This window comes from Macrobrachium nipponense, chromosome 1 (genome assembly GCF_015104395.2).
Source record: "Macrobrachium nipponense isolate FS-2020 chromosome 1, ASM1510439v2, whole genome shotgun sequence".
Lineage (NCBI taxonomy): Eukaryota > Metazoa > Arthropoda > Malacostraca > Decapoda > Palaemonidae > Macrobrachium > Macrobrachium nipponense.
Genome location: NC_087200.1, coordinates 146,257,970 through 146,330,058, shown reverse-complemented (window position 1 = coordinate 146,330,058; position 72,089 = coordinate 146,257,970). Strand labels below are relative to the sequence as shown.

At 41.3% G+C, this 72,089-nt stretch overlaps 1 protein-coding gene across 1 annotated transcript; it reads left to right on the top strand.

Annotated features, from left to right (window-relative positions):
• Positions 1-30,010: 30,010 nt before the first annotated feature.
• Positions 30,011-62,551, top strand: LOC135218965 (probable ATP-dependent RNA helicase DDX28). The gene is given in 9 exon segments (XM_064255402.1): positions 30,011-30,234; positions 31,284-31,398; positions 32,074-32,193; positions 40,814-40,971; positions 59,050-59,233; positions 59,343-59,424; positions 59,427-59,447; positions 59,450-59,493; positions 62,364-62,551. Coding segments are annotated over 9 exon segments (1,047 nt in total). The 3' UTR covers positions 62,463-62,551.
• Positions 62,552-72,089: the final 9,538 nt, after the last annotated feature.

The window sequence follows — 72,089 nt, the reverse complement described above, 5'->3', positions numbered from 1 at the left end:
AGAGTTGAGACTCCGACCACTACGGATTCCCAACCCCAAAACAAACTAACCCAGTTAGTGCAAACTCAGACTGTGTCCGCTTCCTCAAGAATTCAGAAAACCCAACTAACTTATGGATTTTCTGAAATTTGCAGCCATGAGGAATGCAGAATTGATCCCCAGAATATCTCATTCTTGGAATCAGATAAAAGAGAATCTACTCTCGGCAATATGATTCATCTGTCAAAAAACTAGCAGAGTTCCTTAAGTTGTCAAATTCTCAAGTCATGACAACGAACCTAGCCATAACTTTCTTCAGATCATTGTTTGAGAAAGGCTTAGCAGCAAGCACTATCACTACGACCAAATCAGCTCTTAAAAAGATCTTCCAACTTTGGTTTTAGCATAGACCTTACGGATTCGTACTTTACGTCCATACCAAAAGCTTGTGCTAGATTAAGACCATCAAAACGAAACCTAAATCAGTCTCTTGGTTCTTAAATGATGTCCTCAACTGGCCTCGGACATTAACAATGACTCTGCAATTATATTATCCCTTTTCCTGAGGAAAACCCTATTCTTATTAAGTTTAGCCTCCGGAGCTAGAATATCAGAACTGTCAGCTTTATCAAGGGAACCAGGCCACATTGAGTTCCTCCCTCAGGGGAAGTCCTCTTATCCCCAGATCGCCATTTTCTAGCCAAAAAATGAAAACCCACAGGAACAGATGGTCCTCGTGGAAAATCCTACCACTACCTCAGACATTTCCCATTTGTCCTGTCAACTCATTAAGAGCCTACTAAGCAGAACAACTCTGAAATCTTCAGGCCCATTGTTCATTAGGAAGGAAGGTGGTACATTATCCCTAAAAGGGATCAGGCAACAAATTTTATACTTCATTAACAGGCCAATCCAAGAGGTCCTTTCCTCGGGCCCACGATGTTAGGGCGGTGGCCACATCTTTATTAATTATTTCCAACACATGAATTTTGACGATCTTAAGAAGTATACAGGCTGGAAATCTCCGACAGTTTTTCAAACGGCACTACCTTAAAACCCTTAGAAGCCCTCAAATTTCCAGCAGTGCAGCTGGAAACACAGTTTCTCCTGATTCTTAATTTTTACTATAACTTCTTGTAGCCCTTCCCTTCTACTGCCCCATTGCACCCTTACTTAGTTTAGTCGCCTCCATGTATTGGGTTACCTTGAGTTTGCTTTTGTTCATCATTCTAATTGGATTCAGTTCCATTCTTTTGTATATATCAACTTATATCCTGTCTTTGCCTAACCTGTATTGTTATTGTTTGTTGTTAGGCTAACTAATTTTAGTTATAACCCGTGTTTTAGGGCTTATACTTCCCTTAGGGTAAGACTGTAATTTTAGTTGATTATTATACTATTAACCTTACAAGTGTTTAACTTTACCTTCTTAATTTATCTGTACTGTTCCTCAAGCTTGGTGTTTAGCATTCTCTGGTACTATTTCACAGGCCGACACACGTCAAGCCCAGAAAAGGGATTTTGACGAAGGAAAAATCTATTTCTGGGCAACGACCTGTGTCGCCCTGTGAAACCCCACCCTGTAGTTAGATTATCCTCACCCAGCTTACCCCAAGCTTGGAGGCTATCTTCAGGAATGACGTCTCAGGCGTTGGAGGCGCTCACGGTAGTAGTAGTACCGGGAGCTGTAGCACGGCTCCTCCGTAGTTCGGGGAGGTTTTGTCGAAGGAAGAAGCTAAATGGCAAGGGACCTCTGCAGTGATTCCACTCGCTCCTTACTATACCGACACTTCTATAAGAAGTGAGCGAGCCATTTATCTTGGCATTATCTTGTTTCTTTTTCTCTAGGATGAAAGCAATATTTATTCTTCAGAAATAGTATCAAAGGAACCGTTTCACAGGGCGACACAGGTCGTTGCCAGAAATAGATTTTTCCTTCGTCAAAATCCCTTTTTTTGTGTATTAATAAACCAAAAACTATTTTATTTTATCATAATTTAATCATAAATGCATGATCCCTTTGCTTCATATATCGTAGCCTGGGACACTGCTTTGAGGAAACAGATGGGCACTCCTTCCTACGTAACCCCCTCTCTCCCCTTCACTAACTCGGCTTATTACAGCGAATTTTCTTCTGTATGTTAGTGAGATGTTTTCCTTGTATTTTCCTCTTTGGAATAATGACATTCTTGCCGAAACAAAGATAAACAAACGTAAATGCAAGAGGATGTCAGAGGTGAAACTCGAAGGTGTACTCTCTTTTTACAAAGACAATTCAATAAATCATGATTATTATGAATTTCATATTCCATTTTGGGTATTAAAAAACCAAAACTATGTTATTTATCATAAATGAAGATCTCTTTGCTCAAAGATCGTAGCCTTGGGCACAGTGTGACGTGTGCTGTCAGGCAAGAAGGGGGCGTTACTTGGCAACCCTCCCCTCTCTCTTCACTAACTACGTGTATATTATGATATTCTGTAATAATACTTGAGCGATATTTCTTCGTCTGTATGTTAGCAAGATGTTTTCCTTGTCTTTTCCTCATTCGCACGATGAACTTCTTGCAGAAACATACATAAACATACGTAAAAGCAAGCGAATGTCCCGAGGTGAAACTCGAACATGTAACCTACTTGAAGTCTATGGTCCAACTGATTCATGATTGAACCAGATACTCGCTCTCGCTTCTGCGAGCCACGGAATCTCTACAGATGCCATTTCTCACAATTTCTTTGCCAATAATTATCAAAATTTTCGATAACAGAAGAAATATTGCATTTTCTTGTACGGATGAATGTTTAGGCTTATTGAGTTAGTTTACTAATTACCCTGTTAACTACGAAAGTAAGAGGAATTTTGACGAATATTTCGTATATGTATTCTCAATTGCCATATGAAGCTCCATGAATTTTTTCATGACTTTGCATTTTTTGCCCTATACCACCATATATAGGGGTTCCGGACGGCCCCCTTAAGAAACCAGTGCTGTCTTCCTCTTCCTCTTCCCCCTCTATGCCACATCGGTGTATCAAGCGTTGGAGGGCTAAGGATTTTGCTCTTTCTTCGCCTACGAGGGAAGAACAACACAGACGTGTTCTCGATAGTGTTGGTGTATTGGAGAGTGTTTAGTGTATCTTATCTTGTTCAATCTGCAGTGGCTGCTTCGTCCTTTGCATTGGTTCGCAAGCGTGTTGCAACCTCCTCCATCCGCGGCATGTCTGCGAGCGTGTTGCAATCTCCCAATGTCTGTGCACATGATGAAATGCTCCTATTCTCCAGGGCCTATTCATTGTCATAAGGATCTCAAGGTGCCTGTCAAGAGGTCGAAGGTGGTGAGCGCACGCAAAGTTGGTGCAGCAGGAGTGTGCCCCTGCCCCACTCCTTGGTGCTTCAAAGAATGACTCTGGGTGATTCACCTTCGATCTCGAGCTTTGGGATTCCTCTCCAATTCACGTTCATACGTCTGCCATGCCCGTGACCATTCATGGACATGTTAATGAGTTGTCTGTTGGAGGAGTGCATAGTTGATGTTCCTAGTGTTGTAGTGGGTTCATCTCAAGAGCCGGCGCATGGACCCAGCCCAGACAGGTTAGTTGGTGTTTGGGTCTGTTTGGCTGCCTGATTCTTCCATTAATTTACATGAGGAAGGTGCCTTAGAGGAGCCTACACATTCTTGTCATCGGTCTCCATTGTCGGATCAAGAGGAGGGAGACGCAGAGTTTTTTGTCTTCCTTTTGGGAGTTGTCGAATCTCTTTCATGGATTCAACAATTTGGAAAGTAGGACTCAGGCTCGGTCGTCTTAACACTTCTTCTTGCTTGGAAGCTTTGGTGGGAGCTACGCAGGATCCCAAATCATCTCTTCAGCTTTCCTTGTCGGGGCACATCCAGTCGGTCTTGCTTAAGGTTAATGCCTCTATTTCGGGACCGGGATGGTTCGCTTCACTGTAGGCGCTCTGCCAAGCTACTACCCCGCCTCTGACGAGACATAGGAAAGTACTATGCCACGAACTCTGCAGTTTTTTATGTCGCCGCCATCTTAACCCAGACGTCATTCGTCTGAAGCCGGGATTGACTTGGAGCAGGTGAGGTCAGTGGCTCTTCCTTGTCTCCACAAAATGCCTTAGCGTTGGAATCTATGGCAGCCTCCATGTTGCAGACGGTTTCTGGCTGGGCGGGGCTTCTGGTCTGTGGTCATTGCCAAGATAGCTTCCTGACAGGTCCCCAGAAGGGTTGGTGAGTGCATCCTTGCTTGCCAGTCTGTTGCAATCCGGAGGCAAGGCATTTTTCGTATATGGCTCACCTCAGTGTTAATTTATGGGCTAATCTGCTTCTGATTAGAAGAGAAGCGGCTTTATCTAGGATGGCCAAAGCTCAGTTGACACAGAGTCCTTGCTGGCTTTGAGAAACGGGAGATCTGTTATTGTCCCAATTTTTATTTCCCTCCTGGACTGAGCTCAAAAATGAAGTAGACCGCACTGGGCTGACACCAAAGGCAGACTGGTGCACCAGGCTGTGTCTAAGACGGAGTCTCATCCTTGGAGGACATCCGGTCTCCTCCTCCTTCCCTGTCCAGCAGCAATCAAGAAGATCAGTCATCTGGTAGGCCGTCTAGGAGTTCAAGTTCGGTAGGGGCCTTCCCTTTGACTCAGCTTAGGTCAGAGGACCATCGTCCTTTCGCGTCTCGTTTCCTTTAGACCCAAGAAGGGCAAAGGTAAATGGGGCCGTCGGTAGGTTAGGCACCTCTCCCTCTCCTGTGCCAGGGTGGTGGGGTGCCTGGCGGCCCGTTGGGCCAAGTGGCAGAGTTTATGGGGGCAGAGAAGTGGGTGGTAGATGTCCTTCGGGTGGGTTAACCTACTGCCATCCGACTTCTCTTCCTCCTCTGTTTGGACAAGCCGCGGCTCAGGAAGGCATATCCTCCAGATTTGCTCTGAAGTTCTTGGCTCTTCAGGAGGAAATGTAGAAGATGCTGGACAAGGATGTGATAGAGAAAGCGGTTCTCGTCCATCTCTGGGGTTTTACAGTCACATCTTGGTGCCCAAGGCGTTGGGAGGATGGAGACCTGTGATCGACTTATCCACCTTTTAATCATTTCCATCTGGGAGACACTGTTCAAGACGGAAGCCCAGTATTCGGTATTGGCAGCCGTGAGGGAGGGCGACTTCATGCTGTCGATAGACTCAAGGAACGTATACTTCCAAATCCTTATTCATCCGATGTTCAGGAAGTTCCTGCGCTTCTCTCTCGGGGACAAGGTCTTTGAGTTCAAAGTTCTATGCTTTGGGCTGACAACAGCCCTTCAAGTGTTCACAACGGTCTTCTCTCTCGTGTCAAGTTGGGCGCATGCTCGGGATCTGTTTGCTGAGGTACCTCGACGATTGGTTGGTTGGTCTTGGCAGTTTCCAGGGAAAGCTGCTGCAGGACAGGGATCGTCTACTTCGGTTCTGTCTGGAACTGGGCATCGTAGTCAACCAGGAAAAGTCGAATTTCATAACCAGTCAAAGGATTCTCTACCTGGGCATGGTCATCAATACGACAGTGGCAAAAGTTTTCCCGTGGGATCAGAGATTGGAGAAGTTGTGAGTGGTGGCACGCGACTTCCTGTCAGAACCACATCAGTCAGCTCATCAGTGGCAGGTTCTTCTGGGAGTGTTGTCTTTCCTGGAGAAGCTGGTCCCTCATGGGTATCTTCATCTTCGGTCTCTGCAATAGAGACTGGGAGAATTCTGGTCTCCGGCGGGGGACTCACCCCTGTTAAAGGCTCCTCTGTCTCTGGAAGTGAGAGAAGACCTTCGTTGGTGGTTGGACGACCAGAAACTTTCGAAGGGTGTCCCTCTACATTCTTTTCCACCGGACTTCCCTCTGTTCTCAGACGCCTCCCTCGCAGGTGGGGGGCTCATTTAGGCGGACTCATTGCTTCAGGCATTTGGAGTTTGGAGGACAAACAGCAACATATCAACATCTGGGAGTTGAAGGCAGCCTTCCTGGGTCTGAAGGACTTTCGGGAGAAAGTAGAGGGTCATTCTGTCGTTCTCATGTTGGACAACACCACAGTGGTAGCCTATGTGAACAAGCATGGAGGCCTGGTTTCTCGTCAACTTCACGCCTTGACCGTCGAGGTTCACCAGTGGGCGGTCAGCAATTCAGTAGAGCTCTCAGCCAGGTATATCCCAGGCAAACAGAATGTGGTCGCAGACAAATTCAGTCGTTGGGATCATCAAGTGGTAGCAGACAAGCTCTTCCAGGTTTGGGGGAGACCCATGCTGGACCTTCTTGCGACTCGCTTTAACAGGAAGCTGGAGATATTGTGTTTAGTGGTCCCAGATCCTTTAGTGTTAGCAGAGGATGCATTCCAACATCCCTGGGACAACCTGGAGGTGTATGCCTTCCCTTCGTTTTGTTTGATCCGTCAAGTCTGAACAGGCTAATGTGTTCACAGGGCCTCAGGGTGACTTTGGTAGCCCCTCTGTGGCCTCGGCGGAATGGTTCCCAGATCTGCTGTCGTTGTTGTCAGAGGTTCCGAGGGAAATTCCCCCTTGGCGACATCTCCTGTGTCAGCAACATGCGGAAAGGTTCCACCAGTCAGTAGAATCCCTGTCTCTTCACAGTTGGAGGCTATCAAGTATCTCCTCCTAGTGAGAGGCTTTTCTCAGAGAACAGCAGGGCATATGTCCAGCAGTCTCAGAAAGACGACCTCCACAGTTTACCAAGGCAAATGGGCAATCTACTGTGATTGATGTCATAAACAGGGTTTTTCTCCACTCGCAACCCTTATTCAGCAAATAGCAGACTTTTTAACCTTCCTCAGAAACGAGAAACGTTTGTCCGTTTCTGCCATTAGAGGATACAGGGTGGCCCTGAGTTTGGTGTTCACACCTTCAAGGTATCAACATCTCTTCCTGGGAACTTTCCTTGTTAGTTAAGGGGTTTGAGCAGAGGAGTTTTCTATAGAGCTCAAGCCTCCGACTGGGATGTTTCCTTGGTTCTCAAGAGCTTCACTAAGGGTCCATACAAGCCCTTGCGTCGTCATCTGACAGGAACTTGACATTCAAAGACAGTTTTCCTTCTGGCCTTGGCATCTTCCAAGAGGGTAGGAGAGCTCCACAGCCTAAGCTATGATGTGAAGCACACCAGGGGTTGGGGGTCAGTGTCCTTCGAATTTGTCCTGGAATTCATGGCCAAGACCCAAAATCCTCTGTGCACAATGTCAGGTTCACTTCATTTTCCATTCCATCATTGAATGACTTTGTGGGGTGGTAATGCTCAAGAGCTTTGTTGTGCCCTGTCCGGGCCCTGCATTGCTATCTTAAAAGGACTCGGCACCTTAGACCAGGCTGCCGCAGACATTTTTGTTAGCACAGGCCATACAAAGAAAGAGTTGTTTAAGAATACTATCTCTTTTTGGGTATGGGAAGCCGTCAGACATGCTTACTTGACTCTTGATGATTCCACCACCACGTCTGTGCAGGCTAGAGCGCATGACGTTAGGGTTATTGTTCCCTCTCTGGCTTTCAAAAAGAACTTGGCTGTACATAGAGTGCTGAGCGCTGGTACTACTTGGTTATGCCAGTCCATGTTCACCTCTTTCTATCTTAAGGATGTTGTCCACAGATCTATGGACACGTTTTCCCTGGGTCCTGTGGTGGCTGCCCAACAGGATGTGTAACTCATAGTTGCCCTTAACAGGGCACTTTTGTATCTTACCTAAGATCATTGTGTAGATGAGAGAATGAATGAGTTGCCTAGTATCCTTCTTTCTCTTGTACCTTTCCTTCTTCCTTCGGGTGGGTTAAGGAATAGACACGTCATTCGCTGAACTGGTCTGATACAGGTGAGTAAGGTAGTCATACTGATAGTGTGGTCGCTTAATATACAAATATCAAACCCTCTATTCGGTAGCATATGCTCCACTCCTTGGTGAGGAGGAGTTGGGAGTAGCACAAACCCTAGTGTACTGGTTTGCTATTGGACAGTCAAAGTTTCTCTTTGGTTCCCTATAGTACAATGATTCTCCCATATATCATTGTATGTCACTCAGGGTCAGAGTGTTAGATATCAATTATCTAGCTTCTCAACGGCTTCAGTCCCTCTCCAGAAGTCATTTCTTCTGGAAGCTGGATTGGTGGGTAGGCCCGTAGCCAGTTTAGGATGTCTTGTACCTCCCTCCAAGCATGAGTCTATCCTATTGTTAAGACCAAAGGTATGTTCGCATATGAACAAATGATAAATTTTCTAAGACAATTTGTATTTTTCATGGCTACAAACCTGAAGTCTTAACATTATACTGCCTGCCTCTAGCCGCCCCTCTGTTTGTTAAGACATCCTGAGTTGGGAAAGACTGACGCGGTGGTGTAGGTGAATGGTCCTTGACCACTCTTCACCTGATCTACGCATGTGTTCCCAGATATCACAAGATTCCTTGCTTTCATCTGCTTTTCAACGGGATCCAGCTAGGCGCTAGAAATTATCCTATTGTTAAGACCTCAGGTTTGTAACTATGAAAAATACAAATTGTCTTAGAAAATTTGTCATTTTATGCTGTGATGCTCAAGGTGTTTAGTTAACTGAATCATTGTGTGAGTGCCTATAGCTGATTAATTACTCCAAGAGACTCCCATAAATATGATAGTTAACTGAATCATTGTGTGAGTGCTTATAGCTGATTAATTGCTTCAAGAGACTCCCATAAATTTGGAACCATTCAGTTCATGTGTTATTGCTTATTATCCTTTTTACTTTCATTCCTCTTCATTTTCCATTTTCCTAGCATAGATTTTAACATGTAATTATGCTAATAAAGTTTTCAGTGAAATTTTTGCCAAGTTTTGTGTAGCACCAGCTGTTTACTGATCATACTGTATGTGGTTTCAGAAGTTTCTTTAAGTATGTTCTTTACATTTTCCAGCTCTGAGGTTTTCATCTTCATTTATTTCTAATTGCTTTTCAACAATGTGTTTGTTTTTTATTTCCTTAATGTTGAAGTAAAAGTGGGTTTGTGCCTTAACTAACATGAGATTTTCGTTAGTTTTGTGATTTTATATCTTAAGTAACTATCAAATAATTACATACCTGTCAGTTTTACTTACACAGCAGCTGCTCAAAATTTGAAAATTGCAGTAGCTCTCTTTTTTGTTCTTGTTGTAGGTAACTAGCCCCGCTACTTTCGGGAAAAAATAAGTACAGTAGTACCTCAGGATATGAAATTAATCCATTCTGAAGCGGCCTTCATAACCTGATTTTTTTCGTATCTTGAACCACATTTTACATGTAAATTGCCTAATTCGTTCCAAGCCCTACAGAAACCACCCCAGTAAATTTTATAATCAAGCTAAATTGTCAATAAACAATGAAATACAACAATTTGGACCTTTCAATACCTAACCTAACTGTGATTACCTGTAAATAAAGTTTATAGTGTACAGGGTGTCAATACAAGAAATACTGTACGTACATATGTAGGAACCTTACCTTTCGAGTGAGGCGATCTCCTCAAGTGGCGACAGAGGAGGAGGACAAATGGCAGAAAACATGAACACTTAACTTTACAAAAACACATTAACAAATGGCAGAAAACATTAACACTTAAACTTTACAAAAAACTTAAAAAGGGATTTTGACGTAAGGAAAAATCTATTTCTGGGCGATTGGCTCGTGTCGCCAGCGAAATATCCTTTAATCTATTATTTCTAGGGTAAATGTACTAACACATACCAGAGAATAAATAAATAAAGAAAAAGGTCAGTACAACTGACTCGCTCACCCTTCAATAGGGTGTCGGTATGAACACTATGGCGAGTGAGACCACTACCACGAGCCGAATGCCAATAGAAATCTCCCACTACAAAATCCCCACAAGAGGAGAGCCGACCCACAGAGTGGGCAGCAAACTACTACTACTCCATCCCATGCTGCCGACTGCTGCGCCTCTGGGTGGCCATCCTGAAGTTAGCAGACAATCTGAGCGATGGGATGGGCAGGGCGGGATTTCGCTGGCGACACGAGCCAATCGCCAGAAATAGATTTTTCCTTACGTCAAAATCCCTTTCTGCACTCAGCTCGTGTCGCTGCGCGAAATCGTACCAGAGAAATAGCACAGATTGTAAATAAAATTCAACAAAACAAAAAAGAGGTCTCAAATAAAAGATAAAATAAAATAAAAGAATATAATTGTAATAAAGATACATATACACAATGATACAAAATAGAAATATTGCTTAAATTAATCTTAATTCTAATAATATTTTCTTAACTTAAGGTAATTTACATATATACAGGGCCAATATGGCATATATGTTCAGAAATGGTATCTGTGTAACGATATGTATCAAAAATTCTAGAGCAATTAAGACAATAAGTTGAACAAAACAAACTTCAATAATAATAATATATAAAGGAATGTATATAACTTAATATACAAAACCCGTAACCATTACAAATAAGATGTATCCCCTAGCATAAAAATAAGGGATCACATCCAAGAGATCAATATATACAATCGATTGTGAGTGTCCCTAGCAAAAAAATAAGGGACACCCACCATATCATCATATAGCAGCTAAGACACAAGGTAACCGTAGATGAACAAGGCAGGAATAGACGAACTGTTGGGTGAGCAGGTAGAAAGGAGGACTGGATCTTCTACTAAAGATTAGGCAGAGTCGGGGGAACTATGTTACCTGCCGCCACTGCTGAAAAATTTCAGAGCTTCCAAGGACTTTAAGTAATGACGTTTAAATACTGTCGGCGATTCCATCCAGTATATTTTTTCAACTCATCGAAGTTCATATGTTGGAAATAGTTAATTGAGGTGGCTACTGCCCTGACATCAGTGCTTTTGGAAAAGAGTCAGGATTGGCTTGTTTAATAAAGTACAGGATTTGCTGCCTGATGCCTTTAATAGATAAAGTACCACCTTTTTCTCTCTTAAAGAGAGGACCCAATGAGGATGAGGAGGTCCTAGACAGAAAGGCTCGTAAGGTCGATACTGGGCAAAGAGATATATCTTGTGGAAGGGGTAGTACCTTCCATGGTTCCCACCTCATCAAAGGATCTTCATTCTTAGCTATAAAACTACGTCCGGAGAAAGTAGTACTTCCCCTGTGGGAAGGAAACTGAATATGATCCGGATCTCTGGATAATGCCGACAGTTCTGAAATTCTAGTCCTGAGGCCAAGCTTAATAAAAAATAGAGTTTTTCTTAAGAGCATTATAAAAGAACATGTGTCATTCTCAGTTTCTGAAGCCAGCTTTAGAACATCATTTAAGAACCATGACACTGACGTAGGCCTTACAGAGGGTCTAAGTCTAGCACACGCTTTGGGAATAGACGAGAAGTAGGAGTCTGTCAAGTCTATGTTGAAACCAAATTGAAAAATCTTTTTCAAGGCTGACGTGTTTGTCATAATGGTGCTAGCTGCTAAGCCTTTTTCAAATAAAGACCTGAAAAAGGATATAGCTGAATTGATTGTCATGATTCTAAATATGTTTCTCAGGAAGGTTGCTAACTTTTTGACAGCAGCATCATACTGTCTCAAAGTTGAATCCCTTTTATCGGATTCCAAGAAGAGAATATTTTGAGGGTCAATATTCGCATCCCTTTTCGCTGCAAACTTCATGAAATCCATAAAGTTAGGGTTTTGAGAATTCCTGAGGAAGCGAACACAGTCTTCGTTTGTACTGACTGGGAGAGCTTGGGACTGGGAATCCGAAGAGGGCGAAGACCGAGTTCCAGAATTAGAGGGTACCAATGCTCTTCGGCCAGTCTGGGGCTACTAGAGCCACTTGAACCCTTGAATGTCCTGATGTTTGTTCAGCACCTTCATGAGAAGATTCACTGGAGGAAAGACATAAATCTTCTCCCAGTTGTTCCAGTCTAGGGCCAGGGCGTCCGTGGCATAGGCCAGAGGGTCCAGGTTGGGGGCCACATAACATGGGAGTTTGTGGTTCGCTTGGGATGCGAAGAGATCCACTTGTAGGCCTGGAACTCTCTGAAGAATCCATTGGAACGAACTGTTGTCCAGTGACCATTCCGACTCTAGAGGTACTGATCGGATAGAGCATCTGCTATGACGTTTCTCACTCCAGCTATATGGGTGGAGGAGAGGTGCCACTGAACTTGTCCGCCAGGGAGAAGATGGCTACCATGACATGATTTAGATGACGTGATTTGGAGCCTCCTCTGTTTATACAATGTACTACCACTGCGCTGTCCAAGACTAGCTTTATGTGGAGTACTTTGGCGGACGTAACCTTTTTAGAGTCAAGAAACACTGCCATTGCTTCCAGTACGTTTATATGGAACTGACGGAACTGAGGTGACCAAGTTCCCTGAACTTTCTTGAACTGGGAATATCCTAACCCCAACCGCTTAATGAAGCGTCTGTGATGGTAATCCCCCGGAGGAGGAAACTGAAGGGGCACTGATATCGATAAGTTCTGACTTTCGCCCACGGGCTGGCAGTCGATTCCGTAGAATCTGAGGGACTGATAATTTGTCCCTGGACCTGACATTTGCTGGTGAGCGCCATTATTCTGGTTAGGTCTTTCAGTTTGGCTTTCATCAAGATGTTTGTCACTGATGCAAACTGGATGGAACCCAGGATCCTTTCCTGAGTTCTTCTTGACGCAAGTTTTGTGACCCAGAAATGCTTGACTGACTTCGCTATTTCTTTCCTCTTGGCTGATGGAATCGACAGAGTATGGGAGGATAGATTCCATTGAATGCCTAGCCACTGAAAGTTTGACTCTGGAGTGAGTCTTGACTTGGTCCTGTTTATCTTGAAGCCTAGATATTCCAGGAACTGAATCACCTTCAGTGTTGCTCTGTGGCATTCCTCGACTGTTGTAGCCCAGATCAACCAATCGTCGAGATACGCTACTACCATAATCCCTTGCGATCTTAGTTGTTGAACTACTACTTCCGCCAGCTTCGTGAACACCCTGGGTGCTACGTTGAGCCCGAAAGGAACTACCTTGAAGGAGAATGTCTGGTCTCCTATCTTGAAGCCCAGATACGGACGGAAGTGTCTTGCAATAGGGATAGATAGTAAGCGTCTGTAAGATCGATAGAGGTGGTGACGGCCCTCGGCATCCCGGGGAAGTAAGGTCCGCCACCTGCGAGATCGTGAGCATCTTGAATTTGTCGCATGCGAATGGCCTAAGTTTTTAATCGTGGGCAAAGTTCTAAGATTTAACCCTTCTTTTTTGGGTGAGCCTTTCTTTGGTGGCACGCTGAATAAGCGACCTTGAAATTTTAACCTGTTGACTCTCGCTATAGCTCCTTTCTGAAGGAGGTCCTCGCATACTCCGTCAATTCTTTGGATGGAAGTTGGCGGAAAGGTCTGGATGGGGGTGGGTTCGCTATCCAGCTCCAACCCAGGCCTTTTGACACAATGCTCTGCGCCCACTTGCTGAAGTTACCACGGTGGCGGAAGTGAAACAGCCTCCCTCCTACCTGAAAATCCTCATTGGTTTTGGTAGCCTCCTCGCCCTCCCCTGAAATGCTTTCCTCTATAAAGGGCCCTCCCGATCCTCCCTCCCACGAAAGGATCGCTTACCTCTGCCTCCTTACCCGAGCGGTCATACTTACTGGGCTGGAAGCCTGACCCTCGAAGACCTGATTGTAGGCTGGAGAGAGAGCGTAAGAGGTGGAGGGTTGAGGCTGAGGGGAGATAACATAGATTGGCTGCGACTGAGCCTTGGAGGTAGAAGGTGGGCTGCTTGCACCAACGGGACAGCTGGAACCTGCTGAGTAAAGCGTGGCTGTTTCTTCTGGTAGGGCTGGAAACGTCTGGGTTTCCTTTGAGCCTTACCCTTAACCCCTTGATCCTGGCGTCTCTTGGCCGTAAGACCCCAACGATCTTTAAGGCTTTGGTTCAATCTCGTAGCCTCTGCCTGGACCTCCTTCACCATCGCCTCTGGGAAGAGGTCTGCTCCCCAGATGCTTGATGTAAGCAACTTATTCGGCTCGTGCCGAATTGTTGCTTCTTGGAGGACATGTTTTCCTACAGTTCGTCCTAGCCGTGGCAAAACTCAAACATATCCGACTGCACCGTTTGAGTCAGAGGACTTTGTAAGAAGCTTAAAGAGTGGCTCAGAACCATAGGCAATGGTAGCCACCTCGGTCATGGCCATGGTATTAATAGACCTGGCTAACCTCGATTTGGCATCGAATTCCGCCTGAATAAGGCTATCTGGAAGCCTAGGTAGCTTCTCACCAAACTGCTCCATAGCACAGTCTGGTTTGAGTTGTTTGCCTGCTGAAAAGGTGTTGGGCAAATCTTCCCACAACTCACCGGCTGAGGGAAGTAAAAGGAGACGTAGGGTCTGCTTCCTTCAGCTGAGTCATCGAATCCCCCTTCTGGGTGGGCTGCTGGAATGGTGGTTGTCGCGATCTTTGTCAGGAAAGGGAGCGGGGTACTCTCTTCCATTGTAAAGATCGTAAAAGGACTCTTAAATGGTTGAATCTTCGTATTGGAAACAAATCCATGTCCTCTAGACACCTGAGCCATTCTCTCTGAGCCTGGTCTCGTGAATAGAGGACTGTCTCTTTTCGGTACCTTATCGTCCCGAGTCATGGCCGAGGCGGTGAGCCTGGCGTAGCCGATGAACGGAGGCTGAAGGTCTTCCGGGTAGAACTCGAAGTCCTCAATCCTCCGAGTTCCACATTCCGGGATAGAGAAATAAGCCCGTCTTGGAAGGGGGCGTATGACGCTACTCTCCAAGGATGTTCATTGAGAACGGAGGTAGAGAGTCATACGGGGGTAATTGGGCTCCCCCTGTGCTGAAAGGTGGGGGAGAGGCTAGTGGAGCTTGGCTCAGTCCGGCTATAATGTTGTCCTGAGAGGTGATCCTATCAGACAACCGGGAGATCATTTGTTCCATGCTGGATTCAGAGAATCAGAACCAACCAGATCGCCTACTTGTTGCAACAGACCAGCGTTGGAATCCAAGCCGGAGCTGCTGCGGAGGTGGAAGGGTGGCTCTGAACCGGAACCAAAGGTAGTGGAACTGTCAACTACCGCTGGAGTGCGTGATCTCTCCCTCGGAGGATCTATCTAGAGGACTTAGAGCCGGACCCAGAACTTTAGATCTCTCTGCTCCGGGATTTCTAGCCGGAGACTTACGAGAAGAAGATGACGCCGACGCCGTCTTTTTAGACGACGACGACGTCTTCGTCAAGGTTTTTACTGCTTGACCTTTGACCTTGGGTCTAACAGAAGCGTCAGGAGAAGTATATAATTTCTGTACCTGTAAAGCCTTGGAAGGATGGAGAGGTTGCAGGGGTAGAAGAATCCAGTGGCACCCAAAGGGCATCCCTTGGGCGTGCCAACAAACCGTACCTACCTCGACCAACAGGTCGTCTACACCTACCGTAGTTGCAATATTAATGTCCAACGTCGCGACTTCCGAGGAGATGTCCTGGCCTTGATCCGTCAACGAGGCAGCCAGCTGTTGCTGGATGAAAGCGATAGTCGGGGCCGCCTCTGCTGGGTCGACGTAGCCTGTAGCCTTGCCTCCGGGGAAGATCAGTACCGCCAACTTCTTTTCAAGAATGTAGGGCATACCCTTGGCGGCGTTCTCACAGCCGGACCCAGGCCCGCAGGGTTGCCAGTGCGGTATCCCTCACAGCCGGAGCCTGGAAGAGAGGGTATGATTAGATTTTAAGATTAAACTTAAAACTAAAACTAAATTAAAAGCTTAGCTTAAAATTATAGGGGCTGCAAAACCCCATGAATTTTATCTTAAGTTTGGAAGATTTAATGTAAAAAACTTAAGAACTAAACAAAATGAGGACCAGTTAACGGAGTTGGAATACTTACCCGTCTAAGAGCTGGTCACCAGATCATAACAGATGGTACATGTCTCGTGATACCAGACCTGGATGTCCCTGGCGGAGTCGCGCATGGAGCATGGGACCGGCAAACTTCATGTCCACATGGGTCTTGAAGTGTGGCGCGCATCCCGGATGCTCACAGTTGGTGGTCTGTAAGTGAAAAGACACATGAGTATCTAAAGGCTATCACTTACAGGCTAAAGGACAGAAGAACTCCGTTGCATGCCGGAGCTCGGAAAAAAATTTGGGCATAACCCCTCCCTTAACGCCTGAATAGGCTATAACCCCGGAGAGATCCGGTGAGGACAGGTAAGGGAGGGGGGATGGGGGGTGGTTTAAGGTAGCTTAAGATAAACTTACTAGTTTAACATAACAGAACACCTTAAACCTATAAAATTCGAACGTACCGGACTAAGTCCAGTGCGTGGCGGAGTGTCGTGACTCAGCGAGACGGAGTGGTTAGGAGAGACCAACTGTATGTCCCGTCCATCCTGCTGGGTGGACTAGCACCTTTCCGCTGGATGCCAGGGCTACCGGTAGTAAAGGAGCCCCAGTAAAGTGGGAAAGGGCGAGAGGACTACAGACTCGGGCTAGCAACGGTAGCGACGGAAAAGTAGCGACGGAGGGGGGAAAAGCCAGTCCCCCCACCATTACCATCCGGCCGGACGAGAAGCTGGAGAGGTCGGAGTCCAGTCTGGGTCCGTCCCGTCCCTCTACTCCCTCCGCCTGGGGGGGAGAGGGAGGCAGGCTCGGGTATGTGGAGCGAGCATGGTAGACCAGACCCACCCCCCGACTCTATGGAAGAGCGGGAGGGTGGAAGATGACTGGACAGGCGTTCTGGCTGCTCCGTTGATCACGTAGTGACCACGGGGCGGTAAGTACAAAACAATGAAACAATAAGGCCTAGAAAACACAAACCGGCTGATCAGAGAGATGCTATCGGGAAGCAACCGAACTGAAGAGCGGTAGCATATAGACCCTACGGGGCATAACCTAGGCTAAATGAGCCAGAACGCCTACACTAACCTAAACATAATATAATATAATGTAATATAATACGTTAAAATGAATAATCATGAAAGAAAAGAAAACAAAAATAGTAGGAGAAAAAATCCAGGAGTGTACGAACCTCAACCCGAAGGAAAGTCTACCACTCAAAGCTAGCCGGGGCCGATACTAAGAGCCGTGGCTAGGGTCTGGATGGAAGGAGCCTACATAAGGTAAAAGACATGCATGCATGACAAAACAAAAGTGTAGACTGTACCTAAAAACAAATCGGACGATTAAAATTAGAGCGTACTAAAGTAAGGGGATGTTCTGGGTATGGGAGACCAAGAACGAACCCACCACGAGGCAGAACCATGCTGCCATGCTTCCGACCTAGAGTACGTATTTATACCTAAAAAACGGCAAATACGGGCTCAGGGCCGGAAAAAACCAAACCAAATAGCAATAAACACTGTGTACTTAACTTAGCTGCTGCGCTGGCTGCACGCTCCATGATAAATAAATCCAAAGAAAAGGGCACAAAAAAAAACACAGAGTAAAAAAGGGCACGTGTTTGGTACCGTGTGTGCTAACTGAAAAGGATGGCCACCAGAGGCGCAGCAGTCGGCAGCATGGGATGGAGTAGTAGTAGTTGCTGCCCACTCTGTGGGTCGGCTCTCCTCTTGCGGGGATTTTGTAGTGGGAGATTTCTATTGGCATTCGGCTCGTGGTAGTGGTCTCACTCGCCATAGTGTTCATACCGACACCCTATTGAAGGGTGAGCGAGTCAGTTGTACTGACCTTTTTCTTTATTTATTTATTCTCTGGTATGTGTTAGTACATTTACCATAGAATAATAGATTAAAGGATATTTCGCGCAGCGACCACGAGCTGAGCCAGAAATTATTTTTTTTTTTTTTTTTTTTTTACATTTATTTCTATTTTTTGTACTTTAAGTTTTTTTTTACAAAATTTAAGTTTCTTACAACTTTCAACTTTCTGTTTTTTCGTATCACTTTGATCTTCCTGTTTGCTTACTCCTACTAAAGGCCTCTTTAGAAAATAACTATCCAAGAAGATTGCTTCTGCCTACTTTTCACAATGTTCCTGAAACAACTCAGGCAAACGTCATCGAACTCCACAAGCATACGACCTGTGTAAGCCTTTTCGAGGTGTCTCTTTTCTACAAATGATTGCACTTTCTGAAAAGCAGCTAGAGCATCCTTAATTTCTGCCATTGTCATAGGGTCGTCCTCCTCCTCGCCGCTGCTAGAGAACTCTTCTTGAACGACGTTATGGTGCTCCTCGAGAAGGTCATTGATGTCGTCCTTGTCGACGACCAGCCCCATGGACTTGCTGAGTGCAACGATCTCGTCAAGATCGGTTGCGAAAAAGTTTCAGGTTGGTCAACTGTCTCAGGTGGATACGGCATCAGGCCAGAGTTTCCTCCATGAAGAATTCAAGGTTCACCTCAAAACCTCCTGCCAAGCTTGATCGATGAGTTGGATGCATATGACAACATTAAAATGCTCCTTCCAAAATTCACGCAAGGTGAGGTTTGTGGTATCGGTGATGTTGAAACATCTCTTGAAAAGATGTTTCGTATACAGCTTCTTGAAGTTCAAAATCACTTGCTGGTCCATGGGCTGGAGGAAAGGGGTGGTGTTAGGCGGAAGATAAAGAACCTTGATAAAGGAATACTCCGCTACGATATCTTCCTCGAGGTCAAGATGGTGAGCAGGGGCATTTTCCAACAACAGTAGACATTTCAGAGGGAGGCACTTCTCTTCCAAGAATTTCCTCACTGTTGGACCGAAACACAGATTTACCCACTCGGTGAACAAAAGTCTCGTTACCCAGGCTTTTACATTAGTCCTCCACATCACTGGAAGCTTCTCCTTTAGCACTGGTGTTGGAACAAAGTGCGAGCTTAAGCCTGTCTTTCATAGGCTTATGCCCGTGTAGCTTCTTCTCTTCCTGCGTGATGTACATCCGACGAGGCATTTTTTTCCAAAAAAGGCCAGTCTCATTACAGTTGAAGACTTGCTGAGAGCTGTAGCCTTCCTTGATCGTCATCTCGTCGAACGTCTTAATAAAGGCTTTGGCGCCGCTTTTGTGTCCGAGCTGGCAGCCTCCCCATGCCGCACCACCGAATGGATGCCAGTCCATTTCCGGAATTTTCAAAGCACCCACGAGAAGCCTTGAAGTCTGGGGTTGGCGTCGATGTCCCTTCTCCTCCGTTATCTTCGGCCTGGGCAGCAAATCGGCCGAAATCGTCCGCAAATATCGCTGGCCTTGTGGCAGATTGCCGTCTTGGTTATCGTATCGCCAGCGATTTATTTGTCTTTTATCCACACAAGAAGCAGTCTCTCCATCTCATCATGCACGTGGCTCCTCTTGTTTGACAAAATAGTCACGCCCTTGGAAGGTGTAGCTGCTTTGATGGCTTCCTTCTGCTCAAGGATGGTGCCTATCGTCGACGGATTTCTGCATGCCAGCTTCATACTTTTTAATGATCTTCATCTTTGTCTCCATTGAAAGCATCCTCTTCTTTCCGGGAACTTCAGCAACTTTCTTGGGACCCATGACTATACATAATTAAGTTTATGTACTAATTAAGTTCTCACACAACAGAAATAAAGTACAAAACGAGAATCACTAACACGAATGTACGTTAAACAAATGAAATCTATAAGTGAACGAACGAATTCCATGTGCGTACGATAACGATGCTGCTCCAGAGTGGCTGAATGATGCCTTTACGTAGAGCATGATGGGGTAGATGCTGACCAATAGGAGAGCAGGATTTTACGGCAGTGACTAGCATCAGGAACCAATGGGAGAGCGGGAAGATGGTGGCAAGTCTACTCAGTTAGCGGCGCACAAGTTTTAAAATTGTTCTTGGTGGTCTGGGCGAATCTCAGGACTTTACAGTAACACCCTTTCGTAACCTGAATTATTTTTGTATGCAGAGGCAAAAAAATCTTCGTATTTGCTTTCGTAACTTGAATTTTTCGTAAGTTGGGACTTTCATATGTCGAGGTTCCACTGTATGTACAGCACAGCTAAAGAGCTCAATTCATTTCTGCTAGTTAACGACTATATGTACTAGTACATGGTTGTTGAGCAGCTCTTTGGATTCCTTTTTTACAGGATGGTTATGATTTTCACTTCATTTGGTGAAGTATATACAGTTGACCCCCACTATTCATGGACTCACAATTCGCAGACTCGCCTATTCGCTGATTTTTCTTCAGACTGTATATACACATTATTTGTGGAAAATTCGTCTATTTGCCGCATTTTTCCATCAAGAAATATTCACAAATTACTGTAATTTCATATAATTTTTGTGACGAAATGTATTTTTTGTGATAAAACTTTTAAAATACTCAGTTATATGCATTTTTTGATGGGTTTTAAGTATTAGCAGATTTCAACTATTCGTGGGGATCTGGTACCCATTTTTTCTGATTGTGACTTTAGATTTTGAGTTAATATATCTGAATCTAGCAGCCATTCTAGTACAGGCAGTCCCCAGTTATCGGCGATCCAGTTTTATGGTGCTTGTCTAGTGCCAAAAATTATCAGCCCCGATACATACTTAACAGTGGCGCCATTAAACCAGTTTATACAAAACAATTTTTGCTTATCATCAAGCGGTCGGAACAGAAAACTCCCGCCGATAACTGGGGACTGCCTGTATCAGGTATTGCAGTAAAGGATGTAAGACCAGACATAATTATGTCCGTACGTATGACAATTATACAATTTGTTGTTCTTGTAGAGAACAAGTTTGCTCACCAGACCTTAATTGTGTAGAATTTAAAGACTGGTATAAGGGTAAATGGAAAGTTTAAAATGCTCATTTAGAAAAACTTCAATGTGACAGACAGAGAAAGGTGGCTGCTTGAGCAGAAACTAGGGCTCTTTCTTTTTCTTCTTTGCCTTCAGCGTTTCCCATTTCTATATGGGGTCACTGAAGCTAGGGCTCATTCTAGTTAGGTAAATTCTCCTAAGGATGTTGTTAATTATACCTGTACCATCAATGCCTTTAACTGCTTTCTCCCCTATCTCCAGTCCTCAGACTTTTCTAGCTACTCCGATCCCAGGCTCCCATTATTCCAAACCCAATGCCACTGACAGTCTTGAAGCTCGTGTATATCAGAAATTTTATCTTCTTGTGAATACTGAATACCGTTTCCCAAATTAGGAATTCGGTAAGAATCCTGATGGACAATTTTTATAGTGTTGGTGTAAGTGCAGCGTTTGTAGAGGGGATGGTTACTTATCTTACCAATGCTCCTAGACGAAGGTACCTGATAAACTCCCTTGCTCACTTAGGAGGAAGCAAACTGGCAGTCCAAGGGAGGTCGTTGGGGCTTGCCCACAGGTAGTTGCTTCCTTAACTAAGCCTGTTGCTAGAAAATTCTAGGACTTGGTGGGCCGCCATAGGAAAAGTGTCTGATTTGATGTGCATACCTTGTTGTCTAGAGACTCGGACTCTCATGGGGCCACAGAGCACAGTCAGTGCTTTTCAAGCATATCCAGGCCTTTGAAATGACTTGGTTCATCAGTGGAAGATGACTCACCCCCTGTCAGTAGGCAACCCATGGAGAGAGCTCATAGTCTGCTTCCCTTCTGCAGTTTTTGGCTCTTCCTAGTGCAAAGCACCTTGTATTCAAGTGCCCATTGTTAGATTGCCCAGAGAGCCAGAATGCCCGGTGTTGGCAAAAAGCTTGGTGTCTGAGCACCACATTTCCTGTCGGAAGGTTCACCTGTTTCGGTATGCCCACCAATAGTCAAAAGTTCAGCGCCCCAGGTAGGGCATCTGGTCTCCAACCCAACAACTGCAGTCTCACCTGTCAATGAGGACTCGATTCAACATCATTGAGAGAATATTTTAAACCTTCTTCGGAAACCTGCTTTAGTGCCGCAGGATCTTCCAGACCTGGCTACATCTTCAATTTCTTCAGATGAGGAACCCCTTAGATCAGGAACAACCGACTTTGCATTATTTGTCACTTCTGAGATTTTTCTTAGTCTGCTTCCCAACCTTCTTTTCTCCATTGGCCCAAGATGGTGCTTTCCTCCTCCTCCAAAAAAGCTTTGGCCATGTTGACCTGGTTAGCAGAAAAGAGGAACCCGGGTAAAGCAGTGTTTTGTATGCCTTTGCAATTGATATGACAGAAATATATGTCGTATGCCACTAGAGAAGCTCCTTCCCTGGGAGTCACTCTGTAGGGGCATAGTGCCGTCAGTGCACTTCACACGGGTCTTTGCAGCATTCCTTTGGCCCTAGCTGCAACCTCTTTAATTCCTTGTATTGTACCTCCGTTCATTTTTTCTTTTTTCCATCTGACTTTCCACCCTCTCTAACAATTGTTTTGTGTGTAACTGCGATGTTTCCAACCTTCTTACTATCAATTTCCCTTTCAGCACTGAATGATCTTATAGGTCCCAGCACTTGGCCTTAGGACTAAATTTTATTCCTTGGGATTCTTTGCCTCTTCTCAAGGGGACTCCTCCAGTCTCTTTGATGCAATATGTTTGGCATTCTCCTCTGCTAGGATTGTGTTTACTGCATTGGAATTAGACCATCTTATAAAGGATGTTTTCAAGGTTTGAGGTCCTGAGCTTCCTGGATTGGAACATGGCAGCTTTGACCAAGAAAATAGAAGACTGCCCTTCCTTCAGGAGAACGTCTCTACTGACTGGTTGGGAGCTCTTTCATGCATCAACAGGGCAATTAGAGATGGCACACAGGAATTGGCAACTATCTTTGCAACAGCAGTGCTAAAATTAAGAGGGAGTTATGGTGTTCAAGCACGGCCACCTATAGAGGAGGCCTGGCCACTGAACCTAAAAAGGTACTTACGTCATCAAGGTGAGGCGATTGTCCAGGCCTCATCACTGAGATGAATCAGTATTCCACTAACCTCGGACTGGGTCACTACGTACTGTACTGTTTTATAATGCCAAACAAGTGCTGTGTGCCTCGTTGTCGAGGGAATTACGATAAGAATGCAAAAGTTTGTGCATATTCCTACCCTAAGGACAAAAATCTAAAAAGGAAGTGGCTCATTTTCGTACCTTGATTTTCAAAAATACTGATTTGAACTCCAATAACCATTGTCTTTATTCATTTCTTGTTTATATTTTTGTAACAGTGGTACCTCGAGATACGAAATTAATCCTTCCGTTCCGAGGGTGCCCTTCGTATCATGAGTTTTTCGTATCTTGGACCGCATTTTAAATGTAATATGGCTAATCCGTTCCAAGCCCTCCAAAAACACCCCAGTAAATTTCATAATAAAGCTAAATTGACCTATAAACAATGAAATACTACAACATTTTGGACCATTCAATACCTAATAGCGCACTGCTAATTACCTGTAAATAAAGTGTATTAGTGTACATGGTATACAAGAAATACTGTACGTATTTAGTAAAATGTGGAAGCTTACCTTTCGAGTGAGGCTATCTCCGAAAGTGGCGACAGAGGAGGACAAACGGCAGATACGTACGTACACTTAACTTTACGAAACACATAAAAAAATGTAAGGAAAATATACATAAACTAAAATTTACGAAATACATTAAACAAAACTGTAACACTTAACTTTAAGCAAAAAACTAAAATAAAAAAAATAAATTTTTGTCTTTTTTATTTAAAAATTTTTTTTTACTTTTTTATACTTTACGTAGTTTTTTTTTATACAAAATTTCAACTTCATCACTATTTTCAACTTTCTGTTTTTTAGTATCACTTGGTTCTTCCTTTTTACTTACTCCTAATACTACTAAAGGCCTCTTTAAAAAATAACTATCCAAGGAAGATTGCTTCTGCCTACTTTTCACAATGTTCCTGAAACGACTCAGGCAAACGTCATCGAACTGTGCAAGCATACGACCTGTGTGAGCCTTTTCGGGGTGTCTTTTTTTCTACAAATGATTGCACTTTATGAAAAGCGGCTAGAACATCCTTAATTTCTGCTGTTGTCATAGGGTTGTCCTCCTCCTCGCTGCTGCTAGAGAACTCCTCTTGAACGATGTTATGTTTGCATTGGGCCTCCAACTCCTTCAGGTCATCCGTCGTAAGCTCCTCTTGGTGCTCCTCGAGAAGGTCGTTGATGTCGTCCTCGTCGAACGACCAGCCCCATGGACTTGCCGAGTGCAACGATCTCATCAAGTTCTGGTTGCAAAACAGTTTCAGGATCGTCAACCGTTTCTGAATCTGCAGCACCAGCTTCGCCCACGTCGAATCCCTCGAAGTCTCGGGCGGATACGGCATCAGGCCAGAGTTTCCTCCACAAGGAATTCAAGGTTCGCCTCGAAACCTCCTGCCAAGCTTGGTCGATGAGTCGGATGCATATGTCAATGTCGAAATGCTCCTTCCAAAATTCACGCAAGGTGAGGTTTGTGGTATCGGTGATGTCGAAACATCTTTTGAAAAGATGTTTTGTATACAGCTTATAGTTCAATATCACTTGCTGGTCCATGGGCTGGAGGAGAGGGGTGGTGTTAGGCGGAAGATAAAGAACCTTGATGAAGGAATACTCCACTAGGATATCTTCCTCGAGGCCAGGAGGGTGGGGAGGGGCATTGTCCAACACCAGCAGACATTTCAGAGGGAGGCGCTTCTCTTCCAAGAATTTCTTCACTGTCGGGCCGAAACACAGATTTACCCACTCTGTGAACAAAAGCCTTGTTACCCAGGCTTTCGCATTAGCCCTCCACATCACTGGAAGCTTCTCCTTAAGCACTTTGTGGGCCTTGAAGGCTTGAGGAGTCTTGGAATGATAGACCCAGTAGGGCTTCACCTTGCAATCCCCACTGGCATTTGAACAAAGTGCGAGCGTAAGCCTGTCTTTCATAGGCTTATGCCCAGATAGCTTCTTCTCTTCCTCTGTGATGTACGTCCGACGAGGCATTATTTTCCAAAAAAGGCCAGTCTCATCACAGTTGAAGACTTGCTGAGAACTGTAGCCTTCCTTGGTCATCATCTCATCGAACGTCTTTTTAAAGGCTTCGGCCGCTTTCATGTCCGAGCTGGCAGCCTCCCCATGCCGAACCACTGAATGGATACCAGTCCGTTTACAGAATTTCTTGAACCACCCATGCGAAGCCTTGAACTCTGGGGTTGGCGTTGATGTCCCTTCTCCTCCGTCGTCTTCGGCCTGGGCAATCAAATTGCCGAAAATAGCACTGGCCTTGTGGCAGATTGCCGTCTCCGTTATCGTATCGCCAGCGATTTCTTTGTCTTTTATCCAAACAAGAAGCAGCCGTTCCATCTCGTCGTGCACGTGGGTCCTCTTGCTGGACAAAATAGTGACGCCCTTGGAAGGTGTAGCTGCTTTGATGACATCTTTCTGCTTAAGGATGGTGCCTATTGTCAACAGATTTCGGCCGTATTCCTTGGCGATCACACTCAATCGCATACCAGCTTCATACTTCTTGATATCTCCATCTTTGTCTCCAAAGAGAGCATTCTCTTCTTTCTGTGAATTTCAACTTTCTTGGGACCCATGACTGCGTATATACTGTACGTAATTTACGTATAAGTAGAATAAAGTTCTCACACAACACGATAAAGTACGTATACTGCAACGAAATCACTAACGAATTTACGTTAATAAACGAAATCGTTAGAATGAACGAATACCGCGTGCATACAATAACGATGCTGGTACCGAATGGCCAAGGCACGCTGCTACGTAGTAGTTGCATGATGGGAAGGATGCTGACCAATAGGAGAGAAGGATCTCATGGCGGTGACTAGCATCAGGAACCAATGGGAGAGCCCGAGGATGGTGGCGAGTCTACTCAGTTGGCGGCGCGCGAGTTTCAAAATTGTTATCGGTGGTCCGGGCAAATCTCGGACTTTCCAGCAACAACCTTTCGTATCTTGAAAAATTTTCGTATGTAGAGCCATAAAATTTTTCATGTTAGCTTTCATATCTCGAGTTTTTCGTAAGTTGAGCCTTTCGTATCTTGAGGTACCACTGTATTGGAGGTTATACTACGACAATATCAGCAAGAAATAAATAATATATAAAGGACACTGGAATTCAACTCTGTATGTTTGAAAGAAAATATTCTGCAATATATGTCTCGTTTGTTGTACGTTCATTCTTTTATTTATATTTGTATGAATACAAAATCCCACTCAGTTTTCAAACAAGATATAAACTAGCAATATACAGAACATCTGCTAAAATGTAGTTCATTTCATTGCAGGTGTGCAAGTTACATTTTCTTCCTGAAGATGTTGTATGGGAAGTTTCTCTCTTTGAAGAAAAGTGGAAAAAAGATCACTGCATGACAGTCAACGATGGAAAATTTGACACGAGAAATGTTTACAGCTTTGAACGCACAACACATGCAATTATAGAGCTTACAAATTACTGTATTTCAGAACTGAAAATGGATTACATTCTCACGGGCAAATTCTATAGTGATGATCTGGAAGAACGATTTAATAAATACCGTCAGCTCTCTGATAGCAATTATAACACATCAGCATGTCAGGTTTTTTAATCCACATGTAAATTTAGGAGACTTTGATTTGAATATCGAGCAGAAAGATTTTGACGAATATGGAGAAGTTATTCCAGTTATAGTCTATTTAACTGGTTACTGCTGTTTCTCTGTTGACAGGAAAATAAAATGTTCATTTTGCAAAGAGCTTACGACGCATTCGAGCAATGAAGTTTCCCCAAACTTATAATTATATACGTAAATGGTGTCAGCAGAGGTTCCCTATTATGCCCAAGTGCTATAACTGTCAACATTATCATTTATAGTTATGTAATTCTAAGTAAAATTACTAAAATGAAAATTTTCTACGGGCAATGAATCAGCGAAATATTGCTTTGGTATTGACAATGAAAGCATTTACAGACAATGACAGTGGATTTCCCACTGATGTATGTGATGCAGGTCAAAGCACAGAAAAGATAAACAAAAAAGGCTTGTTTGGGCATCAACAAATTCATTATTGAACAATTTTTGTTAGAAAGAAAATGACTCATTGGTCCATAGTAGAAGTGAAGGAAAAAAAGAAAGCTGCAAACTTTAACTTCCAATGCCCGTTAACCCTCTTACGCCGACTGGACGTATTTTACGTTGACATTTTTTGTCTCCCATGTGCCGACTGGACGTATTTACATCGACTTACAAAAGTTTTTTTTTAAAATTCGCGGAAAAAATACTTATAGGCCTACCAGCCTAAAACTTTTGAATCACGCGTCTTGGGGGATGCTGGGAGTTCACGGATCAAGGTATTGTTTGTTACAATCGTTACGCAGGCGCGCAAGCGCGAATTTCTTTCTTGATGCACTAAAAAGTATCTGTGACACATCTCGGAAATTATTTCGTCACTTTGACATAATTTTTGTACCATTGTAAATTAGCCGTTACATGAAGTATTATATATGAAAATGTGCACATTTTTATGTAGAATACAACAATAAAAATACTCATGATTGTAGCTTTTATCAGTTTTTTTTTGAGATATTTCATATAAATAACGGTAATTGCCAAACGTTCAACCTTCGGTCAACTTTGACTCTACCGAAATGGTCGAAAAACGCAATTGTAAGCTAAAACTCTTATATTTTAGTAAAATTCAATCATTTACCTTAATTTTGCAACTAATTGGAAGTCTCTAGCACAATATTTCGATTTATGGTGAAGTTATGAAAAAACTTTTTCCTTACATCCGCGCGGTAACTCTTCCGAAAAAAAATCATACATGGCGACTTGTGGTTAATGTTTGCACCATTTTAAAATTAGCCGTTATATAAAGTTTTATATATGGAAATGTATGCAATTTCATGCACAATACAACTAAAAACAACCCATGGTTGTAGCTTTTATCAGTTTGAGATATTTTCATATAAATAACGATAATTGCCAAAATGTCAACCTAACGGTTCCCAACTTTGACCTCCTACCGAAATGGTCGAAAAAACGCAATTGTAAGCTAAAACTCTTATATTCTAGTAATATTCAAGCATTTACCTTCATTTTGCAACAAATTGGAAGTCTCTAGCAAAAAAATTTTCTTTACGTCCGCGCGGTAAACTCTTCCGAAAAAATCATACGTGCGATTGTGGTAATGTTTGCACCATTTTAAATTAGCCTTTACATAAAGTTTTATATATGAAAATGTGCGCAATTTCATGTAGAATACAACAAAAAATAATTGAAGGTTGTAGCTTTTCTCATTTTTGAAATATTTGCATATAAATCACGATAAATAGAAAAAAACCACGTTCGGTCAACTTTGACTCTACTGAAATGGTCGAAAAACACAATTGTAAGCTAAAAAAAACTCTTACAGTCTAGGTAATATTCAGTCATTTATCTTCATCTTGAAACAAATTCGAAGTCTCTAGCAAAATATTTAGATTTATGGTGAATTTAAAAAAAAATCTTTCCTTCCCTCCGCTCGCGGATCCGCCACAAATCTCCGAAATGCGTATGTCCCATTTTAGGAATATTTGCTCCGTTTCATAATAGGCATTTCATAGAGTTTTATATATGAAAATGTGCGCAATTTCATGTAAAATAAAACAAAAAATATTTGAAGGTTGTAGCTTTTCTTATTTCCGAAATAATTGCATATAAAAAATATATATATAAAAAAATTCGACATTCGGTCAACTTTAACTCATCAGATATGGTCGAAAACTGCAATTGTAAGCTAATACTCTTACAGTATAGTAATATTCAATCATTTGTCTTCATTTGAAAGAATTGGAAGTCTCTAGGACAATATTTAGATTTATGGTGAATTTTTGAAAAAAATATTTGTTTACGTCCACGCGTTACGAATTCATGCATTATTTTGTGATAATATTTTCTCTGTGTTGACTTTTATCGTTTTTACAATGTGTTATATACCAAAATGATCGCAATTTAGTTTACATTACAACGAAAAAAAAGTAACTTGTTACCTTTAACCGTTTTGCGCACAGCGCGATTTGAATACAATTATATATGAAATTTTGTTTTTGCGCTATCATATATCGCATTATTTATATATGATAATGATAATTTTTTTCATTTCTGGAAGGCCAGAAATGTGAAGCCTTGGGTCTTGAAAGTTCTGGAAGAGGGATACGCTATCCCATTCAGGGAGAAACCTCCCTAAGTAACCTCGCCCATCAGCTTAACAGCCTACTCATTAGGCTCAGAGAGGTTTTTGTGTCCCGTCTTGAGAAGTTTCAGCCCTACTCGAGAAACAAGCTGTGGCAGTGGTCAAAGATCTAGCCACAGGGGTTTTACTACTGCCTGTTTTTCATCCCCAAGGCATCAGGAGGATGGAGATCTGTCCTGGATGTCAGCGCTCTGAATTTCTTCATTCACACAACAAAGTTCAGAATGGAAACAAACAATTCAGTCCTGTCAGCCATTCACCATGAGACTGGATGGTGACAGTCGATATGCAGGACACATACTTCCATGTTCCAGTACAACCGCACTCCAGGAAGTATCTGAGGTTTGTTTTCCAGGACAGGGTCTTCCAGTTTCAGGCACAGTGCTTCAGCTTCTCCACAGCCCCTCAAGTATTTACCTGTTTTCACCCCTCTGGCGAGATGGCTACACCTCATAGGTATCAGCGTCCGTCAATATTTAGACAACTGGCTTCTACACTCTCCCCATAAGATCCAAATGTACGGAGGACTTTCAGAAGACTCTACCATGCCCAGGATTTGGGCCTCCTAATACTTCAAGAAATCCCAACTAGTTCTGACTCAATCGATCATTCATTTAGGGATAAAGATAGATTCTCTGAATTTTCAAGTTTTTCTGTCGCTTCAAAGGATTCAAAACTGCCTGTGGAAAGTCGGAAGCTTCCTTTCTTGCACTTCTTGCTTGGTCAATAAATGGATGAGCCTCCTGGGAATGCTGTCATCAATAGAGAAGTTTGTGCTGTTGGAGAGATTATATACCAGTTTTGTATTTTTACTGAAAAGCTAGTTGACACAGGAAGATCTTTCTGGATTTGTATGTCTTTCCCATCACTCCCAAAATCAAGGAGATCTGGGTTGGGGCCCCTTTTACATGACATGGAAGTTTCCAGGACATGGTCTCCAGCTGAAAGGGAATTAATACATATATGTGAAGGAGCTAAAGGCGATTCATCTAGCTCTACAGTCCTTCTTAGCAGCAACATTCAACGGAACATTCGGACAGCATGACCGTGCTAGCCTACATCAGAAATCAAGGGCGGACTCATTCCTTCTCGCTTTACAAAGTGATCAATGATTTCCTATTATGGGTACAAGACATTCGTACCATCATTCAGGGCAAGCTAAACGTGCTTATGGCCGAATTCAAGTCATGGCAAACAGGTTCTACCAACAGAATAGACAACAAATCTGGCAAGCAGGTTCTACCGACAGAATGGACACCAAATCTGTAAGTGCACACCGACCTGGGGAAAGCTGTTGATAATCCTGTTTGCAGTGTCAAGGAACCATTTCCTCAAACTGTATTGCTTGTCAGCCCTGGATCCTCTGCCATGGGCAACAGATGCCATGTTGAAGGATTGGTTGGGCTTAGATGCGTACGCCTTCCCACTGTTCAGCATGGTGAGGGAAGTGTTGAAGTTTGTCACTCACAATGACACATTAATAACCCTTTTAGCCACAGAAGGAATGGTTCCCGGACCTTCTATGCCTACTTGTAGACTTTCCAAGGCAATTACCTCAGAAGCGAAGGCTTCTCAAACAGCCTCACTTTTACCGATTTCACCAAGGCTTGTCTGCTCTTGCTCTGAGAGACTTCAGACTGCCAGAGAGCTTGTCAGAGCAAAGGGTTTTTCAAGAATAGCTGCAGAAGCAAATGCAGGATATAGGCACCAATCTTCTGCTGCAGTGGGCAGTTTTTCGAAACTGGTGTTGAGAGCCTAATGTCTCATCTTCTCAAACCATTTTAGTCCAAATTGCAATTTGTTGCTCTTTCTGAGGTCGTGCGAGGATTAGCAACTTCCACAATCACAGGGGAATAGACTTGCTTGGTAAGTATGAATAAAACCATATTTTATTATAAAGAAATAATTTTTAAGTACTGAATCTTTTAAGGAAAACCCCATTTAGGTATTGATAATCATCTTAGTAGAGATACAGTAAATATGGAAACTTGACACTAAATGAAGTGTACAGGGTCAGCTTATTCTTCCTCTCACTCTCTCTTCTTCAGGTACATTTGCACAGAATAAATATTTACTGTATGGAAACAACTTATTTAAAAACGTTTATTGTTTTCCATAGACTGGCTCTTGACCTGGTTAAGGGATTTTCCCCAACTGGAGGCTGTTAAATGCATGTGACAATAAACAAAATCTTGAATTTACAAGGATCCTGAAAAGTTGTCCCTGTTACTATATATTTTTATGGAATTTACCAAATTCCTGTAATTCTGTAGCCTTTAAGATTGTGGTTACAATTTTTTTCAGTTCTTTAATATTTTTCAGGCATTTATGACACAAGCTTGGTGAGGCATATTGTTGTGGATGAGGCTGACTCCTTATTGGACGATTCCTTTAGTGATATTTTAGTACGTTACATGTCAAAGTTTCCGGTAAGTTGCTAGTAATTAATGATTTTGGTTGCTTTTATTTTTATTTTTAGCTTATTTAATAATTTTACAAAAGTTTTATGCCAATAAAGTACTGAATTTAGTTACGATGTTTTCCATCAAGGTAATACGCAATTTCATAAGTCTAAATTTATTAAGGCATTGACTTTTCCCTACCAGAAGTTTAGTAGTTCACCCGGTGTTCATGTCTAGACACAGCTTACCAGGTGAATGAAGGTAATATCCAGTATTCCTTAATATTCTTCTTCATTATATTCAGTTCATAAAAGTTGGTGTACTGACTGCATTCGTGGTTTTAGGAATTGAATTTCTTATCATTACCATTAACAGTCTTGTTAGGTTTTCCAAGTAGTAATGTCATGTTCTTTAACCGAGATATGTGAGGTGTCTCCACTCTTAATTTGTTGTACACTTTCTGAATTCCCATACTATGGGTAAAGTCCTCAGCTGCACTCTCTCCATGAGCATTTGGGCCTTGCCAGTGGTTGGCATCTTACTACTATTTTCATTTGAATTTTTCTTTAAATTATTGCTCCTCACTCCTTATCACATGCTCAGACTATTTCTGCCTTTAAGATGGCAACGTAACATATCGTAGTGAATAAAGAAGAAATTAATAAGTTTATTGTGATATTAATTTATATTTTTTTCACACAGATTCAGGGATCACAAAAAGAAGATAGCACTACACCCATAACAATGTCAGGCATTCAACTAACTTTGGTATCTGCAACAATGCCCCGCAGCCTTCGTACTATATTGGATCCTTTAGTAAATGTAAGTGTTTTTTTTACAGCTAGCCAAAAGGATGGCAATACTCCAGAAGTACTACTATCAAATTTCTCACTCATTCCTGCTTGCTTCCAACCATGGTTACCTATATATACATTGTAATGTGATTATCAAGAATTAAAATCACAGTAGTGTTAAAAATATTTATGTACAAGGTTAAAAGAGACTTCGGATACAACTCCATACCATTATGTGAAAACATTGAATACAGGCAGTCCCCAGTTCTCGGCGGACTCGGTTATCAGCTACCCAGTTTAATGGCACTCGTCTAGTGCCATAAAATTGGTAATTTATGGCGCCATTATGGTGTCGGTTATCAGCGCCATAAATTGCTGAGTTTTGGTTAATGGCAGTTTTTGCATATCGGCACCCCCTCGGGAACTGAACTCCCGCCGATAACCAGGGACTGCCTCTACTAGTATGTACATATATATATGCAGATTAGATGGTAAGTTTGTAGACAAACACATAAAGACCTTAAAAAACAAAAATAGCTTCATCTTGATAAATCACTCAATACACCCACAGAGAACTATGCATTAATTTGAAAAAAAAATAGTAGAACCACTGTTTATTATATCTCTTCAGTTATTCCTTCTTTTTCTGTAATGGTTGAAAATCTTCTGCATTGTCAATTTGTCTGTTTTCTTCTGCTTATTTATCTACATCTATTTCATCACCTGCATCAAATGAGGACTGATTACTGTATCCATGACCAGCACAATACCCACACACATATGTGCACAGGGAAGTCCATATCTTGCATATGTGTACATTGAAGTCCACATCTTCAGTACTTGCACTTCACTTCACAACCTGTTCTACTGTTACAAACTAAAAGATGAAGAAGGGAAAGTGGTACAAGCTCTTTAAGAGATGAACTGGTCTCACTGTCATTCTTTAATGCCCAACATTCAGTCAGTAGGGTCAGAAACATTCCCAGCCACTGTTGCACTTGACTGAATGTACGTTAAGAATGTTGATGTGCTGCTGCTGATGTGGGGGGAGTGTAGGTAGATCGAATATGGCATGAACAGGCTGTTTAGCAATTGTCCTTAGATATGTAAAGTACCTCTGTTTATCAAGACTACCCTCTGGCTTTGCTCCATGCCTGACTAAAAGAAATGCTTCTCCAGCAGCAGCTATATCATCTGCAGAGGTTTCAGGATCATAAAAGATCTGCATTTTCTGACATATTGCAGGATTTGTTTGTAATGTTTTGTAGGGAACCTTTTTTCCCATGCGATACACAGCAGAGGTTGTATCACAACCTGTTATTGCATGCAGGAAGAGCAAGCTGCCAGTCATCTACTCCATTTCACTTTGGATTCTTTTAATGCTGAAAATTTTAAGTGGGTGTGCTGTGTCTACAGCAATCATCATTTTGATATCAGTCTGAGGTTTGGCAAGAGCAGTTAAGAGGACAAGAAGATCAGTGCCCTGTAGGGGGGTAGCGCCGTCAGTGCACCCTGTGCGGTGCACAAGTAGGCATTACTTAAGGTTCTTTGCAGCGTGCCTTCGGCCCCTAGCTGCAACCCCTTTCGTTCCTTTTCCTGTATCTCCTTTCATATTCTCTTTCTTCCATCTTTCTTTCCACCCTCTCCTTACAACTGATTCATAGTGCAACTGTGAGGTTTTCCTCTGGTTACACCTTTATAACCTTATACTATCAATTTCCATTCCAGTGCTGAAACTTCATAGGTCCCAGTGCTTGGCCATTGGCCTATGTTCTATATTTAATCCAATTAAGAAGATCAGTATCTTCCCCCACAAGAAATGATTCCTGTCCCGTATCTCCTATGTCAATTTCTGTTGCCTGTCACCATCTACCTCTGCCTGATGAACCTTATTAACAGCAGCTTCTTGATGTGTAGAGAGGAGTATGATTAATCCAGCCTCGTTTTTTACATTTCCTATGAATTCCTGGTACTTTTATGTGACTCTCTTCAGCTATATCTCTAGATGACTGTGTTCTTCCTCGACAAAAGTGTTCTTTGTCTTTTGTACTGTGAGTTTCATATACATCGAATACCACATGAGCTTCCCCATACTTCTGTTTAACAAACGATGTATACTGATAACATATCCGACTGAATGTTGCAGAACATTGCCACACAACATGAAGAAGAAACTATCCACCATCTAAAGTGTGCACAGCAGCAGTTGGAGGCAAATTTTCAGAGGGTGCCAATTCCTAAATTACTGGGACAAGAGAAGATTTTGTTCCTTCACGCAAAGAAAACTCATTAAAGAGGGAAGGTGGTTGAGGTGCAAGTTCATCTGCCAGATATGATGCAAGTTCAGACTCATGTTTAGCAAAACATGCAATTCGATGGAATAGTTGGTTTGGGTTGATAGTGATATGTATATCTTTTATCCTAACTGATTTCGTTACAATTGACAATGATCTGATGTTTCTTCATTGCAAATAAGCATTATCACAGTTCACCTTTTCATTGGTCATAATTCACACTTGATAAGGCGGTTAGGAGAGGATTAGGCCAGTTGAATGGGTTGTGTATAGCTGGCCAACCCTTGAAGGTATTCATATCAGTAAGGTCACAAGTCTGATGACATTCACGAAGGTCTGTATGCTGTTTTGAAGTGGTAGAAGTAACCCCAGAAACAGACTCAAAAGCATTGATGATTCTGCAGGCATGGACTTAACCCACTTTGTGATAACTGAAGGTTTCATTCCACATCCATGAGTGAGATCTCCAGATGTTTTTATGGAATGCATGAAGACTTACTCAACTGATGTATCTGTCCAGATCCCTGACCAGAACTTGTCAGATCTAACTGTGAAATATCCTTGTGCTGTAAACTTTTCAAAGTCCTCTGGCTTCATAATTGTTGCCAGCTTATGCATTTGCTGAGCAAACTTAGCATAATTCAGATGTCCTGCTTCATGCAAGTAAGGTAACATGAGTTTCACACTGTACAGATGAAGATCCCAGTCACCACATCACTCTGCTCGTATGAAGAGTTTCACAATACTAATACATCTAAAATACTGTACCCAGAGCTATCGGTTCTGCTACAGGATTCAGCACATTGAAGGTTCATCTCAAGTTGATTTGTGATGCCCTCTACCATACTTGAGTTTACTGTTACCTCCAGAGTTTCACTGTTGTCAAGCAAGGAAATGTAGCAGGTTTGTAAATCTCTCTTAATATGTAGTTTCATCAGCCAAAGATGACTCCAACAACTGTACAGTGAACCCCCTGTATCTGTGCACTCTGGATTTGCATATTTTTCTCTGGAACATAGACCCCATTATTTGTGGAAAATATCCACAAATTCTTGTTTTTTTATATCAATTTCATCATAAAATGCACTTTTTGTGATAAAACTTTTATAAAATCAGGTATAAACCTTTTTAGTGGTTTTTGACCTACAAAATAGGCAGTTTGAAGTGTTTTTATAGGGGTTTCAACTATTTGGGGGTGGGGGTCTGGTACACAACCCCCACGAATAAGGGGTGAACAACACTGTACTGCTAGTGGAAGTTGGGTAAGAAAATGAGCTCGCAGACTCCTTGCATAAGCATGTCCAGTCATATGAGTAACACTGTTCTTTGTTTGTATAAACTGGCTCTCATAGTTCTTCAAGGCCACTTCGCTGATATTGTGATTTTTCACAATATGCAAAAATATAGGCTTGCAGATAGATTCTAACAAGGAACTCCGTTTTGATTTATCCTAGAAGAGTCGTTTTAGTCTCATTGAAAAGAGAATAATATTCTGAAGAAGGTTTATTTCTGTCAAAATCTGGATAAACCAGTTAGTTTTCTTTTAACAGCAGTGGGAATACTCCTCTTTGTGTCAGTAAAAGATAAATTCTTTGAATAAAGGCCCATACAAGAAAAATTCATGGGAATAGCTTCTACAAGCATCATACAATTGAAATGGGGCTTATTTGATTACCAGGTTTAAATTTTACCCTTCAGAAGCAATAAATAAGAAAATTTGAGAAATCCAAGATAGCCACCATTTTGTGGGCATAACTCAAAAACTCGTCACAGGATTTTGGGGAATTTCTGGATGAACATTCCCAAAGTTCCAGTTTGTCAGTCAAAATTCTGAGGTTAAACCCTAATTGTACTGCACTATTTCTCAAATAGTAATTATACTGCACTATTTCTCAAATAGGCTTGTAATTATGAAGATATGGCAGTGCATAATATATAAGGTAAATATTATTTTTTTACTTTTGTGCTTCATTGCCAATTGCAAACAACAATACTATGATAATCTACATCAATTGTAGTTTGTTTGTATGACTGCATTGTTCGGAGAAGTTATTTGCTACCAAATTATAATGAATTTCTAATTAACCCTCTTACGCCGATTGGACGTATTAAACGTCGAGTCAAAATGTCTCCCGTATGCCGATTGGACGTATCATACGTCGGCTCAAAAATTTTTTTTGTTTAAATTCGCGGAAAAATACTTATAGGCCTACCAGCCAAAAACTTTTGAATCACGCGCCTTGGGGGATGCTGGGAGTTCACGGATCAAGGCGTTGTTTTGTTTACAATCACTAGGCAGGCGCGCAAGCGCGAATTTCTTTCTTATCGCACTAAAAAGTATCAGTGACACATCTCAAAAATTATTTCGTCCCTTTGACATAATTTTTGCACCATTTTAAATTATCCTTTACATGAAGTATTATATATGAAAATGTGCGCAATTTCATGTAAAATACAACAAAAATATACTCATGATTGTAGCTTTTATCAGTTTTGAAATATTTTCATATAAATAACGATAAGTGCAAAAATGTCAACCTTCGGTCAACTTTGACTCTACCGAAATGGTCGAGAAACGCAATTGTAAGCTAAAATTCTTATATTATAGTAATATTCAATCATTTGCCTTCATTTTGAAACAAATTGGACGTCTCTAGCGCAATATTTCGATTTATGGTGAATTTATGAAAAAACTTTTTCCTTACGTTCGTGCGATAACTCTTCTGATAAATTTTTTCGTGCGATTGTCCTAATGTTTGCACCCTTTTAAATTTACCGTTACATAAAGTTTTATATATGGAAATGTGCGAAATTTCATGCACAATACAACAAAAAACAACCCATGGTTGTAGCTTTTATCAGTTTCGAAATATTTTCATATAAATAACGTTAAGTGCAAAAATTTCAACTTTCGGTCAACTTTGACTCTACCGAAATGGTCGAAAAACGCAATTGTAAGCTAAAACTCTTATATTCTAGTAATATTCAATCATTTACCTTCATTTTGCAATGACTTGGAAGTCTCTAGCACAATATTTCGATTTATGGTGAATTTATGAAAAAAAAAAAAAATTTTCCTTACGTCCGCGCGGTAACTCTTCCGAAAAAATCAGAATTTTTTTTGTGCGATTGTCGAAATGTTTGCACCATTAAAATTAGCTGTTACATAAAGTTTTATATATGAAAATGTGCGCAATTTCATGTAGAATACAACTAAAAATGATTGAAGGTTGTAGCTTTTCTCTTTTTTTCGAAATATTTGCATATAAATCACGATAAATAGAAAAAAATCACGTTCGGTCAAATTTGACTCTACCGAAATAGTTGAAAAACGCAATTGTTAGCTAAAACTCTTACGGCCTAGTAATATTCCGTCACTTTTCTTCATTTTGAAACAAATTTGAAGTCTCTAGAACAATATTGTGATTTATGGTGAATTTTTGAAAAATATATTTACCTTCACTCCGCGCGCCGATTCGCGGCCGCAAGTCTCCGAAATACGTACATCGCATTATCCTAATATTTGCTCCTTTTCATATTAGCCGTTTTATAGAGTTTCATATATCAAAATGTGCGCCAATTCATGAAGAATACAATAAAAAATAAGTGAAGGTTGTAGCTTTTTCCATCTCCGAAATATGTGCATATAAAAAAATATATATATAAAAATTTCGACATTCGGTCAAATTTAACTCGTCCGAAATGGTCGAAATCTGCAATTCTAATCTAAAACTCTTACAGTATCATAATATTAAATTATTTGTCTTAATTTTGAAACAAATTGGAAGTCTCTAGAACAATATTTAGAATTACGTGAATTTTGAAAATAACATTTTTTTACGTCCGCGCGTTACGAATTCGTACATCATTTTGTGATAATATTTTTCCGGTGTTGCTTTTATTGTTTTACTATGTATTATATATCAAAATGATTGCAATTTAGTGTACAATACAACGAAAAAAAAAGTAACTCGTTAGCTTTGACCGTTTTTTGCACAGCGTGATTTGAATACAATTATCTATGAATTTTTTTTTTCGCTACCATATCTCGCATTATTTACATATGATAATGATATTATTTTTCATTTCTGATGATTGCATACTAAACTTCAGGCAATGACAAAAAAATGAGCCAAAAATTAACTCTTAATCTTTAAAACTGAGCGCACTGTGATTTTTTGAAAAAATTATTATTTTTTCCACTTCCGCGCTCACTCCAAACCGGCGCCGGCATACAGGAGAGGTTTTGATTTTTAGGGCTTCAGCGTAAGAGGGTTAAAAATTAATGTTATCCTAAATGTTATTATGTACTACCGTAATTCTACTATGTACGATTAAAATTTGTGAAAGATTAACAAACATTAAAGGTCACTGTGAACGCAACCATATAACTCGATGTTTACATTTTGTTGGCGATTCAGAGTAAAAGTTGATATCATTGATATGGAATTATTCCTGGAATAGGCTATTTAGTATGAAGATATGCCAATGATATAGCCATAAGGTAAAAATGGTTTTATTACCTTTATTTAGTCTACTGATAAACATCATACAAGCAACACTGACAAATGCGGGATGCTGCGATTTATACCTGTGATATAGACTGAGAAGCAGTCTTTGCAAAAACTCGTGGCTAACTGAACTGTGACTGCAGATCTGTGACTAAGTGATGACCCACTGTACATACAGTGCTTTCAATTTTTTATAAAAAAGTGCCCCATTTTGAGTTGTGGAAGAAGAGTCTGATCAAGTTAATGTTGTTTCCAGGTCTCCAGTAGACTGGTTCTCCAAATTTTCTTTCTGTAAATTTTATACTGTAGTCCCCATTTTTGTATAAGCTTTAGGAACTTCTTCCCATAACATTTATTCATGTCAACTTATCTAAAGTCATAATCACCCATCCCAGAAGGCACTCAGCTATGCAATCTTCAATTCTTTGCACATTTTTTCTTTTGTAATGAGCAATCTTGATATGGCTTTCTTTAAGAATATTGCATCATGAACGATCTGTGCAGTATATCTTCCAGGTCACTAGTTTTGCCATTTCACATCAAGTTCTTGAGGCCATGAATTTAAGAGTTTTCTATTTTGCACACAACCAGTAACCCTTTTCTACTAATGCAAATCTCTATTTTCACAACAACTCAGTCCTATTGGGGTAGGCAATACTATATGAAGACAGTTTTTCATTTCCCCAGATAGCTCTCCACTAACAGTTTATTATGGAATACAGGAAAGACTACGTAATTTGTAGGAACTTTACCTATAGTAATAGAAACTGCCACTTACAGCAGTTGTGAATAGTGTTACAAAGGCAAACCCACATCATACATTCATTTATACAACTACTTTTACTGTAGTTGAGCTTCAAACAGGTGATAGAACCATTACTTAACTGTTTGTCATAGAACCATTTCATCTTTGTTCCTGTCTTAGCTGCTAGAAACAAACTAATGAGCCTCATGGGAGCAGCTAAATCTTCTCTATGGGACATCAGTCACCTAAGAAGACTGGCTAGTATACCCTTTTGGAACATGAGGGACTGAACAATCAAGAGCAGACCAAGGTGTTAGTTCCAGAATTTAGAATTATTTACTATAACCAAAATATTTCAAGAATGGGTCCATTTTTTAAAGCTGTAGATAACCGTGATTTTCAAATAAATGTTACTGATAATTAGAATTTCACTCAATAAATTGGTTTACTTCAGGATTGTGTGATAATTACAGTACCCATGGAGGTTCAAGTCTGTCTGATCTGTTAGTCATCAGTACCACCTTCCATCTGTCTGCATATTATCTAACATATTAATATGTGTGGAATGTAAATACCTCCCACCTGTCTATTGTGTAACACATTAACACATATGTAATGTAAATAAAAAATCTTTAGTATTATGTTCCTTTATCCAATAGATTTTTATTTTATCCAATAGATTTTTATGTTAAGCAGTGCAAATACTATTTGAATCTCCCGGTAATTGCTCTTAGTGCTCTTTTTTATCCCTGGTTATGGCTCACCTTAATGTAAATAAACCTAGAGCTAGTTGGATTGTTTTGAGTTTCACTTTCTTAATTGTCTTTAGTACTTCCAGAAAACACAGGCAGTAAGTACATCTACAACTCTTTAGCCGCTTTTGTGGAGTATGAAATTCTGAAAAACTTCATAAAAATTCTTACTTAATTATATAGTTAAGGCATGAAAATGTCAGTAGTCTTGATTGAAAAGTTCTGATTTTATGCACAAAACCTTATGAAGGTTTTATGCATACTGAATTTGGTAGGTACTCATGAAAATAATATTTTATTTATCAGAAAAATTCCTGTAGATTAATTAATTAACTTTTGCCCACAGTTACAGTCACTACAGAGAATAGACACGCCATATCTCCATCGTATCCAACCTCACGTACCTCAACAGTTTCTTCGTGTAAATAATGTTACCAAATCAGCAAAACTTCTGGAGTTAGCTGAAAAATGTAAAACACGAGGAATACCAGTCATAATATTTAGGTATGTACAGTATATTCATTTCTCCTCTGTCCTTGCACATCTAGGCTCCAAAATGCTTTTCGATGTTGGTAAAATAAGTCTTTTTGTCAGTGGAGGAACAGCTGTTATATCTGCTCCCAGAATGTTCATTTTCTCATTCACTTGACTTTGGATTTCACTACGCATTAATAGTGCACTCTATTACCTGACTATTCTGATGATGGGTTATTCTTATCTTGTTCATTACTACATGTAATGTAATTGTGGTAAAAGTTTTATATGGTAATGGTATGTGGACAATAGGCCCTGGTCCAAGTAATTACTGTAGTTGTTTCTCGTTTTTTGAACAGTTGTTTTGTTTAGTTTTGTAACTGTAAACTAGCCAAGTTTTGTTTACAAACTATTTTGATAGTGTAGTTGCTGTTTCGTCCTCAAGAGAGTTACCCTTCATGGTGTGTGCCAGTGCCCCATGGTAACTAGACTAATATCAAAGAAATATCTTTTAGCCTGGTCTTGTAGCTAGGTAGTATGCCATAATGATAAACACTATAACATGTGATAGAGTATAATGAACTCAAAGACAAGAAGGCATTTTATCTTGTCTTCAGCGAAACTGTACCTAGTTTCCTATGTTAACTGCAGAAGAAGTGACTATTGCACATGCGTATCGGCTATCTTGTTTCATGATCGGGCTGGTTAAAAACCATTACCCCTCTAGTCAATGCAGACTACAGTGTCTCCAGCCAGTGCTCCTCATTTTGAGACATTTGGATCTCCTACTTTTTTCTTCAGGGATCATGGAACCTCCAAAATTTGGAAGTTAAGTGCTTATTTTCAAGATTTAGAGAAAAATATTTAGGTTTAAAACAGTAAAACAAAGATTTGTTTTAAATATAGAAACTGGCCTTTGTTTGGAGAGCACATGGTCAGTGTAATACAGGATCCTTGTTAGCTTTTTTTATGAAAGCGAGAATCGTTAAAGAATTTTTTATTCCTTTTGGAAGTTTTGGCTTAGGAATTGGTCCACAATGTATTATTAATTTAGTTAATCTTTTCAGATAACGATGTCTACAATTTCCTAGGCATTAGCCTACATGAGCTAGTAGCCTAACCAATCCATTGCAGATAATTTAAGACTATCGTAGCTATTGTTTGTAGCCTGTAACCTAAGATTATATATTTTAAAGGTGATTTAAATAACCCTGATTAGGTAGTCACCTAATGTTTCAGTGATAAGTTCCTAGAAGTTGATAAATATGCTACACTATTTTCATTTTATATAGCCTGCATATTTAACATGACCTAAATAACTCAGGACTAGGTAATACCTAATGCTAAGTGGCAAACTTTTTCTAAACACCCTATCAGACTAAATTGTTAGCCTAGACCATGTAACTTAAGACTAATCGAAAATTGGCAACTGTTGCCAGATGAGATAGTAGCCTGACCTTAAAGGCTACATTTTGAGTATTGGCGTTTAAATAACACATAACTTTGAGTGTTGAAGTTTATAATTCTGATTAGATATTATTCTAAAAAAATGAGCTTAGAGTATGTGCCAATTTACTTACACTATACGTATAGTAAAATAACCTAACAAAATGGTTAGTATTGATAAGTTGGTTTTATATAGCCTAGTTTATCTGTAACACAACTTCCTGAAGTATTCTAAGCTTAGCAAAATTACTCAGTTTGCTATGACTTGGTAGCCTAGTCTGTATGTAAAACTACAAACCAGTATATTTAAAGTTAAAAAATTACTGTGTTCAATCAATATTATCTTGGTTTATGACTATGTAGCCTAGCTAATCGACAAGGGTACATGTTAGAATCTTGTCTAGAATAAGTAGTAGCATAACCAGATTAAGTAGAAATCCCTTTTTAAAGTAAATATCCTTCTATTAGCCTAGAAACAATATGGCTAAGTATCAGAAAAAAGGGTAGACTAGGATACACAGCAGGACCTCGATAATCGCGCGGATAGGGCCCAGAACCCCCCGTGATAAGTAAATACCTGTGTTACCCTAGTACCCCCCCTAAAAATTGCTTTAAACTGCCTACTTTAATAATTAACCCACCCAAGACCACCATTTCAATGCTTATAACTGCCTACTTTAGTTCAAGCACCAAATATGTTTTCAACTATCACCTTAAACTAAATTCAAGACAGTTTCAAAGTTATTCTTTCCTATCTTCAATTTCCCCTACATCAGATCAGCAAACAAAAGTATATTACCTAACAATTCCTTTCTATTTTCATGATTTGGCTGCTGCACCAAACTAAAAGTACATAGTATATCTATTTTGTGAATGAACATATTTATGATAAAAAAAAACATGATTTACTGTAAAGATTACAGCACCCAACTATAACATTAATGTATAAACAGCAAAATACAGCAATAAAAATCTAGTTTTGCCTTTTGTTTTCGTTTAGAATCAGCTGATGGACGTTTATTACCGAAAGAATTATTTTGGAAAACAATTTAGTTGCTAAAAGAAACGAATTTATTAATGGAATTATTATTATTTTTAACTTTGTACATAAAAGTTTATGATATTATGATACAGTAATTCATATTTCATTTGTACATAATAGTTTATGATATTATGATACAGTAATTCATATTTCATTGAGAGAGAGAGAGAGAGAGAGAGAGAGAGAGAGAAGAGCAGCTTGGGATGAGAGTAACTGTTGAATAGCTTGAGAGAGCAGCTTAGGACGAGCGTACTGGTACTAGCTTAGCTCGAGAATAACATAATGAAATTTGTATTTTAAATATTTTTATGGTGATAAGAAATGAAACATGGATAGTGATAAGATATTCTCTTGTATACTGTTATAATGTGATAATCATTGAGTCAACTATAAAAGTTGTATTGAAGCAGGTTTGTAAATCACAGAAAGAATAAAAGACCATTTTGTTCTTTTATTACGATAATAATAGATCAGTATTATAGTTTTTTCTGTGAGAGAGAGAGAGAGAGAGAGAGAGAGAGAGAGAGAGAGAGAGAGAGAGAGAGAGAGAGAGAGAGAGAGAGAGATTAGATTCTGCTATTTACATTCATAGTATTTGAAAATTTGTAAATGAGTGTATCCTAACAATGCATTTAGTCAGGAAAATAAGAAGAAAACACGGTAATTAGTGAATCTTGCTCTATGATAAATTCCCGTTTTGTTAATTTTCCGGGATATACGTAGTATTTGGGGCTCCACAAAAAAAAGTAAGTACAGTGGTCCCCCGTATTCGCGGGGGATGCGTACCAGACCCCCCCCCGTGAATAGTTAGAACCCGCGAATGTTTGGAACTCCTATGAAAATGCTAAAAACAGTCTATTTTGTTAGTTAAAACTCAAGAAAAACCCACTAAAAATTTTCATACTTGGTTTTTTTAATAGTTTTATCACAAAAAGTGCATTTTATGATGAAATTCATCAAAAAAACCAGGAATTTGTGGATATTTATCATAGAAAAATACCGCGAATGCGCGAATTTTCCGCGAATAATGCAGGGAAACGTTCCCCAGAGAAATCCGCGAATGTGTGAGTCCGCGAATCTGGAGAACGCGAATACGGGGGGTCCACTGTAAAGTGATTTATGACAGAATTTAGAGGATACTTACGTAAAAATACATCGGTAGTTTGTAGAACGGTGTAACCACTATCACATTGCGTAAAGATAGTATGTACGAACGAGACTAGGTTTGGTGACGTCACGGTGGTCATACATATTTTTTTCGTGAATGAATATACATTTATGATAAAAAAATTGTTACTGTACTGCTTAGAGTACCATACTGTAATTTTAATGTAATCACATCAAAATAAAGTAATCATTGCATGCTGTAAACATGTAAAGTGGTTTTATTTTTGCTTTGAAAAATTCATTCCCCAAGGAATTAATTCCTTGAAGAGGCTTTTTATTATCAAGATATGCCAATAATATATAAGATATGCATTTTATTATGAATATATGACAATAATATATAAGGTAAAAATGGTTTTATTACGTTTACGCTTCGTCGCTGATCGCAAACAACAATACGATAATCTATGACAATTATCGTTTGTATGACTACAGTGATCAGAGAAGTTGATTACGTTATACCAAAACAATAAGAAGTTCGAATTGAAAATTAAAAAAATTAATGTTTTCCTAAATGTTATTACTACTGTAATTACACTACTACTACTATTAACATTTCTAAAAGGTTAAGAATGACAAAGGTGCTGTTAAGTGTAACTCAATGTTTACATTTCTGCTGGCCGCTCAACTACAAGTTGATGTCAATGATGTGGGATTATTCCATGAATAGGCTATATATTATGAAGATATGCCAATAATATATAAGGCGAGAATGGTTTTATTACCTTTATTGTCAGTTAATATCATAATGTGAATCTGTTCATGCATTTGTTGGTTATCGGAACCGGACGAGGCTTAGCCTACCACGGATTCATACCAGCGATATAGACTGAGAAGTTGTCCAAGGAAAAACCCGTGATTAACTGAATCTGTGATTGCTGATCCGCGACTAAGCGAGGCCACACTGTATAATAAAACAATGAGATATTGTATACATACCAGGGGTTTTGTTTATCCCTAATGTAAGTAGTAGCTTATATTAACTGAGAACCCTAAAAAAAAAACCTTTATGATTAGCTTAACATAGATTATACTAAAGATATTAATCTAAGCCATATGAAAAAGTAGCTTGGGTTAGTTAAAACAGGTTAGTCAAAAAACTAGCTTGAGTGGTTTTGGGTGGTATTATGATTAAATTAAAATTTTGACATAGCCACAACAAAGGGGATAAGTTTAAAAGTAATACAGACATTGAGGACATGGGTCCTCAAAGCTAATCTAAACCTCAAAAGGTTTAAGGTAGCATAGATATTTTATAAAATGTACTAAAAATGTACACTTGTAGTCCAATTGGCCTGTTAAAATGAGATCTACTGTTAGTAAATATTTACTGGAGTCCATGATTAAAAATAATCTATGCTAATTAAATTTTCTAATAACGAATTGGTTTTTTCACTAATGGGCCATCTTGAGACATGAACCTCGGTTAAAATGTTCCGTAGCAGGTTGCTCTGTATGTTTTTTGCCAGTGGGCACAGCCCATACCACCTGCATGCTCGTGGCAGCAATCTTTAAGGATAAAACTGCCCATTTTAGGCTGTTTCACTGGGTCCTAGGGTTCAGCAAGGGTGAGGAAGGGGAAGATTACATCTATCTGGCACAATTCCGGCAGCATATACTTAACCCCTCCTCTGAAGAACCATATTTGGGCCAAAACCCAGAAACATCAGTCCCCATTACGCCCCAGGTTTATCATGCGGAGGAAATAGAGGAATCCTCAATTGGAGGGGAACTGCTTAAGGATTATGAGGTAGATATTGATACCAAAAATACCTTGATGAACCCAGAAGGATCAGGGACACAATTTTCAAATAGCCTTGGGGAAACATTATAGAAGTAAGTCAATCCCACATGGAGCTTTCAGAAGCTGATCAGGATCCTTCCCCCAAAAGGGATACAAGGATCCACCTGAACTCAATGGAAATGACAACAGTTTCAGAGGATTATAATAATTCACATAATTCACCCAGGACCTCTGCCACCTGGGGAACAGGCAGCCGCAGCTCAGCTGTAGGTACTCAGTCAGGTTATGCAAGCTCCCCCAAAAGGGATACACAGTTTGTGGTATTTGATCAGTTCTGTAAGGAAATAATGGGTAACATCAATGATGCTCTTGCCAATGAACGGCACCAGATAATGGACATACTTCATGATTCTGAACAGTAATGATACACCAAAATATAAATGCCTTGCAACTCCAAACAGAATAGAGAGATTGGAAACCAAATCTGCCCAAACAAGAGTTAAGGGTACAATCCCAATTGGAACCAACAAAGTGGCCAGTTCAGATTAGGAGTTTTACAATCAAAATGTAACAGAGACTCCAAAATCCTACTCTCATACTAATAATTCTTGGCAAGATGCCTCGAAGTGCATTTTCTTTCCAGATGGTAGTATCTCATCAACGAGAGAAAGACCATTATAGAAGTTGCACTTGTTGAGTTTAAAGACGGCATTTCCTACTACAGAAGGGCGCCTGATACCACCTTCGCCTTAAAAGGAAACTATTCTCTACCTGGGAACATAGCACTGAAAGCTGTGGATAACACTCTTTATCAGGTGAATGGGAAATGGATCTATACTACATACATTATGAATAAAACTCAGGTTGCTCATCATGTACCACCAGCCTTCTGCCTCTTCACACTTAAAAAATAATAAACCATGTGATGGCACTCTTTCAAAATTATGTAATAATTAGAAATGGGAACCATTGGCAGAACTAAAACCATTTGCTTTAATTATCCCAGTTTCAAAAAACTCCAGCCAAGAATGGGCAACACTTCAACTTCCTTTTGATAATAAAAAATTCCCCCTAGATATTGCAACTCAGCAATTTGGTACCCTGATGGAAGGATATCGCAAGATACTTCAGCATCAGAGTTTTGTGCTAGGATCCACTTCCTTACTATCTTGACCACTTCCCTTGCTAGAAATTGCCACAAAAGGCTTCCAGAAGAATCCAGGACAATTTTTGCTGCCGTGGCTAAAAGCCTTATGAGAACATTATGGAAGCTCTCTATGACTTTTTAAATTGGTGCATAAAAGCACAAATGGAAGTATATTGGAAAACTCCAACCTATGTGACTGCTTTATTATCGTCTAATGTCTTCTGTTGGGACCTGTTTGAGGATTCTATTGTGACTCAAGTCAAAGGCCAGGCACATCAACAAAATATGACAAATTTTCTAAGACAATTTGTATTTTTCATAGCTACAAACCTGAGGTCTTAACAATAGGATAATTTCTAGTGCCTAGCTGGATCCGGTTAAAAAGCAGATGAAAGCAAGGAATCTTGTGATATCTGGCAACACATGTGTAGATCGGGTGAAGAGTGGTCAAGGACCACTCACCTACACCACCGCGCCAGTCTTTCCCAAGTCAGGATGTCTTAACAAACAGAGGGGCGGCTAGAGGCAGGCAGTATAATGTTAAGACCTCAGGTTTGTAGCTATGAAAAATACCAATTGTCTTAGAAAATTTGTCATTTGTTGATACGCAAACAAACCTTCGGTCTTAACAATAGGATAGACTCATACTTGGAGGGAGGTACAAGACATCCTAAACTGGCTGGGGGCCTACCACCAGTCCAGCTTCCAGATTGAAATACTTCTGGAGAGGGACTGAAGCCTGTTTAGAAGCTAGATAAAGTGATATCTAACCACTCAGACCCTAGTGACGTATAATGATATATGGGAGAATCATTGTATAGGGAACCAAAGAGAAACTTTGACTGTCCAATAGCAAACCAATACACCAGGGTTTGTACTACTCCCAACTCCTCCTTGCCAAGGAGTGGAGCATATGCTACGAAATGGAGGGTTTGATATTTGTATATTAAGCGACCACACTATCAGTGTGACAATCTCACTCACCTGTATCAGACCAGTCCAGCGAATGACGTGTCTATTCCTTAACCTGCCCGAAGGAAGAAGGAAAGGTACAAGAGAAAGAAGGAGACCAGCCAACTCACTCATTCTCTCATCTACACAATCATCTTTGGTAAGATACAAAAGTGCCCTGTTAAGGGCAACTATGAGTTACACATCCTGTTGGGCAGCCACCACAGGACCCAGGGAAAATGTGTCCGTAGATCTGTGGGCAACATCCTTAAGATAGAATGAGGTGAACATGGACTGGCGTAACCAAGTACCAGGGCTCAGCACTCATGTATAGCTAAGTTCTTTTTGAAAGCCAGAGAGGGACCAATACCCCTAACGTCATGCGCTCTAGCCTGCACAGATGTGGTGGTGGAATCATCAAGAGTCAAATATGCCTGTCTGATGGCTTTCCGTACCCAAAAAGAGATAGTATTCTTAGACACCTCTTTCTTCATACAGCCTGTGCTAACAAAAAGTCTGCGACAGCCTGGTCTAAGGTGCCGAGTCCTTTTAAGGTAGTAACACAGGGCCCGGACAGGGCACAACAAAAGCTCTTGAGCATCACCACCCACAAAGTCATTCAGTGATGGAATGGAAAATGAAGTGAACCTGTCATCGTGCACAGGGGAATTTTGGGTCTTGGGCATGAATTCCGGGACAAATTCAAGGACACCGACCTCCAACCCCTGGTGTGCTTCACATCATAGCTTAGGCTGTGGAGCTCTCCTACCCTCTTGGAAGATGACAAGGCCAGAAGGAAAACTGTCTTGAACGTCAAGTTCCTGTCAGATGAGCGACGCAAAGGCTCATATAACTCTTAGTGAAGTTCTTGAGAACCAAGGAAGCATCCCACATCGGAGGCTTGAGCTCTAGGAGAACTCGACTGCTCAAACCCCTTAACTAGCAAGGAAAGTTCCCAGGAAGAGGAGATGTCAATACCTCTAAGGCGTAACACCAAACTCAGGGCTGCCCTGTAGCCTCTAATGGCAGAAACTGACAGATGTTTCTCGTTTCTGAGGAAGGTTGAAAAATTTGCTGTTCACTGAATAGAGGTTGCGAGTGGAGAAAAACCCCGTTTACGACACCAATCAAAGTAGATCGCCCATTTGCCTTGGTAAACTGCGGAGGTCGACTTTCTGAGACTCCTGGACATATGCCCTGCTGTTCTCTGAGAAAAGCCACTTACCTGGAGGAGATACTTGATAGCCTCCAACCGTGAAGAGACAGAAATTCTACTAACTGGTGGAACCTTTCCGCATGTGGTTGACACAGGAGATGTCGCCAAGGGGGAATTTCCCTCGGAAGCTCTGACAACAATGACACCTCCAGTTTGTCCCAGGGATGTTGGAATGCATCCTCTGCTAATGCTAAAGGATCTGGGACCACTGAACAGAATATCTCCAGCTTCCTGCTGAAGCGAGTCACAAGAAGTTTCAGCATGGGTCTCCCCCAAACCTGGAAGAGCTTGTCTGCTACCACTTGATGAAGGGATCACTCTGTGCCTAGGATCTGATCCCAACGACTGAGTTTGTCTGCGACCACATTCTGTTTGCCTGGGATACACCTGCCTGAGAGCTCTACCGAATTGCTGACCGCCCACTGGTGAACCTCAATAGTCAAGGCATGAAGTTGACGAGAAAACCAGGCCTCCATGCTTGTTCACATAGGCTACCACTGTGGTGTTGCCCAACATGAGAATGACAGAATGACCTTCTACCTTCTCCCCAAAACTCCTTCAGACCCAGGAAGGCTGCCTCCAACTCCAAGATGTTATGTTGCTGTTTGTCCTCCAAACTCTAAACGCCTGCAGCGATGAGGCTGCCTAAATGAGCCCCCCAACCTGCTAGGGAGGCATCTGAGAACAGAAGGAAGTCCGATGGAAGAGAACGCAGAGGGACACCCTTCAAAAGATTCCGGTCATCCATCCAGCAACGGTCTTCTCTCACTTCAGAGACAGAGGAACCTTTAACAGGGGTGAGTCCCCCGCCGGAGACCAGAATTCTCCTGGTCTCCATTGCAGAGACCGAAGATGAAGACGCCCATGAAGGACCAGCTTCTCCAGGGAAGACAACACTCCCAGAAGAACCTGCCACTGATGAGCTGACTGATGTGGTTCTGACAAGAAGTCACGCACCACCACTCGCAACTTCTCCAATCTCTGATCCAATGGGAAAACTTTTGCCACTGTTGTATCGATGACCATACCCAGGTAGAGAATCCTTTGACTGGGTACGAGGTTCGACTTTTCCTGGTTGACTACAATGCCCAGTTCCAGACATAACCGAAGTATACGATCCCTGTCCTGCAGCAGCTTTTCCTGGAAACTGCCAAAACCAACCAATCGTCGAGGTACCTCAGCAAACGGATCCCCTGAGTATGCGCCCAACTTGACATGAGAGAGAAGACCCTTGTGAACACTTGAGGGGCTGTTGTCAGCCCAAAGCATAGGACTTTGAACTTGAAGACCATGTCCCCAAGAGAGAAGCGAAGGAACTTCCTGGACGTCGGATGAATAGGGATTTGGAAGTATGCATCCCTTAAGTCTATTGACAGCATGAAGTCACCTTCCCTCATGGCTGCCAACACCAAACGTGGGGTCTCCATCTTGAACCGTGTCTTTCTGATGAAGTGATTCGAGGTGGGTAAGTCGATTACAGGTCTCCGTCCTCCCAACGCCTTTGGCACCAAGAAGATGTGACCATAAAACCCCGGAGAAGGACGCACCACTTCTTCTATGCCATCCTTGTCCAGCATCTTCTGCACTTCCTCCCGAAGAGCCAAGAACTTCAGAGAATCTGGAGGATATGCCGTCATGAGCTGCGGCTTGTCCGACAGCGGAGGAGAGAAGTCGAATGGAAGTAGGTACCCCACTCGAAGTACATCTACCACCCACTTCTCTGCCCCATAACTCTGCCACTTGGCCCAATGGCCCGTCTTGCACCCCCCCACCCTTGGCGCAGAAGAGGGAGAGGCGCCTAACCTACCAATGGTTCCCTTTTACCTCGGCCCCTTGGGCCCCTTCTGGCTTAAAGGAACGAGAATGAAAAGGACGTTGGTCCTCTGACCTAGGCTGAGTCGGATGGGAAGGCCCTGCCGAAATTGAACACCTCGACGGCCTACCAGGTGACGATCTTCGTGACTGCTCTGGACAGGGGGAGGAGGAGGAGCGGATGTCTCCGAGGACGAGACTTTGACTTAGACACGGACTGGTGCACCAGTCTGTCTGGTGTCAGTCCAGCGCCAGTCTATCGCATTTTCGAGCTCAGTCCGAGGAAACAAAAATACGGACTCCGCGACATCAAAAATGCAGAGATCGTAGCATAGTACTTCCTATGTCTCGTGAGAGGTGGGGGTAGTAGCTTGGCAGAGCCCCTAGAGCGAAGCGAACCGTCCCGGTCTGAAACAGAGGCATTAACCTTATGTAAGACCGACTGGACGTGCCCTGACAAGGGAAGCTGAAGAGATGATTTGGGATCCTGCGTAGCTCCCACCAAGGCTTCCAAGCAAGAAGGAGTGTAAGACGACCGAGCCTAAGTCCTACTTTACAAATTGTTGAACCCACGAATGAGATCGACAACTTCTGAAAAGGAAGACAAAAACTCTTGCATGTCTCCCTCCTCCTGCTTCGGCAATGGAGACCGACGATGAGAAGAATGTGTAGGCTCCTCTAAGGCACCTTCCTCATTAAAATTAATGGAAGGATCAGTAGCCAAACAACCCGAAACACCAACTAACCTGTCTCGGCTGGGTCCACACACTGGCTCCCGAGACAAACCCACTACAACACTAGGAACATCACTACGCACTCCTCCAGCAGATGGCTCATTAACATGTCCATGAATGGTCACGGGCGTGGCAGACGTACGAACATGAATTGGAGAGGAATCCCGAACACTCGAGATCGAAGGAGAATCCCCCAGAGTCGAACTCTTGGAAGCACCAGTGAGAGGGGCAGGCAAACACTCCTGCTGCACCAACTGTGCGCTCAACACCTTCGACCTCTTGACAGGCTCCTTGAGATCCTTATGGCAACGAATAGGCCCTGAAGAAGTAGGAACACTTGCATCATGACGGACAGGGGAGGTTGCAACACGCTCGCAATTCGATGCAGAGGACAAAGCAGCCACTGCAGATTGCACAAGGGAAGATACACTAACACTCTCGAGAACACATCCGTGTTGTTCCTCCCTCGTAGATGAAGAAAGACCAATGTCCTTAGTCCTCCAGCGCTTGATATGCCGACGTGGCGTAGAGGGGGAAGAGGGAGAGGAAGACAGCACTGGTTTCTTACGCGATCTCTTCGCAGGAGATGGGAACGATGCAACATGTTTCCTTCCAGTCCTCCCAGCTGACAAGGCAGCCAACTTATCATCCAAAACAGAGTCCAACCTCTTAAGCACTGCCTGGCATATAACCTCAGACTGATCTGCAAGAGAAGGCTCTGATGACATGGAAAGGAGATGTAGTGAACTTGGCGGCAGAGATGATGTCATGGCTGAGAGAGGCAGTGCAGAGGAGATGACTGGGAGTGACGTCATCGATGGAAGTGACGTTACAAGTGGTGATGACGTCATGGCTTCCCCTCGGTCTGAAGGGGAAGCAGATGCTACTGGCGGAGGAATACACAACGACCGATCCTGTGACGTCATCAATGGGCATGACACCACAGTGTCCCTCCAACTCGAAGAAGCGGCAACAGTCACTGGCAAAGCAGTACAAGATGGCTGACCTCGGCTACCCATGAAGACAAGGCCGGGAGGAGAGGGGAGGGCCTGGTCAGCCTGAGGAGGGGGGTAGCAAGCCTCCATAAGGTACGCTAGCAACCCCTCCAATGACGGGGGACCCCCTATTCCGAGCATCTTCCAAATCGCCACCATCTTGGATGCCTCCGACTCTGGAATAAATGAGAGTGTTGAAAAAAGCCGCCCCCTTCCCAGGAATCAAGTTAACTGCCAAAGGAGAAGGGACGACATTACAAAAATCAGCCTGGTGGCCTCCCGATACTTCCAGCGATGAATCAATGGAGGAAAAGGAAGGAGATGCAGGCACAACGCTACTATAGGGGGGGAGAATACTGCAGGAGATGAAGCATCAGGAAGAGGCAATAAACCTTGCCATGAAGGAAGAGTCGAAACCTTCCGATGCTCACTCTTGCTATAAAACAACTTTAGGCCATGCCCGGCATTCCGTGCAAGGATTCTTTATAGTACAAAAATTAAAACGGTACCTGGTTCACGTGATGTGGGGATCGGTTGCCAAAAAATGAGAACACGGAAAACCTAGAATTCCAGGGCACACACGTTGACGAGGCCAAGAAGGAGCAGAAGACGCCATAATATCAGCCATACACACACACTAAACACAAGCAAAATGGGCAATGAACCAGTTAAAGGCTGAGAGAGGTTAACCACGACTCTCGCCCAGGTGGTTAAAGAAAAGACTGACGCGGTGGCGTAAGTGAATGGTCCTTGACCACTCTTCACCCGATCTACACATGCGTTGCCAGATATCACAAGATTCCTTGCTTTCATCTGCTTTTTAATCGGATCCAGCTAGGTGCTAGAAATTATCCTATTGTTAAGACCGAAGTTTTGTTCGCGTATGAACAATGTACTGTGTATGCTCTCCTGGGAAAAGATTTCAGGAAACAAAAATCCAGAAATTTCCCCTTACCCAATCCAAAAAAGGCTCACTTAGATAAAATATCATATATAGGCCTTTAGTTGCCTCCAATAGTTCTCCTCATAAGCAGATAGGTGGTCAAAAGGGATAACTCCCTCAAAAGGGACAACAACTTTCTTGGCAGAAGGTACATCCTTTTTAAAAGGTCCAAAACCCACCTTGTAAAGGAAAAGGAAAAGCAACACCTGGAATGCCCATCAAGGGCAAAGGTAGAGGAAGAGGGGGATACCAATAGGAATTGTTTGGTCAGGGGTCAGCTTCAAAGATATTACAGGGAATGGAAGTCTTCTCCTCTGGGACACAGCATTATTCTCAATGGGCTGGGGTGGAAATGGCCTTATTCCCCTCCCTCTTTGAAAGGGTTCTTTCAAAAACCAGACCCATCTCTGGAAGATTACGTGCAAAAGGCCCTGGTAAAAGGAGCCATAGAGAAACATTCGTGTATTCGTCATCAAGCATGTCTCTTCAGTGTTCCCAAAAAGGATTCCTATGAACGAAGAGTGATCCTTGACCTATCGACATTGAACAAACATTATTTGCCAAAAGTTTCGAATGACTACCGTTGCCAAAATACGTTTAGTCATTCTAAAAGGGACCTGGACACTTTTTATAGATTTGAAAGATGCATACTGACACATCCCGATTGCTATTCCCTAACGCCCCTTCCTAGGGTTCTGGATAGGGAAAAATACTTACAGGTTCAAAGTCATGCCTTCTGGGTTAACCATTGCCCCAAGAATCTTTACAAAATTGGTGACAGTAGTTGTCCAAGAACCCAGGAAAGAAGGAATATATCTAATAGCTTATTTAGATGACTGGTTAATTTTGGTGGGCCACTAGACAAAAGTGTATGGAAAACTTAAGAGCAGTGGTCAACAGACTCCAGTTAAAAAGTTTTATAATGAATTGGAAAAATTCCATGTCACACCCAGCAGACAGTTTCAGTGGCTGGGAGTGTGTTGGGATACTGTACATGGCCTTTTGTACCTCCCCCTCAAAACACAGAACAGAAGAAGGAAAAACCTCAAAAGGTTCCTGACACAGCCCATTATTTCCAGAGAGCAGTTAGAATGTATGGTGGGTCTGCTGCAGTTTGCATCAGTAAAAGATCCAATACTCAGATTGCAACTGAAAAACCTGAGCAAATTTTGGCTGTACACCTAAGGAAAAAGATATGAGACAAATCTCACAAAATTAATCAGAAAGTTGGGGAGATACTTCAGCCATAGACCTGGAGGGAATTTCTGGCAAAACAGTCCACCCTGACTCCGCCATCTGTAAAAGTGACACACAGCTGCCTTATTAACACTGGGGAGGACATTGGGAGGATTGTTAGGTGGTGGGGAGGTGGTCAGCTACTATAAAGAATTGTTATATCAATTTCCTAGAGCTGATGGCTGTCTTTTTGTCTCTCAAGAAACTCAAACCCCCGGAAGAGACGTACATTCTGTTGGTCATAGACAACACCACTGCAGTGTCCTGCTTCAACAAATTGGAATCATGCTCACCTCCACTCAATATGTTAATGTTAGCTATCCTTTGTCTGTAATTCACCTTACAGTGTCTCTCAGTGTAATAGCAGACTCTTTGTCAAAGAAGACAACAGCCTCAACAGAGTGAACATTGGACAACCACTCTTTTCAAACAATAAGCAACCTACTTCCACAACTGGAAGTTGACCTGTTTGCCACATACGAGAATCACAAACTCCCAGTATATGTGTCCCAAAATTTATACAGTCAAGCAACAGCAAGAGATGCCTTTCTACAAGACTGGAACAACTGGAAGCTGATATATCTTTTTCCTCCATTGTCCCAGATTTTCAAGGTTATGAACAAAATCTATGGACATCATCTAGCTGGCAATACGTACCAGTCTGTATGAAAAATATGGTTAGATTTTATCCATACTGAGAGTCCAGTCAAGATTTAAACACTTCTTAATTTTCTTATATACCTCTGAAGACAAGCATCTTGCAGTTACAACAGCTATGGTTTACAAGGCAGCATTAACGGAACCCTTACTTTATGGATTCGGGATTGATTCCAGCATAGAAGTTGTCACTTCCCATCTGCAGTCTTTTTCCCTACAAAGACCTGCTCCTGAAAGACTTCCAATTACGTGGTCCCTGAATAAGGCACTTCAACTTTCATGTACCCCTCAGTTCAACGGACCTAACACAACAACAACTCACTTGCTTCAAAAAGTTATCTTCCTGGTAGCATTAGCATCATGAGCCCGTATTAATGAATTGGGCTATCTTAGATGGGAACGATATATCACACAAACTGCTGATAATCAATGACTATTGTTCTCTGGTCCATCATTCCAGGCCAAGAATGAAAATTCTATAAAAGGAAATCTATTCCCATAAAAAAAAAAACTCAATTTAGCAAACAGAACATTATGCCCAGTTCAGGCACTTAAGGTTTACCTAGAGGTCACGGCAAGTTCTGGTTATTGGGGCCATAAGGCTTTATGGTGCCATAACATAGCTAACCGGTTATCAGTGCCATAAGTGCCATTATGGTGCCATAAATCGCAGTTTTGGTTAATGGTGGTTTTTGCTTATCGGCGCCCCCTCAGGAACAGAACCCCCGCCGATAATCAGGGACTGCCTGTATGTTTTTTTTCTGTATTTATATTTATTTTCAATCCATATTTATATTTATTTTCAATCCATAAACAATGGAAAATATAGAAATATTGTTATCCACTAATACCTGACATGCAATAACAATGAGCAAAACCCTGCATTTACCTTATTTATGTAAACATTCACTGATTGGCTGACGCACCCTTTCGTTCTGCGCGCTAATTGGCTGAGCTGTCCAGCTGGCTGAGATAGACCCTTCATACTGTTTATTTCGTGCTCGACAAAAGTTATTGTATGAAGGCACATTCTTGGAAACTCACAAGGCAAAAAAAGTTTTTGTTACTAATTGCAATTTTCTACCAAGTTAGCATTTGAATTTTCATGTTCTGCTTACTCAGGCCTAAACTTGAATAAATTCTGGAGCTTTTGGCGGGTTTTCAAAAAATGACCCTCTGGACCGATAGACCCTTCGCATTGTGAAAGCCTCATAATACAGTCACTGGCAGAAAAATAGACAAGCATTGTTTCCATATGGTGAACAATATGCAGCATCTTTGACTACTTTCATATAATATAATTTAAGATACTTATTTTGACAATTTGGAAGTTAGCTTTCATGCTATTTTGACAATTGGGAAGTTAGCTTTATTAAAAGGACATAATGTTCCTCCCTTTTTTGACAGAGAATAAGGCTTCATAACATTGATGGGGCCCCCCTAAGGTAGATGATGGCATGCAATATGGTGAAAATTGGAACTAATGGTTTGAGCAGTAATTTTAATATTTGAATACTGCGACTAGAGAATATTTAATTTTCATTCTTCCTGATTCTAGTAGTTTGACATTGCCTGAGCTACCCGATTCTGGAATTTGCCTTTATTGTAGGGTTGTACCCAGGAAACTAAGCAAGTTTGGTAATATGTACAAGAAGTAAATTACTATGTGTATATATATTAATTGAAGATTATCCATCATTCAAATAACTCAAATTATTTTAATTGACTAAATTATTTTTATATATAGTACAGCTTTACTCAGAACTGATGCTACATGATTGCATAGGATTTAATTTAAAATTCACTAACTGGCAACCTAACATACTCCATATTTATCTATTATTTCAGTATGAAAACACAATTATTGCATACAATAAGGTCATATGTTCTATAAGTGTGAAATCTGTCATATATTTCAAAACTAAGAAAATATCATGTGTAGCCAAATTTCAGAAAAAAATACTTACAAAACATTTTGAATACTTTCGTCTACTCATTGCTGATGCATTTGACCAAAATGAAGTCGCCATCAAACCTCAGTTCAATTGTTAAATAAAAAATTAAAAAAATTGTCATCACATTAATATTGCTTCCACAACAACCATAAAAATTAAAATGGTCCTATTTGATTGTTTTTATGCCTAACTGCTGAAAAAATGTAAATAAAAAAGTAGAATGCGCCCACTGATATCAATATGTGAGTGGAACATGTGTGGCGCAACCATTAGAATGGCGGTGCAACAAGAACAAGCTGATGTTACATACGTAGGTGTACAATGAGTAGCGATAATGAAATTATCTTGAAAACATTTATTTTATATTTGGATTTTCATATAAATAAAATTTCTTAACCATTTCAAAAAATGATGGCTTACTAGCAGTTATTCGCCCTGTGCAATTATTCTTGTGTCAAAGCCAAGATTTTGTTCCTAGGCTAGGCTAGGTGTGTTAGATTTCTTTACTTTACACTTACCATTCACATCTCTTGCACTTCAAGTTACCTTATGAAAGAATTAATTACATACCAAAAGCAAGCAGAAGGACCTTTAAGAAAATAATATTTTAAGCCAGTTAAAAAACAAGTGTTCCATACGCTTTGATATTAATACTAATAGATATTTTGATTAACAGCCACCTTCTCCATATACGTAATCAAAATCATCATCATCTTTTAGCCCTCAAAGAATAGGTAATCTCTACAAATATATTCATTAGTAACAGATTACATCTCAGAAGGCTTAGATTATTTTTTTATGCCTACAAATCATTTTGCAACATACAGGCAGCTTAAATACAGCCTAAAACTTCAACATTCAAAGAAAACTTGTAATTCATATTCCTATTTTGAAAATGTCGGAAATGAAAAAAAAATTAACACTACTTGGCAACATCACGTTGAGTCTCAGAATGTGGACGATACAAAAAAAATAATTTCGCATCAGATTTGAACATCACTGTACATGTATTTATAAGACAAGATTCATGTGGCTGATTAAAAAAAATTGTTCCCCTTTTCAGCAATTTTGGTAAAACTTCTGATTGGCTGTCACTCTTTCTTAATGAAAATGGTATACCATGTGTCAACCTAAACGGAGAAATGCCTGCAGTTATCAGAAATGATCAATTTAGAAAATTCCAGGATGGAGAAGTCATAGCATTGTCTTGTACAGATTTAGCATCCAGAGGCTTAAACACAACTAGGGTGAGTGAGAAGTCATCTCTGATATACCTTTGAAATTTTATTTTATTGCTATAAATACATTGTTGAACTTTCATTTCTCTGTGAATAAACCCTACCTTTTTTTTATCAGGCTGGCCATGTCATAAACTTTGAATTTCCACCAATCATTTCTGATTATATTCATCGCTGTGGAAGGATTGGGAGAGTAGGAAGTCTCTCACAGGCATGGTTACAAACCTGTTCACAGACAAGGAGAAATTGAATTGGTTAAGAAAATTGAGGTGAGTCTAGGTTTGATTGTGATATTCATAATGGTTTGGTTGTACTTTTTGCTCCAGTCAAGGGAGTAGATATTCATTTATGAAATGAGGAAGAAGTTTCCATTTTGTTTACACATTCAGATAACAAGGGAGATTTTATGATGATGATTATAAAAGCATGTGTTCCAGTACTGGTACCGTACTTTCAATAATAGAAATTATAGTGGGTGAAGCCACCAAATAAGTGGACATGTGCTGTGCATATCATTTTAGTGTAAATTTGATGTAAAGCCTTTACTGGATTTCATCCATATTACATGGTTGTCCTTAAAAAAAATTTTTTCATGCCGTGAAGTCAAATATTTGATCAAAGTCATTTGTATAATTACAATGGATGCAAATGTCGATAAAAGTTATTTGTATAATTACAAAATTCCTCTGCCCCCATCTTAATACTTTTCATTTTTCAGTACTGGGTGTAGTATGTATTCTCTAAATGTGTCTCACCAGCATTAACCACTGGATACTTATTACCTATCAATCCATTATTTGTATTGCTTGTTGCATTGGGAACATAATGTTTTTAGCAAAAAGCTCCCTTGAACTAAGATGCAACAGTAGTTGTTTCATTCTTCATTTTACTGTGCAGTGTATTGCCCTCTAGATCAGGGGTCTCCAAACTTTTCAATGTAAGGGCACATTATATATTCCCCATTTATGTGGGTTTTTCCAAAGGCGGAAAAAAAGAAAAAAAAAAAAATCAGTGCCAGTAATTTAATTTCCTCAAATATTCGTATACATGAAAAAACTTAACATATCTTGTAAAAAATAGATTCCTGCCTTTAGTTTTATGCAACCAAATTAGTGTGGCGAATGATAGTGACGTTTTGACTTCAAAATTTCATTGAAATCAGGTTCCAGATTAGATGAGCCAATTGTAAGAATGGATTTCAAATGATCATCAGACAAATTTGCTCGATAGTTAGATTTCACATACTTCATTTTGATAATGTTTGTTCACACAAAAGTATGTTGTACCAAAAATGGGCACAAAACTACAAGCAAACTTTATCAAATTTGGAAACTGATCTGGTTGCAGGCATTTATAAAACTCAATCAGATTTCCTTCTCTATACTTATCTTTCAGTCTGTCATCTGCCTGAGATCAGTAATTTCCATTTGAAATTGAGTTGGAAGATTTTCAGCATTGAATAATTCAGCAATGCCAGTCGTGCAATAATTATTTTTTCAAGGCCACCACACAGGGATTTGTTAGGCTGGCCGGATGTGGCCCGCCGGCCATAGTTTGGAGAGCCCTGCTCTAGATTATTGAGAGATTTAAAAGATTTTTTTTTCTCATTTTACTTTGACTGTCCTCCAATATAATTTTCTGCATTTTCATTGTGCTTTTCATTCAATTCTATTGATATCTTGTGCATTTAACATTAATCGTAGATCAGCTGTTGTATGTTTTTTTCATGATGCACCAGTTTTCTTCTTCATAAGAAGAACTGTGATTTTATTTATTACGGTAGTTTGAAATTTATTTTTCCATCGATAATTAGTCCCATTTGGCCATTTTGTTAACTTTAGATTTTTTCATTTGGCTTACATAGTACTAGTTTGAGAAGCAAACTGAGCTCTACCCTCATTTCTCTCTGTATTATGTAAACCATTGAGCTTGTAAAAGAGATTTTTGGTTACTTTAAAGAAACCTTGCCCAAGCCATGTGAACAAATGGGATAACCTTTCCTTTTTAAATTAAAACGGTTTCTTCTGGGCATTTGTATATGTGCAGCGAGTCAGTGATCTGAATCTCTTTCAAGCAAGATTGGCTTGTTGTATAGACTCAGACTTCATGAAACTGAGATTGACCTGTTATGTCCTTCACCATTCTCTCACTTTTGGTTCATTTCCAAAACAATGATTAGCTTCTTTCCCCAGTTAGGCCTTTATGTTTTTTTCATCTTCATATAACTTAAAGCTACAGAGAAGGTATGGCCTGGCCCTACCTATCTACACAACAAGGCTAGAAGCAAGTAAGAAGAAATGCAATTTTATGTTGGCTCAGAACAAGTAGTCTTGAGGGTGTAACAAATGATGAAAACGCACAAGTTAAAGTGAGTTTCTTTGAGATCAATGCTTTATTGGCCCTTTCAATATTTACATGAAACTTGCATGTTGACTACTATGCTGGTGGTGTGCTCATGGAGATGGCCCACATGGCATTCACAATATTTCTGGTGGCGTGTTCATGGGGATGGCCACATGGGCATTCACAACAGTTCTGGTGGAGTTTCATGGAGATGGCCAAATGACCTTCAGAACAGTTTTGATGGTGTGTTCAAGAAGGTGGCCAGATGACGTTCACAGAATTTTATCGCAACAATTCAACCAATTGGTGATTGGATTTGTACTAACTATGACCTGTGTTGGTAGTGGAATAAGTCTTATCTGTTTCAAGGGAAGGTTATAACTAGTTAAGACCTATGACCCTCATCTTCACTTTCGTATGATGGCATCCAGACAATTTGGACTTTCAGGGTTATCTGCTTCTCTGTATAATGAACATTAAGTCCTGTTGCTTGCACTAAGTGTCAATAGCAATATGGCTCCCATTCTGTGACAGTCTCTAGCAAAAGATGGGACAGAGTTGCTTAACAGACAGCTCTTTGATCTTTGGAATAATGTGTTCACCTTCAGGCAGATCCTACAATTAAGTCTGGGGATTTGACAGCTCGATTCTTCCCCATAACTTATGAGTCTGCTATGAAACAAATGTACCAGTAAAGACACATAATATTTAACAGGGTATTTTGCATTTTATCAAGATTTTATCCTTCATGTTTAAGAACCTATGTAAAACTAATGTGAATTTCATTTCTTTTCAGTATGCTGTGAGGAAAAGTGAGGAGTTCCATAATGTGAATGCTAATATAAAAAGAATTTTAGTCAATAATGCTGTTAAGGATGGGGAATTGATAGAATGATATAACAAAATTCTGGTAACTTGTATAAAAGCAAATGAAATATAAAATGTTATTGTCTGTGTAAATAAAAGTTTATACTTTCGTCTCAATTTCCTTGTTTCTCTTGGTGTACATTTGTGAGCCTTTGTTAGGGTGTTTTGATTTATTGATATACGACATTTTAAAAGTGTGTACAGGTAGTCTCCAGGGTACGACGGGGGTTCCGTTCTTGAGACGTGCTGTGCCGTAAGCTGAAAATTGTCGTAAGCCAGAAAATCGTCAAAAATCCTATGAAAACCATACTTTTCATGCTTTGGGTGCAATCAAAACTATTAAAACTGCATTAATATTGCCTTTTTGCATAAAAAACTTCAAATATTGATTATTTTGCATTTTTGGAGTCATATTTCTTTTTTACCCTGGAACATGCGTTGTAAACCTAGAAAAATTTCTAATGAATATAATTGAAAAGCATTGTAACCTTGGAACGTCATAAGCCGAACCCGTCGTAAGCCGGAGACTGCCTGTATGTAAATATGTACAGTACATAATTACTAAGACACTTCAAAAGTGTGTATGTACTAAATATTTACAGTAATTACTGAGACATTTCAAAAGTGTGTCTGTAAATATTTACAGTAATTACTAAGACATTTCAAAAGTGTGTATGTAATTATTTACAGTAATTACCAAAACATTTCAAAAGTGTGTATGTAAATATTTACAGTAATTATTAAGATATTTCAAAAGTGTGTATATAAATATTTACAGTAATTACTAAGATATTACTGTAGCATTCATGAGGACCAGTTCTTGAGTTGGCAGTTGGTGTTAAGATAGCAAATGATGTTGCTTCAGGATTTTATTGGTAGTTAATGTTTTAAATGTCATGTAAAAGAAACTCAAAAGACCAAAGAAAACAAGTATGTAATGAAAATCCTGAGTGCTCAGTTAGAATACCGACTCAGACTAGCAGAGACACCTTAGTATGACTATTTTCTGTTGAAAGAAGGGCTTGGGAGTTTGGATGTGCAGACAGCATGCTGGATTCTTTTCAAGTTTTAGAGAACAGAAAACACACTGACGTTTCTGATAGAGCATGCAAAATGAGCTAAATGAATAAAGGTGCCAAAGATTACTATTAAGATCAGGGATAAGAACTTTATAGTAATAAAATTTTATCAAATAATTTAAAAATGCTAATCACAGTCAGCTGCTGAAGACCAAACCAGGCAACAACAATATTCAAACCAAGGAAGAATAAAATATTTCCTCAAGACAGACAGTCTCCAAATGAGACTTAGGATACCAGTATTTTGTAATACTGAAAAGTGGATATGTAACAAGAATGACCCTTAGCATTTTAAATAAGCTGCACATAGTTAAAGGAACCCTGTCCATGGAAAGACTTCGGTGGAATGAATCCAGTGTTATGGATTTGCAAACAAACATACAATAAGTTTCATTTGGGTTTAGCTTCAGCCTTCATAATTTGCACCAATAATTTTAACCAAGTCTATAGAGATTCAGTTAACCCAGGTTCTTATTCAGGAGACAGGATCAATACAAAAAGAGGTGCATTATCTGCATAAGCAGTAGCTTGTTCTCAAGTCAAACCACAAGTACAGGCACTCAAAAATGGTTTGCAACATGTTCCAGCAGTTTTTGTGCACCTAAAAATGATTTATTCTTTTGATATATACAATGATATGTGCTTTTCTTATTCAATTTTGGTTATTAATCATACAGTTGACAAGATAAAAAAAAATGGCAAGTGAAAAATTCATATTACAAAAATTGACTAAACATTTTGAAAATTTTTGTTCCAGATAATGGGGCAAAAGTCATAAATAAAAAAATAATGAATATTCATCAGTGAAATCATATATATAACAACAGAAATAATTTTACCATCATTGTGGTCAAAAACAGAAAACATGAGGTCTTAACAATTGGATAAATCTCATGGTGCCCATGGAAACCGGTTAAAAACTATAAAAAATTGTATATGTATGGAATCTGTGGCATCTGGTACCTAAAGCATAGATAAGAGGGTGGTCTACGACCAAGCTTGAACCCCTTGACGCATTTGGTCTTTCTTCCAACGCAGGATTACGAGAGGGGCAGCTAGAGGTGGGCAGCCAATGTTAAGATCTCAGGTGTGTTAGACTATAAAAAAAGGGATTTATGACGTAGGAAAAATCTATTCTGGGCGAGGAAGCCGTGTCGCCCAGTGAAATGTGTCCTCTTTAGCACTATTTCTAGTAAAATATTGCTATGATACCAGAGAACTGCTAAATTGGACATGTCAGAAGTCTCTGACTCGCTCACCTAAATAAAATGGTGTCGGTATAGAACTGGGGCGAGTGTTAAACACTACCACAGCAACCCCTCCAATTAGCCTTTTCCTCATCAAAAGACCCTGAAAACGGGGAGCCGACCTATAGGTCACACCCAGCTACCCTGTTGAAGGGGACTGCGGCGTCATACTTATCGATAGCATAGAAGCTTGGTGCACAGCAAGGGGGGGAAAAAAGGGGGGGATTTCACTGGGCGACACGGCTTTCCTCTCGCCCAGAAATAGATTTTTTCCTACGTCAAAATCCCTTTTCTGGGCTCAGCCGTGTCGCTCCATGAAATTGTACCAGAGAAACACCAAGCTATACTATCCTGAAAGGAAAAATCATATTAATGAAATCAAAGGAAATAATAAAATAATTTAGAATTGGAAAAAATACAATTTATTTACAAAAATATACTATATAGCCAAAACATGTGGCAACATTTGCAACAAGGCACATACATAATAAAATAATTACAGATAATTTGTATGTACGTAAAACTATACACGATTATACACTTATTCTAATAGCTAAGGCATTTGCTGAGGTAGGTAAAATGTTAATGAGGCTGGCATAATTGAAAAGATTCATATGACACAAGGACGGTACGGTACTAATAATGATGTAGTAGTAGGAGACACTGGTCTTCCTGCAGCTATTGCATGATATTTAAGATCCTCTAAATAAGACTTAAGGTAGTGCTTTTTGAAAACCAAGGGTGACTTCCAACCAGTATACTTCTTCAGATCATCAAAGTCCATATATTTGAAGAAGTTAACAGAAGTTGCTATTGCCGAATGATTGTCATGCACCTTGGGAAATGACCCTGGGCTGGCTTTCTTGATAAAATATAAAGTCTGCTGCCTAATGCCTTTAGAGATAGTGTACCACCATCTTTTCTAATGAAAAGGGGGCCTTCGGAATAGGTAGACGTCCTAGATAAATAGTCCTTAAGAGTTTTAACAGGACATAACGATGGATCCTGCGGAAGCGGGACAATCTTCCATGGAGACCACCTCATCAAGGGGTCTTCATTCTTAGCTAGAAATTTCTTATTTGGCGAAAGCAACACGTCCCCCGAGGAAAGGAACTCAATATGCGCTTCATCTCTAGATAAAGATGACAGCTCTGATATTCTGGCACCTGAGCTAGACTCCAATAAGAACAGAGTTTTACGCAAAATGGTTTGGTAATCACATTTGAAGTTGTCTGTTTCCGAGGCTAACCTAAGAACATCATTAAGAAACCATGACACTGACGACGGTCTGTGAATGGGCCGTAGACGTGCACATGCCCTTGGGATAGAGGTGAAATAAGACTCGGTTAGATTGATACCAAACCCGAGAAGAAAAATCTTTTTCAGAGCTGACTTAGTGGTTGTTATTGTTGCAGCTGCCAAGCCTTGTTCAAACAAAGACCTGAAGAAGGTTATGGCCACGTTCAATGTCATTACTTTGATATTTGATTCTCTGAGGAACGGAAAAGACAATTTCTTAACTGCTGAGTCATACTGGCGAAGCGTAGACTCTCTCTTGTCTGACTCCAAGAACAACATGTTCTGTGGATCAATGTCGCCTACTCTCTTACCTGCAAACTTCATGAAATCCATAAAGTTAGGGTTTTGTGAAGACCTGAGGAATCGAACACAGTCCTCGTTTGAACTTGTTGCGATAGTCTCAAGTCCGGGAGAGGGTGAGGGCGAAAGACCTAGTTTCCAGGAGAAGGGGAAACCAGTTGCTCTTGGGCCAGTGAGGGGCTATGAGAGCCACCTGACCTTTGAAGGATCTCAACTTGTGCAGCACCTTCAGGAGAAGGTTCACTGGAGGGAATAAATAGATCTTCGTCACTGGTTCCAATCTATGCTCAGGGCGTCCGTAGTGTATGCCAGAGGGTCCAATTGGGGGCTACGTAACAAGGCAGCTTGTGGTTTGCCTCTGTGGCAAACATATCTACTTCCAGACCTGGTACTCTTTGGCAAACCCTCTCGAAGGATTCTTGGTCCCAGTGACCATTCTGATTCCAGAGGGACCGACCGAGACAGGGCGTCTGCCACTACATTGTGGACTCCTGCCAGGTGAGTAGCCGACAGATGCCAGGTGTTCTTGGCTGCTAGAGAAAAGATTGCTATCATCACGTGGTTCACATGACTTGACTTTGAACCACCTCTGTTTATACAGTGTACTACTACTGCACTGTCGAGGACCAATCCTGATATGAGTCTTCTTTGGAGGACGGAGCTTTTTTAAAGTCAGAAACACTGCCATAGCTTCCAGAATGTTGATGTGAAGTGTTTGGAAGTGAGGTGACCAAGTCCCTGAACCTTCTCGTGCTGTGAATAACCTCCCAACCTGTCAGCGATGCGTCCGTATGCACCACTAGGGACGGGGGAGGAAACTGCAACGGTAACTCCTTGGCTAGGTTGGCGGCCTTTGTCCATGGGCGCAGGCGTTTTCTGAGAATCAGAGGTATCCTCCGGGCGAACTTGTCCCGACACTTGGCATTTGCCTTCGAACGCCAAACTCGATTGATGTCCTTGAGTTTGGCTTTCAACAGAACGTCCGTGACTGAGGCAAACTGGAGCGAGCCTAGGACCTCTCCTGATTCCTTCTCGAAGTCTCTTTGCACTTTAAGAATTGTCTTGTTGCCTTGGCAATCTCCTTTCTCTTTCCTGCTGGAATGGAAAGAGTGTGAGAATCCAAGTCCCAATGAATCCCTAGCCACTTGGAACTTGGACTCCGGAGTCAACCGGGACTTGGTCCTGTTGATCTTGAACCCTAAATATTCCAGGAAAGAGATGACCTTGTCCGTGGCTTTCATACATTTGCCTTTGTCCATCTCCCAGATTAGTCAATCGTCTAGGTACGCCACCACCAATATACCCTGGGACCTTAGCTCCTGCACCACTGCCTCCGCCAGTTTCGTGAAAACCCTTGGTGCTATATTTAGCCCGAAGGGCATTACTTTGAAGGAGTAGGCTTCTTTCCCTAGTTTTGAAGCCGAGGAATGGTCCGGGAAGTGCCGATCTAATCGGGACATGATAGTAGGCGTCTGTAAGATCTATAGGAGGTAGTGACGGCCCCACGGGGAAGTAAGGTCCGCACCTGAGAGATGGTCAGCATTTTGAACTTGTCGCAACGAATGTACAAGTTTAGACGGGACAAGTCTAAGATCACCCTTCTTTTGTCGGTCCCTTTCTTTGGGACGCTGAATAGACGACCCTGAAATTTCAAGTTCTTCGTCCTGGCGATTGCTCCCTTCTGGAGAAGGTCCCTTGGAGTAATCCATCAATTCCTGCGTTGGTTCCTGATAGAAGGTGATGGGTGGAGGAGGACCTTTGATCCAACTCCAGCCTAGGCCTCTGGATACTATGCTTTTTGCCCAACTGCTGAACCCCCAACGATGACGAAAGAGGTACAGCCTGCCTCCTACCTGAGAAACTTCATTGAGATGATGAGGGCCGGGATCCTCTCCCTGACTTGCACCTCTAGCTCGCCCTTGGCTCTGGCTCCTCCGCGCTGGCGAAGGATCCTCTCTAGCCCTGCCACCCCTAGCAACTCTGGTAAAGGGGTGAAATGCCCGACTCTCATAGACGGGTTAAAAGCGGGCGACACTGAATACTGTGAGGAGACCTGTTGGTTAGACGGCGGCGAAAGGAAGACAATTGATGCTGTTGTTGAGGCTGAGCCTTAGAAGTCGAAGGCTGGGATACCTTGTTGAATTGGAACAGCTTGTAGCACAGGATTGCTGTTGCGGGACTTGGAAAGGTTGGAACTTCCTTTGCCTCTTCCTAGCCCTAAAACTGGAGGGAGAAGACTCTGATTTCCTTTGAAAGAGGGTTCCAACCGCAACCTGATGTCTTTGGTTAAGACGTGATGCCTCGCTCTGAACCTCGGTTACTGCTGAAGCTGGGAAGAGATCTGCACCCCAGATTGAGGAAGCTAGAAGCTTGTTGGGTTCGTGCCTGATCGTAGCCTCAGATGGAACATGCTTCCTGCAATTTCTCCTAGCAATCGCAAAGTCGTACAAGTCACATGCATGCTTAAAAGTAACGACTTCGCAATGACCTAAACAGCAGCTCCTGAGCGTATCCCCGAGCCGCCGTCTCTGTCATCACTAGGGAGTTAGAGACCTTGCGAGACGTGTCCTTAGCGTCAAATCGGCTTGGATCAATGCGTCTGACTAGCCTAGGAAGGCGTTCACTAAACAAGTGATTGCACAATCTGGCTTCAGCTTGCCTACCGAGAACGTAGCTGGCAAATCCTCCCACAAATCCTCCCTACCTGGGAGTAGTAAAGATGTGGGATCTGTCTCCCTAAGCTCGGGCATGGGCTCTTCCCGAGTCACTGCCTGGAGTGTAAGTTCTGCTACCTTTGATGTAAAAGGTAATGGGGTTCCCACGACATCAGTAGTAAACATGGTGAAAGGGCTTTTAAAAGCTGTTACTCTAGTTATTTGAGCATACCCACTCTTCTAGGCTCCGTTATCCATGTTTGCTGAGCCTGATCTCTAGAAGGATAAGCATCTCCTTGGGGACCTTATCCTCTCTAACCAGAGTTGCCTCCGTAGCCTAACATAGCCTATAAATGGAGGCTGTAAACCTTCGGGAAAAACTCGAAATCCTCGAGCCTACGTGTGCCGCAACCTTCTATAGTCAACATCCCATTGACAAACGGAGCGAAGTTAGCCACCCTCCAGGGATTACCGGGGTGGTAAAGGAGGGAGCGTGGACCCGTCAGCATGCTCTGAGCTTGCATCAAGCTACTAGAATGGGGCCGAACTGCCGACTCCTGTCTGAGACCTGCAATCAGGAGTCCTGAGCACCTAACCTGCTAAACACTTCTTCAAACCTTGCTGCAACTGAGCTGACTAAGCTACCAAGGCTACTGACCTGATTTAGATATTTGTGTTGAACTGGTCTTGGTCAACGGAAGGAGAATCATCCTGTCCCTCTTGCGGTACCTTATGAGGTATCCGGTCCCCCATCCCTAGAAGTTAATGGAATGGACTGGGTAGGGCAATAGGAAGAATTCCCTCCTTGAGACTTGGGATTGAAGGTTGGAAAGCGACTTTATTTTAGTTTTAATATGTGTATGAACCTCTGGTGACTGCCCAGGCCTTGGCATTGTCTCTGATCTGCCTTTAAGCAAGGTTTTACCCGCAGGTTTTTTCTTTAGTTTAGGAATCACAGAGAAAGAGTGCAAACCTGGGAGGGGCAAACCTCCTGTGAAACCCATGAAGGAATTGGAAGTAGAAGGAGAGGAAGAATCAGAGTCACTCAAGGAAAGATCCCGGTGACTAACTAAGCTAGCCTCATTAACACTGTTACCTGTACCGTGTCTAGTGTAACGGGCAAATCCTCACCACTTCAAGTGAGACTTCCTCTAGTCCAAGGTCCGGCAATTCCGCCTCTTGCTGTTCAATAACTGAGTCTTGGATTGATTTGATAATCGGTGCCGCTACTTTCGGATCGACGTATCCGGCAGATTTCCGGCTGGGAAGAGCAAAGTCGCCATATCTCGGGACAGAATATACGGCTTAGCCTTCCCTGCCTACGTTCCGTCCAAACCCTCCAACCCGCCAGATCTTGAGGCGGAGAGTGCAGCATCCTTAATAGCTGCTCAGCCTGTAATGCAAGGAATGTGTTCAATATCAAGTAAATTTCCTTGAACATTATTCTATAATTATTGATAATCAATGTAATTTAATTTAAAGAAATTTTAATTGTTCATGTATTTTATTTCATTTCAATATTGGTTTTTTTTTTTTTTTTTTACAATAAACATAGAACGCAGCAGTGCGGTAACTTACGTCGAAGAGGTAGCCTGATGTACCAATCGTAGCAGGCAAAACGTTTTTCATGATGCCAGACCACGGAATCAGGAAGCAGCACTGCAACAGGGGGCGTGCCCCAGACAAACGTCATGGCCGCACAGATCTTGCAGAGCAGCACTACAGCCGGCAACCAGACACTGAGAGGCCTGTAAGTGCAATAATATAATAAGAACAATTGCACACACTTAATAGGATAATGGAATATATTTCTTTTTTTTTTTTTTTGTGTGCCGGAAGCATTCCGGGCTATAACAAGAAAGAAGGGTAATATATATATTCATATGTTAACGTCCTGGGGACTGTGTAAGGAAAAACCACCCGGAGTTGTATACCCGGAGCTGTATGACCCGGAGAGGGGTACACGAAGTAACCCTGTGACGGCCACATGAACCTCGCAAGTTTCCGTGGCAAAAAGAAACTAAAAATAAAAATAAAAATAAAGATAAAAATAATGATAATAATAAAAACTAAAATAACAAATATAATATCTCCGCCTACGAAGAGTAACTTCCGTAAACATAACCCTCAATGACTCCGGGAGAGGCCGAATCTAAACCCGCCTTATGCGGAGAGGGAATGTTTTAGGCGGTGGATGTAAGCTCCGGGAGTGAAAGAAGCAGAGCGCAACAATCCACGGAAGCCGAGGCTGAAACGCAGTGCGACCAACAACTCCGGAGGCGGTCGGCTAAGAAGCGACACTCCCCAGCCCAGGTCCCGGGAGATCCACTACACCTCCCCCTCCGCTGGTGGGACCGGCCCGTCAGCGACAAACAACGAGAGGGCACCCAACTACGGGGAGTCCCACGAGAGGGGGAGGAGGGAGGGCTGAAGGGGGGACGATCACGTGACCAGCGAATCCTCGCGAATAAAGGATCACGAGGAAAACGCAGGCAAAGCCTATGAAGGCTAGCTGCCGACCGAACACCCAAATATACTAGACAAAATAAAATCAATTACTTAAAGCTAAGGGAAAAACATGCTTTAACAGGGGTAATGAAAATAAGGGCGAAAAATATAAAACGCAATGGAGGCCACTCGATGAGAGTGGGCGCAAACAAGGAAAAATTACTTGCTTACCGACCAAACGAAAACAAACGGTAAGCTGACGAAAAGAAACAGGGGGAAATCTTGAATGGAAAATACCAAACTAAAATAAAAGGGGGGAGGAGGGAACGGTAGATAAACATCGAAGCACGAAACAAAGAAACGTGCACGAACGCCGACCCCCTTGAAAAACAGGAAATCATGAAAATAATAAACGTAGATCAAACAGATCGACAAAGCAACTGCCACCCAAGACATAAATAAAATATATACTGAAAATATATACTGAAATATTATAAGTTACGAGTATATAAATATACTGAAAGAAGCCCACTCGAAATTGGTACAAAACAAAGGAACGACGTAATGGCGGCTCGCTACCGCTCGCTACGGAGGAGACGCCTAACAAAAAAATCCTAAATAAAGGCAA